Genomic DNA, 72,089 nt, shown 5'->3' on the forward strand with positions numbered 1-72,089 from the left:
CCTTATCCCCGGGATTCTGATCCTGTGATCCTTCATTATGGTTTTCTTCCTCGATGTTAGGATCGGCATGTTTACCACTCCCGCCTGGGACATTGTCCATAATCTTTTCCCTGCCCGTTGTTGGCCATCTATTCTCCTTAAGTTTCCACAGACGGCGCCAAATTGTGGGTGTTGATTTTTGACCACACAACCAAACGAGGAGCTCAGTTGGAGAGCACCGAAAGAATAAATTAAGCCCAACAACTTGCACAAGAAGATGAGAATCCGGCAATGGTTCGTCCACCTGGGAGCACTCCGATAATCAAGTCAGTAATCAATATCTCTCAAAGATAGCAAAGAGTACTCAAAACTCACTAGAAAAGAACTTACTGCTCACAGTATATCACATATACCTGAGACCCATAGGGGTACCCTGCTTTTATAACCAGCACTGACTTGATCCCTATAAAAGCCTCACTTTGGTGGACTCAAGCTCAATGTTCATCCTAGACTCTCAGCTAGATAAGAATAAACTCCCTAAGAGCTTTATCTTTATCCAAACTGAGATCCTCCCCTACTTTAGGATTCTTGTCCCTTATCTGCTTATCTCAAATTTCGATATCTCCGCAGATAACCTGGGGCTAGCAGAGATCACCTTGGCATCAAGACCAGGCCACGTGGCACATCGGTTGACACTTCGGCGTCACCTTGGCCACGTGCTATCATTTGCAAAATATGTCCCCACAAGTTTCGTTCCTTGTACCACGAATATCTTACATGATGAAAAATATAACATTAGTCATTAGTATATTTTCATTTACGTAGAAAACGTGGAATAGTTTTTTTAAGAAAATGGAATGATATTGTAACTTAATATTTCGATCGATATAGGAATTCTATAATTATGTTCACGATATTTATAGATCTATACTTATAAGTGTTTGTAATGTCACTTTTATGAAACTGTCAATTTACATAATTTATTATGTCATCTGTAAGTAATCAGCATATGACAAAATTTGATCAAAACTTTTTATTTGATGTACTTACTTTCTGTATCGTTAAATTGTATCGATAATGTTTGGGTATCATTTGATTTTTTCCCTTATAATACGACTAAAATGTGTGCATGGGGTACATTATTTTTCTTGAACTTCACAACAGATAAGATAATTCCTACTTTAACTCGTCTAACTTTACTTGAAGAGCATGTTGCAATAAATATTTTGTAATTTTTGTTTCATCATCTTCTTTTTTTTTTTTTAGTCACCATTCTAACTCATTGTAATAAAAATATTTTGACGAGTAAAAGTTTGAAGTGATATCATATTGTTATGAATTTCAAAATTCATTTTCTCTCAATAATGTATTTTTTCTATGAGGGGAAAAAAATACAATTATTGTCGTGATGTAGTTGTTTTGCAAAATCTTGATTTGTTATTGAAAGTGTTTGTTGTAGACATTTGTTTGTATTGCATGTATATATATATATATATATATATGTATTGAACATAAATTGATAAGAGAATAATACATAATTTCGCAGTTTTTTCCTAGCAAACATAACTATATTACTAAAGTGATACATGTTAGAAAATTAAAGTATCCAATGGTAATATAGCATTATAGATTGACAATGTATGAATACTATAACATATATAAATTTATATTTATATTTATATTTTTTTTTATCTATATAATAAAGCAGGATGATTTTTGAATTTGTCTTACACACATTTGTCCTACTGGGACATTTGAACGACTCAGATCTATTCAATTTATAAAATAACGGCTGAGATATATTTTTCAAAAAATATCTTACATGTACATTTTCTATTTTCCCGCTTCTCTCTCTTACTTTTTCCTTTTCTCACCCATCCTTCCGTGATCTCACCTTCCTCCCTCTTTTCATTTTATTTTTTTATTTTCTTCCATTTGTATTTTTCTTTCTATTCGTTTATTTTTCTATTTTCTCATTTTTGTTCAATATATTTTACACATATTTCCATACAATGTATGTATGCCTGTAATGACCTAATACACTAGGTCATTACGGGCATACATACAATTTCCATATAATTATTTAAGTAAAAGCATTATTGTATGTATACCCGTGAAAATTGTAAGTATGTCAGGTACATTTATGTATCTAGCCCTAACATTATTTATACTGTGCCTTCAGGCACAAGCATATGCTAGTATTTATATATGTACATTGACATATGTAAGATATCACAAAAATAATATGTGAAATCTTTTATAATAATATAATACATGTAACAATGAAAAGTTAATTATTCATAATTAAATAGTTGGTCATAATGTAGATATTTAGTATTACATTTTTGTGTATATGCACCATTTTTTAATTAGATTATTAAATTTACATAAAAATTGAAAGAAATTTGTGAATAATTTGTGTAAAATTAGAGATTAGTGAAGAAAAATTTTAAAAACAGAAGTTTATACTGTTTGGTAACGTTTACGTTTTCAATTTATATTTACAAAAATTTTATAACCTGGTTTTTGTTTATTTTTAGAAAAACATAAACTACAAACGCGTTTGGTAATTGACAAAATGTTTAAAAAAAATTAAAAATATAAAAAAGAGTGAGAAATGGCAAGTGGCGGCGGAAAACGGTGGTGGAAAGTGGTGGCGGGAGGGTGGTGGTGGGTGGGTGGGTGATGATGGCGGGTGGTGGTGGCAGGTGGGTGGCGGATGACGGGTGGTGGTGGGTGATGGCGGGTGGGGGTGGTGGTGGTGGTGGTGGGTGGGTGGGTGACGGTGGCGGATGGTGGGTGATAGCAAGTGGGTGGTGGTGGTGGTGGTGGTGGCGGATGGTGGTGGCAGGTAGGTGGCAGATGGAGGGTGGTGGTGGGTGGGTGGTGGTGGTGGTGGTGGCGGATGGTGGTGGCAGGTAGGTGGCAGATGGAGGGTGGTGGTGGGTGGGTGACGGTGGCCGGTGGTAGCGAGTGGGTGGTGGATGGCGAGTGGTGGGTGGTGGGTGGGTAACGGTGACGGGTGGTGGGTGGTAGCGAGTGGGTAGTGGTGGTAGGCGGGTGGGTGGTGGGTAGTGGATGGTGGTGGTGGGTGGCGGGTGGTGGATGGTGGTGGCAGGTAGGTGGCGGGTGGTGGTGGCAGGTAGGTGGTGGTGGGTGGTGGTGGGTGATGGATGGTAGTGGCGGTTGGTGGGTGGTGGCGGGTGGGCGGTAGTGGTGGTGGCAGCGGCGAGGGGTGGGTGGTGGTGGTGGCGGCAGCTGCGAGGGATGGGTGGTAGTGGCGAGTGGGTGGTGGCAGTAATTGGGTGGTGAGTGGTGGTGGCAGGTGGTGGTGGTGGTGGGGGTGGGTGGTGGTAACGGAAGATGGTAGTGGAAAATGGTAGAGGGTGATAGCTAGTGTTGAGTGGTAAAAAAAAAAAATTCAAAACTCAAAATGGAAACACATTTTTTGAGTTTATATTTTTTAGCCAAATTTATAAACCGAGACCACTGATATATAAATCAAAAATTTACCAAATAAATTTTTATTTGAGTTTTTTAAATTTTTATAAATATAAACAAAAAATTAAAAACATAAATACTACCAAACGACATACACTAGCTTGGTTTGTTTTTTCAAACTCTTGTTTTGAATCTTCTGATTTTCATATTTTTTGCCATTGACACCTCTCTCTTTTTTTTAAATAACCTTTTTATTTTCTTTTTAAATTTATTTAATTTAATACTTTTTTATTTTTTAATTTTACTTTTAGATTTAGGCTTAGATTCACTAAATCTAAAGACACTTAAAAAATAATTTATTGTGTATTCTTTTTAGAAAAAAATTATTGCTATTAAATAATAATAATAATAATAAATCAATACATGTTTGAATTTATAAATATGTTTACCAATATTTTACCTTTTAATTTTATTTAGATTATTAGATATTAGATTTTCATGTAAAAGTATAATTTAAATATAAAATATAAAGAAATTTCAGTATCTTTAATCACAAAAACTAAGAAAATATGAAAAACTAAAAACTAAAAACAGATTTAAAAAATAAAACCAATGAAAGTAATTATTGTTTAGAATTTTAAATAAAATCAAAGAGTAATCAGTGTATTTAGTTTCAATTTCCTGAATTTAATTTTCTAGAAATGAGTTTTTTGATTTTCGTGTTTTTTTATTTTTATTTAATATTTTTAAAATTTTAAGTAATTTTTTTTATATATATTTTTTTAGATACACCTTTACTTAAATGTATCTAAATAGTAAAATATTTGTGAAAAAATATTTTAAAAAATTAATAAATACCAAAAAAAAAGGAAAATATATACTAAATTTTTGTATTTGTGTATTTAATGAATTTTTTAAAGATTTTTTTTTTTCACAAATATTGTACTTTTTAAGTGTATTTATGTTAAGTGTGTCTAAAAATTAAAAAAAAAATACTAAAAATAATAATTAAAAAATCATTGAAAATAAAAAAAAAATATACAAAAAATAAATAAAGTAAGATTTTCTAAAAAATATTTTCTGAAAACCAAAACCAAACAAACTATTGTTTTGTATTCTTCCATCATCATCAATGTAAAGGATAAAGAGACAATTTTTTTTATATATATAAAAAGGACGGCGGTTTGTTTACATTTATACAACTCTTAGAAATAAATATATCATTTTTGAATATTTAACTCCAAAAATAAAGAGATAATTGATTTATATAAAACTATTCATGACTTAAAAAAATATAATAGATATAAGAGGGTAAAATTAAAATTTTAAAAAAAATAAAAAACATGGCAAGCTTTACTCACAACATTTTTTGCACTCTGACGTTCTTGTGTTCCAAAACAGTCGGTTATTGAATCATGTAAAAATTACTTATCACAGTTAAAAAGTCCTATTAATTTATCAGCTAAACTTGTTGACTCCATGCTTCTTTATAGATTCCCTTCATAGAGTCAGCACTTATAATAAGCTCTTATCCTTGGTGTCACAGGATCACACACTTCTTAATCCGAGTTTGAGATGGAATAAGACCCAGACACTAGTAGAGTACTCTCAACCGAGCTTTTTTTGCCTATTCACCAAAATAACAAGGCCTAATTCAACCCTATGTACACAAGCAGAACCTGAAAACAGATGAAAGTAAAAATAGAAACATATAAGAGTAAAAAAGGAGAGAGAATACAATATAACAAAGATGGAGGAGCAAGAGAATATAATATAAAAAAGGAGTCCTTTGAAATAAATAAAGCGAACAAGAGATGTGCTAATGACCACAATGGGTGATCGTCAGTCATAATGTATGTGTAAAAAGTGTAGAAAATGTATAAAAAGTGTATAGAAATGTGTAAAATGTTTAAGAATACATAGAAAGTGCATCGGAATTTTAACTATTTTTGCATTATTCACACCTTAAACACCCATATGGCCATGCATTATCCAAAAACAAAGGGCAATGTGGAAGACGAGAAAAGAGACAGGGATTTGCGTGCTGCAGTTGCCATCAACAACCAAAAGGATCAAATGCCAGCAAAAATTGTAGGGAGATGGACTTTGAAATCTTGAATGACAGGCAAAAAGAAGTCATAAAAGCAGTGAGAATTACAACATAATCTGCGTCAGTTCTCCTTATCAACCTGCTTCCCAAATTTCCTTAGTGCAAGTGAATATATCTCTTTTCTTCGCATGGAATGTCCTCCAGCAACCAACTTGACTGCCTAAATGCATGTAATCATAAAAGTAATTGGTTAAAAAATAATATTAATGTAGAAGACAATGTACTTATGAAAGGCTAGCCCACAGCAAAATAACTGTTCATTGGGTCAAATTTCCCATACAACTAACAGATCAATCTTCCTTCAGACAGGAATCTTATTTTCAAAAATCAAACAAATTGTAGCCAATGCTTTTCTCTAACATCCAAAAAGAGAAGTTTCACTTCAAGCCAGCAATGCAATTATCACATTGACAATGCACTCGATGAAATCAATCACTTCATATATTCTCACAAACCAGTGAAGAATAAGACAGGATTTAGCTTGAACATTTAATATAGACCATTGGCCAAAGCATACAATCTCACCTCTGCCATACCAAATAAATATAGCAAATAGGCTTTACATCATCAAAAAATTGGTACTAAACACCTTATTTTTGGAATTGGCTAACTTACTAAGCATATCCAAGAGAATTCCTATGTTGTTCGTTAAATGGTTAGCAACATGATTTAAGTTTGAGAAAACAAATAAATTATTTTAAAGTTAGAACATAGGATCTAAAGCTTTGGCAGAATAAGAATCTGTGGCGTATAAATTTAGCAAAATTAAATGTAGGAATGAGACTGATAAAACTCGGCGGCTAAGACTTAAAAATGACCATTTCCAATATCTTTTATCTATTATTGTCCACAAGAAAAGAAAGAATGCAGAGGACATTCCCTATGTTACATGGACTCTTCCACTTCTTCTGAAGTATCCATGTCTACCGGATATGACAAAGATAAAGGTGTACTTGTAGGACATGTGTCTGACAGCCATGCCCAAATCCTCAAACTTTTTACAATATTTGAAGAATAAGAATTTCACATTAGCTAGTAAAGAAACATTTGTAGCTCTAACATAGATAAGAGATGAAAATTCTGTATTTTCTCTAAATTCTATTTAATTTCAAGTACATTTTTACATAATTTACCACATCTTATTCAAGAATATTATACAATATGCAATATATGTGTCCATGACGAGTCCTCGTTCTCATTTCCAACTTTTGGATACATATCCCTATATCCTTAGATTTAGATTTACAAAGGTCTAATGCTTAGACACACACACATACACCCCTAGTACTTGTAGCCGAGTCCATGTCACATAGGACATTCCCATAGAATAAGACTAGGAACGAAATAAATAAGTGCTTCTGGAGTGATGTGTGGCGTGGAAGTAGTGAAAAATTAAGGGGAAGTTTTATATGGCAAGCATGATACCACATTCCACATTCCTTTCTCCTTAGATTTAATCAACCACTCGAATTATGCCACAAGTTTAAACTTTACCTAGTCTAATCTGTTCCTACTCATAGAACAGATTAGATTAACATTTTGGTTTCACGAACAATACCCCTTTGCAAACTCATAGAAGCACTTATACACTAGTAGTTATTATAAGCTCCTAATGACCAATAAAAGTCCAAAATGAGCATCACTACATCAATTTCCTTCATATTCTTGTGAAATGACACACATAGTGGGAAGGATGCCAGCAAGTGACCCTGCAAATGCAACCATTAGTTTTAACTCTTAACAGATTTAAATATACACTGCAAACAGAAAAATCCAATACCGAAGAAAGACATTGCCCTCCAGAGATCAACTCTCTCAGGTCATTCTCAAGCTGAGACTCGGATGGAGCTTCCACCACACAATTTGCCTTTCCTTCAATCAAGAATGTGATTTCTCCTTTTGGTTGGCGAGTCAAGAATGCTCCTTTGGCTTCTTCCAAAGTTCCACGCCAAAACTATAAAGGCATGATCTATATTAGTAAATCAAATTTATAAGAGAACAACACCTGCATACATGCTGAAATGACCAGCAGTGAAAATATGTTTATCCACTTACAAACCATGATTGTCACAACATACTAACGTGTCTAAGTCATTAAAAGACTATCATTGTAGTATTATAGTCAAGTAAAAGATGGGACTAAATATTCTGAAGGGGTGTCAATTGGGAGAAACCACTGACTTCATAAATGCATCCCAGATTTGCAGGGTATACAACCAGCAACATAGTGAATTTCTAGAAAAACCATGTGCAACCAACAACGATTATCAAAGAGAAGAGAAGCTATGGCAAATAACTTAAAATACAAACCCACCTCTTCATGTATTTTTGTCATCTCTCGAGCTATGACACATTGTCTGCAACACATCAAAACGATGGTCATAACCAATCCTCAGGCAGTGTGCATCTTTTGGTCGAATGGAGAAGAAATGATAGGAATATATAGAAAACATAGGAGCCAAAATCTTGCACTGCCAATAAAAGTAAATTTATAAACCAAAATTTATTTAGTTAGTCCCTTCCTCCCACCTCCCACCCCCAGTGGGGTGCCCCTAGGGAATCTATGACTACATATTTATACGGTTCTCGAGTGAGTTATGACTGCGACTGCATTATAGTGAAAACTTATTAGGATTGACTTTTATTCCTTCTTATTTTGATGTAATAAGTGATTTAACTTTAACATAAGGCAACACAAAGATGTCAAGAAGGTCAAGAAGAAAGTGGCTTGAAGTGATGAGGAACTAAGCAAGGGCCTATAAAACAATGGAGAATCTAGCTCTTGATAGAGCTTATAGACATAAATGGTGAATGGATTTGTGTGCACAACCCCAACAACATATACAAACTTCATTTAATTTGGTTGAATATCTAATTCTTTCATGCAAACATTTGTCCCAATACCAAGAGTTTCCAACGTCATTTTTCCTACTGTACCTGGAATACTAGAGAACATTCATTAATCCAGGTATTTAAAAGATGAAAATACATCAGAGTAAATGAAGGACCAAAGCAAAGGGTCGACTAATAAGCTCACCAATCCCTATCAAGTGATATCTCTGAATAGATATAGTAAATGAATTTTTACTGTGTTAATAGATATAGTTTGCTTGAAATAGTTCTCAAAATTAAATTCACAATACTTTAGCTTTGCTTGATCCAAGAAAATGATGATTACTTCTCAGCAATCCTTCATGTGTTGCACAGAGTTGTGATCTCTTAGAACTACAAGAACAAAACAAAATGCCTAAAGAACACATAGAACATAACACTATAATGCCAATGTTTAAAGAAAAAAGAAGCTTGCCCTCTGAAACAGACTGGACTGGACCTAGACATGTCCATCTCTTACTAGATTAAGAACAAGAAAGGGCAAGACCATGGCATATGCTTAACAAGCTGACATGATAAGTTCACACACATCCTCATTTTTTATGTAACTAATTTAGTAGTAATCCAAGACATAAATACCCAATGAAAACATTTTAAAATGAAACTTAAATCATATCAGAGATACTGTAACATAAATTTTTTATATTAAAAAGAATTTTCTAGTCCCTCTACTATTTTTCAAAGTGTATTCAAGTCAACAAAAAGATTTTAAAGAAGATGTATTTGGCTGATAAATATTCTCAGTATACATTTTATCAAAAGAACTGCTATTTGCTTGTTCTATGATACACTATATGTATCAAAGATATGATGAATATGTATTCGGCTATACTCTTTAAAACTTATATACACAGAAGAAAAAAAATGGTCTACGATTATCTCAAAAAATCATACGAAAGGAAACACAGATTAAGATTCTTTTTGTTTTTGTTGATGTGGCACTTACCCAAAGACTTGAAAACTCCTATTATGATCCTAAGATATGATAAAGATCTTCCTCAAATATTTACCTACAGTCACCAAAAATAGAAGAAGCCTCTTCAATAAATTGATGAAGCTTACGAGGAGGAACATAGAATATCTGTGTTGCTACTTCCTTTGCAGATACAATCAACCTCTCCTTCCTTGATCCGGCATGTTTGGGCAGAAATCCAACTACAGACAACCAACAATACATATGATATTAGCTACTAGCCTACCACTATCACCAAATTGTTGCCAACACTAAGGGTGTCGAATTCATGAGCAACTTACCAAATGTAAACTTGTCAGTAGCCAAACCTGAGGCAGAAAGTGCAGCAACAAAAGCAGAAGGACCAGGGATAGGAATAACAGGAATATTCTCATCCACACATAACTTAACCTGCATCAAGTTTCCAAAATACATTGTTTATGTCCATATCAATTAATTAACCCATGAAGCATCCAATTAAACTGTCATCTTCGACTAAAATCTGAGTTCTTTTCAAACCTTTAGAGGACACATTACAAATTAAAGTTAGCAATATTTTTGAATTTACAATTTTAAGGTCATATTATTGCAAAAAGATCATTTAAAAAACCATTAGAATGAAAATTGTGATTGTTTCTGGGATCCCACGTCTTAAGAGATTTGGTTTATTCAAAAGAAGAATTACATGCTTTCAATCTATGTGAACTAGAGAAAATACCAAATTGATTGTCAGTTATCACAATATGAAATTTAGTAAACCAAAATAAAAGAAGAAAATAAATTAAAGTGTACAAGTGTGAAATTACAAACAGTCGTCTTCCCCTGCTATATTTGTGCGCTATATTAGCAGACTAGGGTGACCAAATCAGTCGAACAATCAAACATCACCAAAAAAAATAAAAAAAATTACATCAACAAAGTGTATAGGATTAATGTGTGCGGAATGTAGTTGTTGGCTACATATTTTGTACAAGCCAATTATAATTCGACGCGTGGCGAAATAAAGGTAATATAGGAAGACTATTTAGGTCCTCGATCCTGATCGTACACGTGGCAGCTAGTATTGGTTATTAAGAGATCTGAGTAGCAGCGGATCAACAAAGAGATACAAAGTGACGTGGCCTCAACGGTTACTCGCATTTCAGATTCAAATTTAGGAGGGAAGCTTAATTGCAAGTAATGGCGTAATGGAGCTAATATTGGGGCAAAATGATCGATGATCATGGAGGAGCAGTTCGACGGTTGGAAATGCAATTCAATGGTCATCCTGGAGCAATATAAATAGTAGAGAAGGCCCCAGAAAAAGCCACCCAGACTCAGATCCAAAAAACCAGTCCTTTATATTTATTTTCCTTTCCAGCTTTACATTTACAGTTTTTTTTTACATTTACAGTTCTTTATATTACTGTACTTTAAAATTCCTGCACTGCACTTCGTTTCATAGGAGTAGTTCCAAGTAGAGTTGCTGTAAACCTCTACGAGGCTGAGTTTGGATCATTGTAAGTCTTTTCATCTTAATGAAATACTTCGACTGTTTTTCAATTCATTGTTATCTGTTTAATTCTCCAAAATCAAGCCACCAGTAAAAGTCCTATTCATTGAGGCTGAAAGAACTAAAACACAATCGTCTGATGATTGGTTGGCAATTAATTTTCTGTAAGGACTAATTGATCCTTGCTGGCACGCTCACAATTACAACAATAACCTTCGGAAGCCAAAAAGTCAACATATATTTTTGGCACGCCCAGTGGGACTACATTTAAAATGGCTAAACGTAGAAGATAAGTAGAAAATGAACGCTTGGAGGAAGGCGTGGAAGGAGAGGTAGAGATACCTAATCCAGAGGATAATGTGATAACACATCCTGTGGAAACTCCCATTTTATCAGAATATATGGTCGAACAGACCAGTACTTCAGAACAAATACCACATGTTCGTAATATTGGACGAGACCAAGGAATTGGACCATCCACTGTCCCATCTACTCAGCCAATGAATCCATAAGGAGGCTTAATAGATGCAATGGGACAGCAATTAATGAACACAATGGAAAGGTAGGCAACATCCTTTTTTGGATCGAATAAATAACCTTATCCTATGCAAGTTAATGGACATTCTAATGGTCAAACTAGTAATCAGAACCATGAAACACCATCACCTCAGTCTTGGTACGAACTTGTTCCAAGGCCTGTAGTAGGTCAAAATGTCTCAGTACTTAACAGTGAAGCCATGCAATTTGATGGAACTGGTCCAGTACAAGAAAATGGCATAAGAATGGTTCCAAATCCCATGTTTGAAGCCATACCTGGCACAAGGGGGTTCACTAATCCCTTATTCGAATTTATACCCGGGGGGTTGGAAGGTTTTCCTACAAATGGAAGAGACATAACACCAGTTCCAGCACCTTTCGCAGGTCCTTTTGTAGGACAAATTCAAAGGGGTTACCCACACCCCCAACAGCAACCTGTACCACAGTGACAACCAGTCCCAAACATGCCACCTTATGGACCAAGAGGACCACAAGCACAAGTTTGTCCATCAAATCCTGTATTTGTTCCTTCAGCGGTGGTTCAGCAGGCATAAAATATGGTCCCTAGGGACCAAATTGCTGACATCGTTAAGGAGATGTGTGGACCAATGGCTCGGGGGGTCCAGACTCCTATATACAGAAAACCATACCCAGAATGGGTAGATAGAGTACATGAATACCCAAGAAGCTTCAGGATACCAGATTTCGCCCTTTTTTATGGGAATGGAAACCAGTCAACAGTAGAGCACATCGCTAGGTTCGCTGCTCAATGCGGTGAATTCACTAATAATGATTATATGAAGCTAAGACTATTCTCAAACTCTCTAACTGGGGAGCATTTGTATGGTACATTAACCTTACACCTGGCTCAATCTAAACTTGGCAACAAATGGAAGAGGCATTTCATGCCCAATTCTTCCAATCGGAGCCAGAGGTTTTCATGGCAGACCTGGCAAGGTTGAGTTAAAGGCCTGAAGAGAAGGCTACTCAGTTTATTGCCAGATTTAAAAGGGCTCGAAATAAATGTAGAGTTATTTTGCCAGAGCCAGAATTCGTAAGATTGGTTCAAAATGGTTTAGAATTTAGGCTTTGAAAGAAGTTTGACTCAACAGAGTTCATGGACTTAATGGAACTGACTTACAAAGTATCTAGATATGAAGCATTACTAGAAGAGGAGCAAGATCGAAATAATACATCATACAAGACATACTACAAAGATCCTAACTATGAGATTGATGCAGCAGAGATTGTGGGGAAAGAACCTGTGATCTGTGAAGCATTGATTCATAAGGATACAACAATTGACCAGCAGTTTAAAAAGAAAGACCTTCACAGGAAATACTCTTTCGATTTAACTAAAGCAGATGACATCTTTGATCATTTGCCCGCGGCCAATTTCCTTAAGTTACCAAAAGGGGTTAAAATTCCATATCTTGATGAACTTAAAGGGAAAGTATATTGTAAATGGCATAATTCTTGGTCTCACTCGACTAAAAACTGTGTTGTTTTTCGAGACAGGATCCAAGAACAAATTCGGAAAGGGAGTTTGAAATTCCCAGCCAAAGCTGAAAAGGCCATGGGGATCGACAGTAATCCATTTCCAGAAATTGGAGAGGTGGCAGCCAATGTCATTATGCCAGATTTTCAGAACCTATCTTTGAAAGAATTGGAAGAAGTCAATGTGCAGATGCATGTGACCAACCAGACAACAATCAAGAAAGACACTGGAAATCTGCCGGCTATTGGACAAGGTTTCTCGCACCAGAGGGAAGACTCTGAGGAAGAAGCACTGGATGACGATTCCTTAGAAGCAGCTGTAATGCAGAGGATGTGTCCTAGGTGCAGACTAAACTACAAATGGTTGAAAGGACTCCCGATTGATGGGAAGCAATACTACAAGGATGTGAAGGATATGCAGAGATGTCCTAAACCAACCAATGCTTACAATAAAAGGCCATATCCATCTGGCGTCAAGCAGCAGCCATTGAGGGATGAACCAACAATTGACATGATGCATTTCAAAGGCAAGAAGCCTTTACATAAATCCAGGCCAGCTAATTATTACAGAATGGGAAGCAGTCATTCTGGGAGGAGGTTAGAGAAAAGTTCAGCTTATGGGATTAAAGCTAAAGATTGGTCCCCTAGACCAGCCTCACGCAAGGTAGAAAGTGGACACCTTCATCGAAGGCCGGAGCAAGGCCCAAAGCATGAAGTCAGGATCAAGTAGTGGCCATCGCAGCTAGCTTCGACGAAGGTTTCGAAGGAAGAAGGAAGTAGTTCAACGGCAGAGTCAGTATGTTCGCGGGTACCTAGGGTCCCAGATTGGTTCGTAATGCAAAACAAACCTAGGGAGGTGTCTACCCAGAGAGAGGTTGTTGGAAACCAAGGTAGGATGGTCAAACCTCCTACGGTGGCTCCAAACAATTGGGTCTTGCTTAAGCATCCAAAAACAAAGAAACCAGATATGGTCCCCGTGGTTTCTAGATCACAAAGGAGAAAAATTCAGCGTAGGTACACTCAGTACCAGCGAGACCTGAAAGAGAAAGGAAAGAAGGATCCAAAGTCAGACCATACTCCAAAACCAACTCTACAAGGCAAAATGGGTTACAGCAGAGAACAGTTGGCCAAAGTTCACTCTGAACTAAAAGCCAGAGAGAAATCCAGTTTAGCGGGATTGGAGAGGGCATTGATGGAAAGTGACAGCGAGGCAGAGGCGAAAATTGGCTTAGGCCAAAAGAAAGAAATGGTTGAGAAAGAAATGTTCGAAGCCTTCATGGCTGAACAAACATTTCTGGTCGAAAAACCAGTCGTGACAGACCATTTAAAGGATGAGGTACCAGAGAACAGCATAGAGGATGCTTCTGGAGTGACTAAACAAGGTGGCCAAAAGGAGAAGCAGACACAGCCAGTTATCCAATTTGGCTCAGTGTCAGTAAACACGATACACATAGTACCGCATGAATTCCAAGCTGGAGATAAGAATCAAGAGGGACAAGAAATTGACCCAATTCCAATCTCTAGTGAAGACTCACAAGTGAGTATGGTACAAGATAATTTTGGAATGGTCACCCCAATGGAAACTGAATATGAGAGTGAGGAAGTGATAAGTATTAACCTCTCGTATCCTTTTGAGTATCCCTCGAATTCTATGACACAACATGTTAAGCCTTTGTATATTAAGGCCTTCTTCGATGGGATACAGTTGAACCAAGTCTTAGTGGACAATGGGACAGCGGTGAATTTACTACCGAAATCTTCTTTGAAGAAACTAGGGAAGAGGAATCCCAGGTTAATCCCAACCAGTACAACCATTACTGGTTTTACTGGGGACAAACAGATGGCCCAGGAAATTCTACCCATCAACCTGAGTGTGGGAACCAGGGACTGCATGACGGCGTTCTTCGTCATCGACAGTAATGCTAAGTACAATGCTTTACTTGGTAGAGATTGGATCCACACTAACAAATGTGTGCCTTCCTCTTTGTATCAGAAAATAATGATGGCTCTAGGTAATGGGGAGACAGAGGAAATTGATGCAGATCCTTAACCTTTCATAGCCTACGCAGACTTCGTAGAAGCCAAGTTGTATATTGAGGGAGTGACACCACTCAGTATACTGATGAAATCTGATGGCTCAGCCGAAGTAACGGCTGATGAGGAAGTGACACACCTGAAGCAATTAGTCTAGGAGAGTGCTGATGAAGAGGTGGTCGTTAAAGATGACAATGATGCCTAGTTGTAGGCAGCAAGATGAAGCACCAGAAGCCAAGTCTTTGGCTTTAATTAAGTTTTCAATATTGGATGTAAAGTCAATAGTCCAGAAAGTGCAGGAGCAAGAGAAAAAAGCCATGATAATTGGCTACAAGCAGGAGCAGCAACAAGCCAGAGTTTTGGCCCTTGATAAATACTGTGCATTGGACATAGAAACAAAAGTCCAAGAAATACAGGAAGAAGAAGCCTTGTGGACAGACTTCGTCTATGAGGAGGACGGTAAAGAGGTTGAATCAAAGAGCCTGGGAACAAAACACGACAAGGAGATTGCTTCGAAGCCTGAAGGAATCAAAGAAGGAGCTCCAGTAAGTGCTCAGATACAAGACCCCTTAGAAGAAATAAATTTAGGAGAAGATTCTGTACAACAACCCATTTATATAAGTGCTTGGTTGAATACTCTTGACAGGAACCAATTGTTGGCTATTCTGAGGAGATATAAAGATTGTTTCGCATGGTCTTATAATGAACTACCAGGATTGGATAGGTCATTAGTGGAACATAGGCTCCCCATGAAGCCTAACTTCAAGCCATACAAATAAAAACCAAGAAGAATGGGTCCAGAAGTGATTCAAAAAGTTAAGGAAGAAATTCTTAGACTACTCAAGGCAGGCTTTATTAGGACAGCTAGGTATGCTGAATGGCTATCTAATATTGTGCCTGTAGTTAAGAAGAATGGCAAAATGAGGGTATGCATTGATTTTATAAACCTAAATCTAGCAACTCCAAAAGATGAATATCCTATGCCTATGGTAGATTTGCTGGTGGACAGTTCAGCAGGGCATCAAATTTTATCAACGATGGATGGACACTCTGGTTATAACCAAATATGCATTGCAGAGGAGGATGTTCACAAGACAGCATTCAGATGTCCTGGGAATATTGGGACCTTCGAATGGGTTAAAATGCCATTTGGCCTAAAGAATGCTGGGGCCACATATCAGAGGGCTATGAACACTATCTTTCATGACCTTATTGGAGGGTATTTAGAGTGTTATATTGATGACATTGTAGTTAAATCTCAATCCATGAAGGAACATCTGTCTCACTTAGAAGCAGCCTTTGAAAGAATGAGAAAATTCAAATTGAAGCTTAATCCTCTTAAGTGTACTTTTGGCGTATCATCTGGAAACTTCTTGGGCTATGTAGTACACAAGAAAGGAATACAAATTGACCAAAATAAAGCCAAAGCCATCATTAAAGCCAGACCTCCATCAAGTAAGAAAGAATTACAAAAATTCCTTGGACAGGTTAATTTTCTTCGAAGATTCATTTCTAACACTGTAGGGAAAACTAAAGTATTTTCTTCCTTATTAAAGCTGAAAGATGAAGAGAAATTTGTGTGGACAGCAGAGCATCAAACTGCTTTCGAAGGTATCAAAGCTTATTTAGCCAACCCTCCAGTGCTGATGCCACCAAAGGGTGACAAGCCCTTGAAGTTGTACATAGCTGCAGCAGAAGATTCGTTGGGAGCTTTCTTAGCCCAAGACAATGAAGAAGGCAAGAAACAAGCTGTTTATTACCTTAGTAGGTTTTTAAATTCTTGTGAATGTAAATATTCAGCTGTAGAAAAGCTTTGCCTTGCACTGTATTTTGCTACAATGAAATTAAGATATTATCTTTTGCCTACAATTGTCTTGGTAATTGCAACCACAGATTTGGTTAAATATATGTTATCTAGACCTATGTTGAGGGAAAGAATTAGCAAGCGGGTATTAGCCTTGTCAGAATTTCATTTAGAATATGTTCTCCAAAAGGCAGTGAAATGACAAGTTTTAGCCAATTTTTTAGCAGACCATCCATCTCAAACAGAGAGCCAAGAGATAATGGAACTTGGTATGGCTAGTGTTGAGCTATGACAAATGTGGTTCGATGGATCGAAAGCCAATGGCTTAACTGGAATTGGTATAGTGATTAAGTCACCACAAGAAATAGAAACCACACATGGTTTCAGAGTGGATGAAACTACTTGTTTTAATAATCAAGCTGAATATGAAGCCTTGATAGTAGGATTAGAAATTCTTATTGGATTACAAGTACATGCAGTTGACATATTTGGAGATTCTCAATTGGTGGTTAACCAAGTGAAAGGGATTTTCAAATGTCAAAGTATAAGCATGTTGCCATACTATGTTGTTGCATTACATCTGCTTTCTCAATTTCAAATACCAAATGTAATTTATGTCCCAAGATTCTTGAATAATAGAGCTAATGATGTGGCTCAGAAAGTTTCGAATTTCAAGAGGAGGGATAATACTCGAAGGGACATAAACCAAACAACATACCAGAAATCTATACCACCCTTAAATAAAAGGAATGTGGTCTTGGAAGTCAATCATAATGACTTACAAGAACAAGATTGGAGGCATCCAATAATGCAGTACTTGGCTGGTCCATCCTCGAAAGCCAGCAAGAAAATTAAATTGCAATCCATGCAATACATCATATACGGCAATGCTCTCTACAAAAAGGGGAAAGATGGTTTATTGTTGGAATGTTTGGGCCCAAAAGAAGCACTAACAGCTATGGTTGAGGTTCACGAAGGCATCTGTGGTGCTCATCAGCCTGGTGTGAAGATGAGGTGGTTGCTTCGAAGGCATTCCTACTATTGGCCAACTATCCTTAAAGATTGCATAGAGTATGCAAAAGGTTGCCAGGCATGTCAAAAGCATGACACAATAAGGCATGTGCCCATAACTGACCTGCATGCAGTGGTGAAGCCTTGGCCATTTAGAGGATGGGCCATGGATATGATTGGAAAAATACACCCACCCTCTTCGAAGCATCATTGTTTCATTTTAGTAGCCACTGATTATTTCACTAAGTGGGTCGAAGCTAAGCCATACAAGGCTGTAGACCAGACTGAGATTATTGGATTCATCAAGGATTTAATCCATAGATTTGGCATTCCACAAACTATAACTGTTGATAATGGGACTGTGTTCAATGGGAAAATGGTGAAGTCCTTTGTAGCAGAGTTTGGAATTAGTCTTCTTAACTCTACCCCCTATTATGCACAAGCCAATGATCAAGTTGAGTCATCTAATAAGTCCTTGAAGAAAGGAATACAAAAGGTTGTGGAAGACAATCCTAGGGATTGGCATAACTTATTGTTGGATGCATTGTGGGCTTATAGAACTTCCCCAAGGTCAAGCACAGGAGTTACTCCTTATGCCTTGGTGTATGGGCATGATGCAGTGTTACCTGTGGAAATTAAAGTTAAATCTTTGAGGGTAAGATGCCAAGACCAGCTAAATCCTGAGCAATACCATCAGAGTATGTGTTTGGAATTAGAAGGCATAGATGAAGCCAGAATTCTGGCATTAAACAATATTCTCTTGCAAAAGAAGAAAGCAGCCAAAAATTACAATAAGAAAGTCAAATACATTAGCTTTGATGAAGGTGATTTGGTATGGAAGACAATACTCCCAATAGGAATTAAAAGCCATAAGTTTAGTAAATGGTCACCTAACTGGGAAGGACCATATCAAATTCATAGAGTCCTTTTGGGGCATACCATTTGAGAAATTTGAATGGATACATACATCCCAAAAAGATCAATGACAGATATTTGAAGCCTTATTTTTCAACTATTTGAGAAACACAAGGAGTAGAATAAATGTCAAGCACAAGAACACAAGAGTACTCAAATAATAAATCAGAATTTGTTTTTCTTCATAAAGAGTTAAATACGTTCTGCCACAAATTGGCCCAAAAATCATTACAATGCCTTAATTGTTCTTTTACAACAGACTTCCTATTCTTAAATGAGGGAACCAACTGAATGGCTGTGGTCATTTCTTGCTTTCGATCGGCCAATCCTTGGTTGGTGATCTGCAGTTTGGTGTCAGTTCGAATTAAGGCTTGATTCACTGCAGACAGCTCCTCCTCAAGTTGAGCTTTCTTCTCCAATAGTTGAGTTCGAAAATGGGAGGCAGAGGATTGTTGTTCTTTTAGCACTGAGACTTCAGAATGTACTGTGGAAACAAAGCTCTGATCTCTCGCTAATTTGTCCTCTGCAGCCTTGGCAGTATGACATATGTTGATATAGAAGTCAATAGTAGCTGCTGCCTGAGATAGATGACTTGAGACAGTTATGCTGGATTGCTCAACAACTTTGCAGCACTGCAGGAAGCCATTTCTTATTATAGGCCTTTGTAAAGCCTCGAAAGGAATCCTTGAAAAAGATATCAGTAATTCCAAACAGCTGTCTAAATCCATCAGAGGTGCAAAAGACTTCCTGCTGGAGGATGAGGAGCTCTCAAGAATTTCTAACAAGGAGTCAGCTAGAACCAACGGCTCAGCCTCATTATTAGTTATTGGAGAGGTAGAGGGTATGTCGAAGAGACTAGCTAGTCTTGCTTCGAAGACATCTACTTCATCCATGGACATGAGAGGTGCAGAAAGAGTAATGGTAGAAGACACAGAGGGCTGCATAGGGATATGAGAAATGGATGGAACATCTTCGGCAGTCTCTATGGTCCTAACCACCAATATGTCAAGGGAAGAAGGGCTGGAAGTAGATAAAGGTAATAAACCATGGGTTGGAGAGCCACCAGCACCCTCTTTTGGGGAATCAGCTATCATCTGAGATAGAGTAACAGTTGGAATTTCCTTAGGGGGAGGGGAAAGAGCAAGGCTCGGAAAAGAATCGAATAGAGGTAGATCCAAAGATAAGAAAGGGAGATATGGATTCAATCCAAAGGGAAAAGATGCAGGAATGTTTGGCCTCAAAGGGGGCACATGGAATGTAGGCCTAGGAAGTGGGAGTATTATCTTAATGGTCTTCACATTTTGCATTTGATCAACCTCAATTGAAACTGAGGGAGTTCTCATTGGGAGAATAAGCTCAAGAGTTGTTGCTACAAAAGAAGAGAAGGACAAAGTGATGTCAAGGCTCAATACCCAAAAGATTAACAAGGAAAAACAGTAGAGGCTTTAAAGAAGTTACTTGTTTCAGAAGTGACAGTAGCAGTAGGAGAGCTTCGAAGAGAGTAGTGCCCAGCAATGTGTTGTCTTCTTGCAGCATCCCTTTGAAGTGCATCAGCAGCAGCAGAAGCTTCATCTCTTAAGAATTGCTGCTGCCGTCTCTCCTCAGCTCTCTCAAAGACGATTATGGCCTTGGAGTGCTCTTGTTCCACTGCCTTAGCAGCTGCCTCATGTATAGGGTCTTCAACAAAATCAGAAGGAGAGACAGTCATCTTCCTTCTCTTTTTTCTTTGTACAGGCATTGAATGTTCTTCCTCAATTTCTTTCTCTCCAATTTGGGATTCAGATTCTTCAGAAGTGAGTTCTTCCACTCTGACAATTGTCTCATGTGTGGGATCTTGAACCAAGTCAGAAGAAGGAACGGTCACTCTTTTCCTTCTTTTCAGGAGAGACTCTTGCTCTTGAGTAAACTCTTCTTCTTCTTCTTCTTGCACCTCAAAAACTTCCTTTTCAGGCTCAAGTAAAAGTGTCCTTTTCTTTTGTTGCCGTTTGCTTTTGAGGAGATTTAGAGCTTGAATCTTCTGAGGAGAGTCTCCCTGTGAGGCACCTACACCACCTTCACAAAAAGAAGAACTAAAGATAAAACTGAAAGCATTATAAAGAAGGTAAAAAGAGAAGAGATGAGGGTATATACCTTTCTTCGAGATGGCCCGAGTAACTCTAGGAGGAGTTGAAGCAGTAGGAGCAGATTGTGTGGAGACAGGCACAGGAACTGGAGTGGTCAGAACAGTGGAAGAAGTAGCAACTCCAGCTCCTTTGGGCTTGGGCACATCCAACACCGTCAGTAGGTCTTGAGGGGAAATAGCCAGGTGCACTTCCATATTGGTCACCCACCAATTTTGGTATCTCTTCAAAAAGTTACCTTGGGGAAGGAATGAGATATACTCAAAATCGATCAAGTCCTGTATAAATTTGGAAGTTGCCTCTTCCAGTCTGGACCTTCGAACTTTCACATCTCTTGTGGTAAGGCTTAGATTGGTGTTACTGCAAAGAGGTATTGGGACCCCCTAAGTGAAGCCAAATTGTCTAGCAAATTGTACAGGACAATAGGGCTCAGCAATGCATTTGTAAGCTCTGGGGTTCATAGTTCCAATGAATAATTCTCTGGAGATTAAAATGGAGGCCCATATATATTTGTGAGCAGGTGAAGCATAGAGCCTATCACTTAGGAAATTCTTCAACCAAAGTGGGCCAATAGTAGTGGGTTCGAAGGAACGAAAGCAGTAGGAAAGAGGAAAAGTTGAAAGTTGGTGGAAGAAAGAGAAGTAAAAAGAAAAAGTAGAAGGATAAAGAGAAGTATTGGCTAGCCTCATGCCATGAGTAGGAGGGTCTAGTTCAAAAAATTTAAGGCATTTGGATTGTAACTCAGGGAAATAAGCAAAAAGCCAAAGCTAAAGGATCCAAATCAGCCCCCCTTGATTGACATCTAAGGGTTTCTCACAGAAAAGAGAGCAGGCTCTATATACGTGACCTAGAACGTATGGAGCTAAAGCCACCCTCTTCTGTAAAATAAGGGCTTTGGTAAGAGGGGCAAATTCAGGCATAATTCTTTGAGAGGAGGTACAGAAAAGGAACTTGCAAAGCCAATATAATAAGAAAGAGAAGAATTCCCTATCGGTCACAAGACCTTCCCTTCTATTCTCAGCCTTGACAAAATTACTATAGGATGAGTTAAGAAAGGGGAGGGAAAAAGGGACTGCTAGGTCAGGATAATCTGGTCCAATGGGAGTTCCAATAGGAGATAATCTTAAAAGATGGCGAATGTCAAGAACAGTAGGGGCCATCATCCCACATCTGAATTGGAAGAAATTAAAAACAAAATTCCAAAAACACAGAGCAGCAGGCAACAGGAACTAAAAAGGGGTCCTCTGAAATGGTTAACCTGGATAATCGGAGGGCGTCGAGGAGGCAGAGTTTTTGAAGGTCCAGGGTCCTACTAGGGACAACTCGATCATACCATTCTTGCCACTCCGGTCTCACCGTGGGCCAGCATCTGTGGGGGCGGTTCGTCTTCCAGTTCCTCCAGTCAATGCCACCTTCGTAAAGGAGACAATGGTTTTCCAGACGAGGGTATAAAGCTGGACGCTCAATAGGAATCTCCTTGAATATGAGGCCAAGCACATAGTCTTGTTGCACATAACGACGAGGAATGAAGATGCGTCCGTCAATGGCACTTTTCTCCCCAGCTTTGTACTTTTCACATTCTGCATCAATGAGACTTTTTAGGGCTACAGATGGGCTCACACGCTCTTCAACTGGCATTTTCAATGAGGAGGAAGCCCTTGATAGAACGCTTTCTCAAAGGACGAAGCTGGGAAAGGGAGTAGAAAGAAGTGGAAGACAAATAGAGGTAAAGGGTTTGTATGTTGAGCGAGCAAGTGATTTCAGAATGCGGAATAAAAGGGTTTCAAAAGCCTTTGTATCTGAAAGGCACATCGCGTAAATTCGTTAAGTACTAAAAGTACGAATACGAAGAATTTCCTTCAATATTGATACTCTTGGAGGGAAAAACACATCCCAGATGTTGATACCAGCTTCGAAGTAGAATGTTTGGCTTCGAAGCCAGATTTTGGCGCCAAAAGTCAAATAACAACAGCTTCGAAACTAAGAAGCCAGCTTCGAAGCACATTCCATGCTTAAGGATGTAAGAATACTCAAGTATTCATTTACTTCGAAGGGGATTAAAGACCTGCTTTAGGCTTCTTAATGAAAACAATGACCTTCAAAGTGAAACTTGAAACCCTGTGAGGATGGGAATTGGTGTTCAAAGCATAACACACCAGATTTTGGCGCCAAAAGTCCAATAGAAACCGGCTTCGAAGCACATTCCGTACTCAATGGATGCAAGAATGCTCAAGTATTCGTTTACTTCAAATGGATTAAAGACCCGTTTTAGGTTTCTCAATGAAAGTGATGTTCTTCGAAGTAAAACTAGGAATCCCTTAAGAATGGAAATTGGCATTCGAAACATTGAAACCAATAGTTGGTTTATATATAGTCAAAAAAGTTGTCTTTTTGAACAAAAACAGTGCAGCCCTCAAAAGGAGCTTCCATATTTTTGAAAGTATGGACTGTTGTTCAAGACAAAAAGATTAATTTAAAACTGATTGATCATACTAAATCATTGACCATATGTTGGTTGTGATTGAAACAAATTTTGAAGAGTAAGATTGTTAGATTCGAAGCATGGATCCCAAATGGAAAAACAACAAAAAACTATCTACTATATTCCATAAATTGGAAAAGTTCATGGTCGTTTTGTTAATATTCATTTAAAACGATTGAATCCAGGTTCGAAGGAAAAGATTGTTCAGTTCGAAGCTTTGAAATTGCTTTTAAAGACAAATGGAGACAAGATCAAACCATATCAAACAAAGAGAAGTCTTAGTAGTATTAAAGCAAAAGCAGTTACATCGAATGGCCCTATTTGGGTACAAACTCAAACTCATAAAAATAGGGAATGGAATAAATAACAAGATCATGAAATTTAGTCCAACTATAATCAATGAATTTCTGTTCTTTCTTTATTCTGTCCTCTATTTCTTCTAACATTGGCTGCATGAGTTGATGTGCTCTCACTTCATAAAAGAGCTCTTTAGCCTTTATTTCGAAAGCTGTTTCTCTCAATCCTTGTTCCAATTCGTCCATATCCAAGTCATCCCAGTATGCAGAATCTTTATTCTTGAAATCATCAAATTCTTTAATAAAGTTTTCTGCTTCGTATTGGGCATGAATTTGAAGGGATGAAAGTTGGTCTAAAGATTGTGTGGTGGTCATAGATGTCCGATGCCAGTGGAGAAGCAATGGAAGTTGGTCCAAAAACATGTGAAGCTCTACTTGGGCGAGGGGGTTGAGGACGTGACCCCGAGTCAGAATATCACAAGCCCATCGAAGGTTCTTCAGAGGGACTTCGTCCTCAAGAACATTGAAGGGCAAGTGGGAGAAAGCCGCGAGCAAAAGTTGAGCTTGCTTCCGCTCAGCCGGAATAGGGGAAGGTGGAGGTTTGTAAAGTGGAAAGGCCTTATCCGAGGAAAGGGCAAGCCTCAGTTTCTCTGTCCAGCAAGGACTTGGCAGAAGAGAAGGTGTGGATGCTTCAATCTCAGGAGGTGAAGCAAGGGCAGAAGGAACAAAGGCATTGATATAATCGAGCCAGTCAGAAGAACAAATCTTCGCCTTCTGGTCTAAGAATGATGGATTGTACCCTTGTGCCTCTTCTAGGCATCGGGCGACATGCACTGTCTTTGTAGGCATGGAAGAAGTATACCATGCCACAAGCAGATTCTCCTCCAAACTGCGTCGGTGATCAATGGGCACGTAAGGATAGACCACCGAGCTTCACGCATAGGAAGGGAATTCTAAAGGGTCAGTAAACTCAACAAAGTGATGGTTGATTCGCTCCATTAAATCACAGGCCTCGGGTTTTGACCAGTTTGTCCAGTCAGAAGCCCCATAAGAGGAAGAAGTTGCAGCCTTATCCCATGCAGAGGGCTGTGAAGGAAAACTTCCCATGTCCATATTTGCAACTTTCTAAATCAAAGTATTGAAAGCAGTTTGTTCGTAGTCTGAGGATGAGTCAGAAAAGGACCTTCCCATGTCCATATTTGTAAGTTTTTGAATCGAAGGATTAAGGGCAATATGTTCGAAGTTCAAGGGTTGGTAATCTGCAAAGGCATCCATGACCTGAATATAGAAAGGTAGGTAAAGGTGGCCAATTAATGCATGAAGGTTCTTTCGAGGAGGAACAACATCATCATATGACTCTTTATGTGCTCGATCAATGAAGGAGGTAATTGATTCGGCCATAAAAAGTGTACCAGTCTGTTCAAATACTAAGGTGGTAGAGGTGTTCAAAAGATTGAAGGGGAGTTTAATGCAGATGATAAATGGCAATTGCATTTCTGGAAACCATGCACGTTCTAAGACGTGAGAAAGGACTTTGATCCACTAATATCACCAAGCATTGGGTATATTAGTGCGGGGAGTAATGTTGGCTACATAATTTGTACAAACCAATTACAATTCGACACGTGGCGAAATAAAGGTAATATAGGAAGACTATTCAGGTCCTCGATCCTGATCGTACACGTGGCAGTTAGTATTGGTTATTAAGAGATCTGAGTAGCAGCGGATCAACAAAGAGATACAAAGTGACGTGGCCTCAACGGTTACTTGCATTTCAGATTCAAATTTAGGAGGAAAGCTTAATTGCAAGTAATGGCGTAATGGAGCTAATATTGGGGCAAAATGATCGATGATCATGAAGGAACAGTTCGACGGTTGGAAATGTAATTCGATGGTCATCCTGGAGCAATATAAATAGTAGAGAAGGCCCCAGAAAAAGCGCCCCAGACTCAGATCCAAAAAACCAATCCTTTATACTTATTTTCCTTTCCAGCTTTACATTTACAGTTTTTTTTTACATTTACAGTTCTTTACATTACTGTACTTTAAAATTCCTGCACTGCACTTCGTTTCATAGGAGTAGTTCCAAGTAGAGTTGCTGTAAACCTCTACGAGACTGAGTTTGGATCATTGTAAGTCTTTTCATCTTAATGAAATACTTCGACTATTTTTCAATTCATTGTTATCTGTTTAATTCTCCAAAATCAAGCCACCAGTAAAAGTTCTCTTCATTGAGGCTGAAAGAACTAAAACACAATCGTCTGATAATTGGTTGGCAATTAATTTTCTGTAAGGACTAATTGATCCTTGCTGGCACACTTGCAATTACAACAATAACCTTCAGAAGCCAAAAAGCCAACAATAGTGTGGTAAAGTCCATGATAGCATTTGGAGGTGTATATGTGTATATTACAGATGCATATATATGCTCTAATACTGTGATGTAAACCTTACAAGCTAACAATAATGCAGTCGAGTAGAGATTGACATGACAGCCAGCATTTTTCCAAAGGAGAACATTCAGTTCTTCTTATCACAAACAAACAGAAAATTATAACATGCTCACCAATTCCATACCAGGATCACTTATGCCTGGTGTTCCTGCATCACTGATTTGGGCCACAATTTCACCCTGTTGCAATCTCTTCAGAACTGCTTGTTCTCTTTGAGACTCATTGAATTTATGATAACTTAGCTGAAAATCTAAAGCTTACCATTAGAAAGAATACATAAAAAAAGCAAGAAATCATTGTTGCAATGAATGCACAGAAGCTGCAATAAGAAACTCACAAGAGGAGTTTTGATGTTGTAATGCTGAAGTAACTTCCCCGAATGCCTCGTATCTTCAGAAAGTATCACATCAGCTGATCTTAACACACGCAGAGCTCTGCATCAACGAAATCACGAAACGATTACACAAAAATTACTCTTCTTTAGTTCAAATAAATAAATAAATAGATAAATGAAATTGATTTCTATATCAAGTAGTTACCTTAAAGTGATATCTTCAAGGTTCCCAATTGGAGTTCCTACAAGATACAATCCAGGTATCAAAGGGCTCTGCAAGATTCAACATGCTATATGAGTGTAACATTTGTGTTAAGGCATTGAAGTCATTAAATCCCCTGGAATATAGAATCAGATTCTTCCAATTGTTCAACTTTGTTTGGTTATCAAGAAACCAAAGTAATGTGCAACAACTTGTTCTAAATCATTTTTTCTTTCAAACTTTCCGAGTAAATGGATGATGGAAAGAAAATTTTGAGAACTTACTTGTTTTGAGGAATGTTGCGGGCATAGGTCGGCGGGTTCGGTGGAGTTGGAACAAAAGGAGAGAGCGGTGTTGTTGCATCTAGGGTTAGGAGTGTGAAGAGTGATTGTCGTTGTAGTGGTGGTGGTGATGAACACTTTGCTTGGTCGCATAGACCGCCATGGAAGAACCTTGAAAATAGATACAGATAGTGATGATGATACCGCCATTGATGAATGAAAGCGGCGCATCAACATCGCAGCTCCCCACTCCCCACTGGAAACTTCCCGCAATTAGTTCCCTTTTATTCGTTGTATAAAAAAGTTTTGGGTAAATTACAAATTCACCGCCGAAGTTTGTTTAAAATACGAATTATCTCTGTAATTTGAAAAATTTTAAATACTTCTTTGTTAAAATATTTTATTTAACAGAATTAATTGAAAAAGAAAAATTTCTAACTGTTCACCTATAATAATAAAATTATCTGAATTATTAATTGAAATAAAATTTTAACATTATTAAAAACTGTTAATTAACTTGATGATTTATTAATAAAATGACCTATTTGTTATGAAATTAGAAACCTTATGAGGCATAATGTAATTTCTAGAACCATAAAGGTTAATTTATAATTTAAGTAAAGTTCAAGGGATGTGTTTGTAATTTACCCAAAAAAAAATTTATTTATTTTTGTTGAGAAACTTACCAATAAGTCCCATATACAAAGTTCAAAATCCATATATTCCAAAATAAAACACTTGCACCAATTAGTCATATATATTTTTAATTGTTACCAAAAAAATTCTATTTTTTTTAAAAAAAAAATTTACAAACGCTGTAACATCTTACTACCGTCGGACTTCCGTCAGACAGTCATCAGAAACTCGCCAAAATATTCAACATCACCGGGAGGTCGCCGGAGTATCGCTGGAAGTCGTCGAAGATCGCCAGAAGTTCATAGAAGTGTTATAAATGTCAATAAAAGTCGTCGGAATGTCTAAAACATTCGCTGGACGTTAAGAACATTATTGAAGACTGTCTAGAATATTGCTGAAAAAAAAAAGAATAAACAGAGAAATTAGAGTGAAAAAACATAGCAAAATGTGTTAAATATTGATAAACTAAAAGGAAAAAAAATGTAACGACAAAAAATAGCAACAATATAGCTCCGATTCAGACCTCTAATTTAGAGGCTCTAAACGAAGCTCTAAACATGTGGCACCCAACCACGGACGGTGAAGGATAGTTGCACATACAGTGCGTGTGTGTTCACGCACTGTGTTAAGAAAAAAAAAATTGAAATCCCGCGCAAATGGGGCTTACATCAGTAAAACAGATGTATTGCAACTCTATTCCAAATCTATCTCTCCTCCGCCGTCCGTCGCCTCCACCGTACGGCGTCTTGTCCCTTATCCACCGTCTAGCATTTAGTGTCTCCTTCTTCGTCTCTGTCTTGTTCTCCCTCTGAGGCTTCCTTCTCTCGCGTTGAAAGCATTTGCAGATCTGTCCACTACCTCTCCTCCACCGATCGCCGTCTTCTCCGTCTCTGATCTTCGTCCCTCTATCGCTGTGAAAGCATTACCAGGTCAGTGATGCTCTGCTCTAAACATGTAATCGATCACTGATATTGTCCTGTATATACATTTATATATGTAATTTTTTTAATCAGTGATGCTGGATTGATATGTATATATATATATATATATATATGGCTCTGATTTGAGCATAAGTTGAAATTTTAGCTCAAGTTTGGCTCTCAAAACATATATATATATACATAAACTGGAATTGGAGCATACTTTGTATAAACATTTTAGATAAACATTTGAGCATGAATTGGAATTTGGCTCTCAAAATAAATATATACATAAAATGGAATGATGAATTGATAAATTTATAAATGTAGAAGTGAGTGCTGAATCAGTGAGTGCTGAATCCATTATACTAGAATTGATTTCAATGCACATATATACTAGAACATTCAGAAAAGCTACTACAAAGCATAAATGATGGAATGATGAATTTATAACTCTGTAAATAGAATATGGAATTTATAACTCTGTAAATAGAATATGGAATGATGAATGATGAATTTATAAATTTATAGTTAATCATATTGATGAAAATTTTGATATGTTTGATTGTAATTGAATTTAAGTGTTTTGATTGCAGTATAAAATTTGAATGAGTAGAAATGAAGATTCAATCAAATAGTGGTAAGAATCCTTCAGCTTTTGATAGTGAAGAAATTGAGGAACCTAAGAGGGGTATGTATTTTAGCTCAAAGCAAGAAGTGTACACATTTTATGCCAAATATGCCAAACATGTTGGATTTTCTATAGCTTATAAAACACAAGTTTTTGGCGATAATAGGGAATTAACATACTTTGGGATTGAATGTTCTCGATCGGGGAAAAGAATAAAAAAAATCAGAAGTGAACCCTCTAAAGCCATCTCTTTCCACAAAAATTGATTGTAAAGCAAGGGTACGAGCGAGCCTACAAAATGATGGGAGATTTATGTTAACAACAGTTAACCTTGACCATAATCATGACTTGATTCCCACCGACTCACGTCATTTTGCAATGAATAAGAAAATTCTTACTCCTATGAAGAGAAGATTAGAAATTAATGATCAAGCAGGGATTGGGGTGTCTAGAAATTATCACTAAATGGTTGTTGAAGCTGGGGGTTATGAGTCATTAACATTTGATGAGCGAGATACACGAAATTACATTGATAGAGCTGGAAAGTTGGGGCTTGGAGAAGGAGATTCCGATGTACTTCGAAAATATTTTTTGAGAATACATGCACAAAATTCGAGTTCTATTATATGATTGATGTTGATACTGACTTTCGCATAAGAAACTTGTTTTGGGCGGATGCAATGAGTCGGACAGCTTATAAAGAATTTGGAGATGTTGTTTCATTTGACACAACTTACCTCACTAATAAATATGATATGCCATTTGCTCCGTTTGTAGGAGTTAACCATCATGGACAGTCGATTTTGCTTGGTTTTGGTCTATTATCTAATGAAGACACTGATACATTTGTTTGGCTATTCAAATCATGGTTAAATTGCATGTCAGATCATCCTCCAAAAGCTATAATAATTGATCAGTGCAAAGCTATGCAAAATGCTATAGAAATAGTCTTCCCCAATACTCGACATCGATGGTGTTTATGGTATATCATGAAGAAGATTCCGGAGAAATTGAAAGGCTATTCCCAATATGAATCCATGAAGATGGATTTGCAAAATGCAGTGTATGACACTTTCACAAAAGATGAATTTGTGATGAAATGGAAAAAGATGATTGCAGAATTCAATCTTTATGAGAATCAGTGGTTGGGGGTGTTATATGATGAGCGATATCGATGGGTTCCTGTTTATGTCAAAGATATTTTTTGGGCTGGCATGTCAACGACACAACGAAGTGAGAGCATGAATACCTTTTTTGATGGAAATGTCAACCCAAAGACTACATTAAAAGAATTTGTTGAACAATATGACAATGCCTTGAGAAGTAAGGTAGAGAAAGAAAAGAAAGCTAACTTCAAGTCTCGACACAAAGTCTTTGATTGCCTAACTGTGTATGGTTTTGAGAAACAATTTCAAGATGCGTACACCAATGCAAAATTCAAAGAAGTTCAAGCAGAGATGAAGAGACTAGTTTATTGTAAGCTGTTTCTTTTGAAAAATGAGGGTTCAATTTGTACATATTTTGTAAAGGAAGCCGTGGAATTTTTTGGGAAGATGAAGCATATGGACTTTGTTGTCTATTATAATTCGACAAAATTTGATGTGCATTGTATGTGCCGGTTGTTTGAATTTAAGGGCATCATGTGTGCTCACACACTCATTGTGCTCATTGCAAGATGCATAAATGAGGTTTCAAATAAATACATTCTACCACGATGGAGAAAAGATTTGGATAGAGGGTACACCTGCATAAAAACCACATACACTGGCTTTGGGAATGATTTCAATGCAAAGGTGTATGATAAGATGAACAGAAAATTGATTTACATTGTACAATTTGCTGGAAACTCTGAAGGGAAAATAAAACTTATTGACCATAGATTGGATGAAATCAAGGCAAAAGTGATGAAAGATGATGAAGGTAGTGGGAGTAATGTAGCACCTTCGACTAGTAATGTACCACCTATTACTAGTAATGTCCTATTTTCCCCGATTGACAGTATTAATAGAAAGGCAATCAGCCATACCAAGTTGCTTAGTCCTTTGGTTGCTCGCCGAAAAGGTCGTCTAGTTACTAAAAGAAAGGTCGCCAAAGTAGATCAAATAGTCAATCGGTTGAAGGCAAGCAAAAGAAAACATAATAAATCAAAGGTAAATTGATTGGTATTCGTACATATCCATCCGTTTTGTATCATTACTCTCTATTCAACTCATATTTTATTGTAATCATGTCATACATTTGAGGCATTCATTAACCTTTACTAATATAGGGTATGAAGGTGCTTAGAGGTGAAGGTGAAGATCAATGTCAATCTCAACCTGAATGTAGTGCACGTAGAGAGCTTTATCCTTATATGGTTGGCATGGAAAATAGTATGCGTGTGCCGGTATGTGTACATCATAGGAATTTACATTGAGCAATTTATGTTATTTTGGAATAATGTTTAGTAAACTGTTTTTAACATTTCATTTTAATTGAATAGGGACACATGGTCAATGGTATTGGAGGCACATTTCTCACCCCGGCAAGTGTGGACATTATGAGAAGACAAAGTTTCATGAATGCCCCAACTCAGAGTTATGGAATCGGCACATCACTTACCCCGTCGGACTGTATTGGAGGCACACTGGGATTTATGAGAACTCAACAATCCATGACTGCTACACATCAAATTTATGGAGCCATACCATCTTCATCTGTTGAGTTAAATGTACAAATAGACCGCAATGACCGAGGTAGTAGTTTTCGTTAGTTGGAAACTTGTAATTGTAATGCCTTTTATGTGACTAAACTTGGAGTTTATTTTGTTTTGGATAATTTATTTAATGTATTATTGGATTGTTCAGTTTCTTTGGGCTTGTTTGGTTTGTATTTGAGAAACATGTTTTGAGATAAAAAGTACGAAAATTTGTTTGGTTTGATTTTTTTTCAAAAGATGTTTTGAAAAATTATTTTGAGAGAGAGTTTTGGAAAAAGTGATTGATTTGATGTGTATAAGAGAGAGATTTGTTTGGAAAACTTGTAAACCAAACAAGTTTTGAAAAAAAAATTTGGAAAAATTTGTTTGGTTTGATTACTTTTGAAAACTTATTTGTAGAGAATTTTTCTCAAAATTTTTTGAGAAACACAAACCAAACAAGGCCTTTATTTTTTGGTTGAGAACAAATTGATGTTGTTCCCTACTTTGTTGTTATATCTAATGTTCCCAATTGATGTTGTTATATTTGTGCTCTGTCTGTTACGACTCTGTTTTCAAGAGTATGTGAAAAAATCTTTCTTCAAGACTATGTGAAAAAAACCTGTCTTCAAATCTGTCTTGAAAAACCTATGTGAAAAAATATGTCTTCAAAACTGTGTGAAAAACTAGTGCTCAAAAACTGTGTTCAAAAACCTGTGTGAAAAAATATGTCTTAAAATATGTCTTCAAAAACCTGTGTGAAAAATAGATAAACAGAATCTGTGTTGAAAATCTGTCCAAATCTGTCAACAATGTGTGCAGAAATTGTGTTCACAATCTGTCAATTATTTGTGTTAACAATCTGTCCAAATCTGTCAAGAATGTGTGAAGAAGTTGTATTCACATTCTGTCAACAATATCTGTTCAAAATTAGTCCAAAATCTATCCAAATATGTGAAGAAATTGTGTTCATAATATGTGTTCAAACAGACAAACAAATAACTTTCAAAGTTCCAATCAGATAACAAACAATCCACATAATTACATATTCATACTTCTCAATCCATAACTGTAATATATCATAAATCTTCATACATATCATCTTCATAATTAATACAACACCAATTACATCTTCTAAGTTGCATAAAAATTATTACATCTTCATAATTAATATAACACTAATTACAAGCAAGATGAAGATCCCATTAATACAACACGAATTTCTATTTATGTCTCTTTGCAATTTTTGTATCTGCACGTTCTGAAATTGAAGTTGTTCGCTTTGAAATGGAAGATGTTCACCCATACTTTGAAGTTGTGCAGTGACAGTTGATGTATCGTCTATTCGCACTTGCCCTTCATCCCTACGTTATGAATTTGTAGGCAAGCACCATCCAATAAACCCACCGCAATCATGACAACAATAAAATAACTTATTCTTGTTTCGTTCCGTCTCCGAAATTCGAATGGTTGCTTTTCTCCGACATTGAGGATAATTTCTGTTGCAATATGTCAATTGATTTGATGTATTGCCGTTAACACTTGAAGTTGACATCTGAAAAAATATGAAGCGAAATCTCAATCAATTAGTGTATTAGTCTTAGGACTGTTTAACTTGCTAGAAACAATGGTGGTTCCTTGAAGGTTAGGGGTGGCCACTGTTTGGGCCATAAGTTATGGTTTTTCCTACTTCCATTGTGAATGCCATGGTGGTTCCTTGATAGTTATTACTAGTTGTTATGAAATCAGTTTGAGATTATCTCACATCTAGCAAGAGGGAATAAGAGATGGGCTTTGTTTCATTAAAAAATCAATACCTCTTTATAAGCGACACTAGTTTTAAGTTATCGTCTTAAATTCAAGACAAAATTCTAAATGCCGGTCTCAATAGATAGGCAACTAGAGCATTAATCCTTCTTCTGTGGTGAAATACTTGCAAACATAAAATTTCGTGTATAGAAACATTGTTATATAAGAGCATGCTTTTAAAAACTACAAAATGTTTGGACCAGAGCCTATTTCAAATCTCAAGATCCATGGGATACAAAATGTTTCATTATAATAACACTAGAAAAGTGAACTAATCAACCAATAAACTGGTTCATGACATTTTTAATCATGTTGATTCTTGATAAACAAGGGATTGGTGTGTTTATTGCAAACATCTTTAATAGTTGTGGGAGTTCTCATTCAGGTTTTGGGTGTAGTGATAGCTCTAACGATTACTTAATCAAGTAAATCAGTGTCAAATGGAAGCAAACAAGATTGAAATCATTCAACAACAAATGGTTTATGTCTTCAACACTTTGCTGGAGAATATAAAGCAAAAACAATAATTGAAATTAGATGTTATCATTCTAATATTCAATGGGACATCTTCCTCAATTTCTAGTATCATTTAGATGTTATCATTCTAATATTCAAGAGGCATCGAACTTTTGCCCAAAAATACCAATTATCGATGGTCTACTTACTTGCTAATGGTTGATAAAAAAATAAACATCAGTTAACTGAAACCAATATTGATGCAAATTTAAGTAGACCCTTTAATTTAATACAACTATCTATTAACTAGTTTTGGCATGCCAAACAATAAATAAATAAAAACACCCCAATGCAGTGCCAAGAAAGCTAATGTTACCAGTGCTTGAAAGCTGCAAGGAACAAAGCTGTGCGAAACTCAATCCCCATGAAATTCAGCCTCATCATATTGTGTGTGTTGTGTTCATCCTATGACTGCATTTCCGTGTACTCAATAAAATTGAATTTGAACTTCAAGGTTAAAAAATTTCATTACACAAGTTGATTAGGAGAACTTAAACCATTAATAGATTATAGTTTACACAAAATGGGAGAAATCATCTTCCAAAACAATTGAAACATCACCTCTAATTTTGTCGATTTACCTTCAGATATGGCAAGGCACCAATGACATTGTCATAGTCACTACGATTAACTTGTAGCTGTAAGAGAACAAAATTCAATCAAAATTCAGCAGTTTGCTGAAGAATATGAAGCCAAAACAATAATTGAAATTAGATGTTATCATTCTAATATTCAATGGGACATCTTCCTCAATTTCTAGTATCATTTAGATGTTATTATTCTAATATTCAAGTGCCCAAAGATTTAGGTACTAAACCCTCTTCAAGTGCCCAATCAAATTGTAACACCAGACCAAGCTAAGTGTATTAACTCTCTTTAACATACAAAAAGGGAAAAATATTGTGAGCAAGCTCACTTCTATTGGTAGGTATAGGAGAGTACAAATATACTTCAATTGTAATGTTGGTTCAGGTTAGAAGCACTCTCAGTAGATATGTTCAGTTAAAAATTCCTACTTAAAACTTTAGATTAATTTTCTTCTTATGAATCTTAAACAACTAAAGATGGAATAAAAATAAAAATAAAAAGACAAAAAATGTAAAGGGAAAGACGAAATATAGGTAAAAATATGTAAGGAACAAACATGTTAAAATTGCAAAAATCTTTTTTAAGATCATATTTTGCAAGATCCAGCTTGATGAAATTATTAATTGGGTCACTGTTCTCTCATATAGATATAGATATATACATAGATGTAGATATATACATAGATATAAATCAAGGCATGAAATTGAAGTCAAAAATCTCAACAAATCAGGGCGTATAGATATAGACATATACATATATATATATATATATATATATAGAGAGAGAGAGAGAGAGAGAGAGAATTGACCTGTGCAAACAGATCTGTGAAGACGGAGAGAGACTCGGTCGTCATGCGTGACTCGCTTGTCATTCTCTCGTCGGGTCGCCGGGGTTGTAGAAGCTGCGTTCAACCTCAATCGTCACCGGGGTTGGAGAGCTACGCTCGTCATCTCGCCGCTGTTGGAGATCTACGCTCGTCGGGAGCTCGTCGACAAAGAGGCACAGCAAAGAAGAGAAGGAAGAATAGAGAGAGAGAGAGAGAGAGAGAGAGTCTTCAAATGTTTTGTGAAAATGAATTTGAAATTTGAAATGAATAAGAAAGAGAAAGAAACGGGCGAGTTTTCCTCACTTTTCCACGTTGGCAGCCATGTCATTAGTGCTGATTTAGTGATCAAGTTTTAGAGGTCGGAAGCATTTTTGGAAAAAAAATATATGTTATTTTTCAATTGTTATAGGATTTAAGCACATAATCTCCAATATTGATCAAACTAAAAAGTGAGCTTTGAAACTGTAAAATGTTATAGTTTCAATGCAAAAATCTATTAAGTATTTATCCTTATTAATTAAACTGAAAAACATGTTATGAAATTATAAAATTTTACAGTTTTAAAGAATGTTATGAAATGTAAAATTTTACAATTTTAAAACATAATTCATTCTAGCAATTAAAAAAATTAAAACTGCAAAATTTTACAATTTTCTCCGCCTGTAACTAAAACTTGAAAACAACTTGTTCAGAATTTAAAAATTTTCTCAATTAAAACAAAAAAAAAAAAGAAGTGTATAGCAAAGAATCAAAAGAGAGAGGCAAATATAAAGAGAGGATTGTATTCCGATAACTTTTTTTTGTTTAGATCTAGCCGGATATGATGTAGATCTACTCAGATCTGATGTAGATCTACATCAAATCTAAGTAGATCTACTTATCTTCTTCGTCAGAAACATATATTCTTTACCGTTGGTGAGGGTGAAGTAAGGAGTCGACGGTCGGTGGTTACCGGTGAATCCCAATTAATGGTAGTCGTTGGTCGTCAGTGACTATATATCAGAAAGAGAAAGAGAAGAAGTAAGATGTGGTTACCCGTCGACGATTGCTGGAAATCACAAAGAGCAAAAGAGACGGAGAAGAAAAATGGTAGAGAAGAAGAATAATGTTATAGGACTTTTGAGTATAAACAAAAGATTATGAGACTAAATAGGTTACACGGTTTTCAAAGAAGACTTCTTAGTAATTTGTCCATTTTTTTTAACTGTAAAGTAAACAATATTAAACATTTTTTGGGCCTTTATCGAAGTCCACCAGCCCAACATAAAACGGGCTTGGGCTTCGCCAGGCTGGCCCGTTTTACATGTCTTGAGGAAACCGTCACATCACAAGATGTCAAATACTATCATCACCATAGCATTATGCAAACATAAAAATGAGATCAATTATTCACAAAAATAAATAAATAAATAAATAAATAATGAGATCAATTTGTCACTTTGGGGAGGATTATTATTCAAACAAATGACTATGATCTAATAATTCTCACAAAATGAGATGGAACTTATTAGAGCAGCAATATGACATTATGAAAATCTTGAAGAAACAATTCAGGAAACGTTATAGATGACAACATTAATCATGAATGCACAAAAGACTATAAGAAGTGACAAAATTTTAACAACTTGTTAGAGTGGGATAAAAGGATAACATAGAATGGTTTGAGCATAGTCTTAACTTTATTTAAAAGTTTCTTCTTTTTAAAAGGGCATATGAAGTATCAACAAAACTTATCTTATCAGTTAAACTAAAGTGTTCATGTTTATTTTAACTTTAGTTGTGTGGCTTATTTTAATTTAACAATATGTATTTGCTTTAATTTTACATAATTTGTAGAAAAATTTAGAGTAACATTAATAAGGTCACGTTTGCTTAGATGCTTGGAGGGTAGGATTGGACTAAGATGACTATTGGGTCCATGAATCCATGTTTGGTTGCTTCATGTAGGCACTGGACTAGCACTCCACTTGGATTCACAATCCTCCTCTGAGACCGGATTCGTATAGCTATAGGAGGGGTGAGATTAGGAAAATAGTGAGTGGATTGAGTCTATCCAATTGTCCAGTCGGTTGACCAGAACAGTGTAATTTTTTTTTTTACAAAATAGCTAGCCGGTCAAAAAAACACTTGTTTGTTTTATTTTTTTTAATATAGAAATAATTTATTTATTTATTGTATATAAAAATAATTTAACAATCCCATTATTAACTATCTCTCATACTATCATCAAAACAAAACACTTTTACTTAATCCCCTTACTAACAATCTCCATATTAACAATCTCTTCATTAACTATCCCCTCACTAATAATCTCATCCAACTTAATATGCCAAACAAACCTGGCCTAAAAGACTAAGAGACAAACCTCTCTTCCCAATCTTAGACTAGGTTTTTTTTTAAGAAAATGATATATAAGTTTATTTTTTAGACTCATTTTATAGATCTAATGATGTGTAAGCGATATGATTGATTGATAATTAGAAAAAATATAAGAAATAATATTATTTTTAATATTCTAATTGATTACCACAATATGTAGTTAAAAACTAGATCTAATTTTTTTTTATCTTAAATAGTAATCAGCTTGCTTGTTTTCATTTTTCAAAAAATACTTTTTAGAAAATTTTACTTTCTAATTTTTCATATTTTTTTGTTTTTACTGAATTTTTTTAATATTTTAATCAATTTTTTTTATTTTTTAGACACACCTAACATAAATATACCTAAAAAGTAAAAAAATTGTAAAAAAAATCTTTTAAAAATTCACTAAATACCAAAAATACAAAAAAAAATACAAGAATTCAGTACATTTTTTGTATTTTTATGTATTTATTAATTTTTAAAAATATTTTTTCACAAATTTTTTACTTTTTAGATACATCTAAGTAAGGTGTATCTAAAAAAGTAAAAAAAAAATGTTTAAAATTTTAAAAATATTCACTAAAAATAAAAAAAATACGAAAACCAAAAAACTTAGTTTTCAAAAAACTTAATCCAGAAAATTAAAACCAAACACACTGAATGCTTTTTTTTTTTTTTTAATGATAACTTGGAAACTTTTGAATAGAGTAAAATGTAGAACTCCTATAATCATTTTATATATCAATAAGATTGCCTTTTAAAACACATTTGAAAGTTGATCTCTTCTGTTAATATATTATGCAAATAATTGTTTGGTAGCTCCTAACTTGTACACCCTCTCACTCTATAAGCAAGTATAAGTCAGTTTCGACAAGAATGAGATAACTCACAAAGATCAACCTTGTGGTCTCTACTATTTTTGTTTATTTTAAAGCTGACCACTTGGTAATAGGGGTGCAACTCAGGCGGGTTCAATCAGGTTAAAGGGTTGCCCAGGCCCAGCCCGAAATGTGTTTGGCAGTGCCCAAGCCCGCCCAAGCTAACCAAGTTTCATAATTTGAACTTGGGTTAGCCCGAAATGCCTGAATTTCACAAGGCAACAAACAGTGCTTCATTACTCCATGCAACAAACCCATGGCTGGTATTTCTTGTTGGTTCTCAACACACACACACACACACACACACACACACACAATCTCTCTCTCTCCATAATCAAACCCATTTTTCTCTCTCTGTCTAGACCTGAGAACACGAAACAAAGTGAAAGAAGAAAGTCAAAATCCAATGAGCCTATCCCAAAGAAGAAAAAAGAAACAACCACAGAAAGGAATGGGTGTGGCTCAACTCAAGCATCTCAGATTGCAAGACCAAGACCACTAGAAAAAGATAACCCAAACAAATATTTACACAATATTTCACTAACATAAATATATTTTGCAAATCTATTAAGAAAAAATTTTTAACTCATAGATCCACCAGTTTTGAGTGGTAATCGAATGACGAGTGACCAAAAATAGACAAATTGAAGCACAAATACAAACACAAAGAGGGATCTACCAGTTTTGTGTGGCGCCATTGAGAGTCGAAAGGGTTGTGTCGTTGTTGGTGGCTGCACTTTGTGTTCGTGGCCCTTGTATCTCCACCATTCTTCAACTTTGATGAAGAAATGAAATGAGAGTTTGAGACAGAGCGAGAAGAAAAGAATAGATAAGGTAGGGTTTTGTTTTTTGTTTTAATCTAATGGTCCAAATAAAATATTCTAATCCAAGGGCCAAAGACCACCCAAAAAAAAAAATTAAAGGCCACCTATTTAATTTATACATATATTATATAATTTATATAATATACTAAATGCAATTCGAGTGCAAAATGCTCAGGTTGCCCACAGATTCTGTCCAGGCTCAGCCCGAATTACAATTCAGGCATCAAAAATCTGCCCAAGCCTGTCCAGATTACAAGATATTGTTGTCTAAGCCCTAAAAAAACTCGGGCTGGGTACGAGTTGCTCAGGTTAAGCTCGTCCGAGTTACACCCCTACTTGGCAGTTCCAGCACATTGATTCTACCCTAGGAGAAGAAGAATAATATATACCAAATAAAAAAAGTGTCAATAATCCTAAATTCAAGCCTTTCTTATGAAAATGACCAAAAGCATTGCCAAAAAATTTCTTGGACAAACTACTTAAAAAAGAAAGGAGAAGAAGAAAAGAAAATTGAAATTTGATCTACTACGTTTCACTTTCATGACATTTATGAACTTATTCTTGTCCCCTATTTAATAAATGTTTTCACCCAAGGGAATGGAATTTAGATTGTTAGTCCCAAGGTTTTCAAAGGATTATATAAATTGATTTTGATGATGACAAAGTCTAAATGATTATGTTTATAATAAGTTATTGTTAAATTTAAAGTTCATTAAAGTTTATTTGACTTATAGAATTGGCTACAACAATATTCTTTATTCGAGTAAGCTCATGAAGAAAGAGGAGCAAGCTCAAAGTATATTGTACTGAATAAGAATCGAATCAGAGCCAACTCAAATCTAGAATGAGCCAACTCAGAGCCTATTGGATTGCAAAAAAAAAATTTCAAAATTTTCAGAGTCAACTCAACACAGAGAGTTAGCTCAAAGTATTTTGCAGAGCAAATTGTTCAAACATAAAATCAAGCATGAAGAGTTTGAATTCAAAATACATTAAAGGATTTGAAATGAAGATTTTGATTGGATTTGATACACAAGGAAGATTTGCTCTTCAAGCAAAGAATGCAAAACTATAGGGATTTGTTCAGAACTTTTTCAAGACAAATTACAATGTGTTGATATTCAAGAAAGGAAGCTTAGAGCCAGAATTTGAATTTGAAGTTTTACTATTTTAAGTTCAAGATATGTATGAGAAAGGAAATTATGGAATATGGCATTAATTGAAGAATACAGAAAATTTAAAATTCAAATTGCTCTTGTATGGAAAGGTTCAATATATAAGAGGAATTGATTTGGGAAAGAGAATCAATGCTAACAGCTATATTTTTAAAGCTCCAATGGCTATATTTTTTAAGCTATAAAATGAGTATTCTAGCCTTAGTTGAACAACAACAAAAATACAGAAAAAGCAATATACATTGATGATATTCAAGAAAAGCTCTATGTTAGACTAAGAAAGCTCTCCACTGTTCTTTATTGGGATATGTACTTTTGAGTGAGATTTTGTTGGAAGTTGAACTTTTATTATAAAAGGGTTTGCATTTTATAAAAGGGTTTGCATTCCCTTTTTCTTATTCTTGCGAGAGTAATCTTTTTGTGAGTAATTTTTGGGATAAAATTACTTGTGATAGGTGTGAATAGATATCGAATTCAAAACTAGTTGTGATCTGTTTGTGAGTAATTTTTGGGATAAAATCACTTGGGATAAGTGTGACTAGGCACTAGATTCAAAAATATTCGTGATCTTTTTTTGATTGATTTTTGGGATAAAATCACTTGGGTTAGGTGTGACTAGGCACCAGATTCAAAACTAGTCGACTTCAGTGATTGTGGATAGATTACTTGTTGTAAAGGTTAGCTAACACCTGTAAAACTAACTGTTGTAATGCCATTTGAAGATAGTGAATAAATTCTAAAGGAGAATACTTGGGGAGTGGAGTAGGCTAGGCTTGGGTTAAGCCGAACCACTATAAATCGTGGTGTTGATATCTCTTTTCCTCTCTCTTAGCTCTTGCTTATATTTTCCTATGTGATTGTTTGCATTGCTTATTCATTAATTATAGTTTGGCTACTTAAATTTTATATCTCTGTTTTAATTCTGAGTTAGCACCAACTGTATTAGTTTTCATTATTGCTTAAATATTTTGAAAAACCCAATTTATCCCCTCTTAGATTGTCGGGATAACAGATCACAAAAAACACATCACACATAAGAGAGTATCTTACATAATAGATACATGTGTATTGATTGCACTCACAATAGATATGACCCACAAATAGGACCCACATGTGCTGTGAGTGTAACAAATATACAACACTTGTCACTGGTGTATGCAAATATATATATATATATATATATATATATATATAATAGGTAGAAAAAAGTCCCGTGCAAGGCACGGGTCAAATGTTAAAATAAAAAAATTGTATGAAAAAATATAAATTAATTAGATTATTTAAGTTGATTACTTATGTACTATCTTTTATTAGAGGCATAGAATACTTAACTTTTTATAAATTTTCGAAATTCAAATTTGAATGAAGCGTTTTTATATATTTTATACATCTTAATATTTTAATTTAAAACTTGTTTTTTTGATTTGTATACAATATTATTATTATTATTGTAAATACCATCGTCATATAACAAATGATCCATTTTGTTAATAAATAAATCATTAAGTTAATTAACTTTTAATTATATGAAAAATAGCTTTTAATAAATGATTTTGATAATTCTATTGTTGCATAGAAAAGTAGTTAGATTTTTTTTGATTATTCTGTTTAATTAAAAACTTTAACAAGCGGTAGTTGTAATCTCTAGTATTATAGGGGCGATTTATATTTTAAACAAATCTCAGGGTTGTATTTATAATTTAATTAAAAATAAAATATTCATGTTTCATAACTGACTAAATTTTTTTCATAATTATGATAAAGCCTTCATTTAAATTACAACCACCAATAGTGGTAAATATTACCAAACAAAGGGCAAAATGGGAAAATAAAAATACAAGCCACCATGAGTGAATAATATAAAGTGAAAGGGCAAATTAGGAGACTGAAAAAAACCCATACTAAACATCAAGTGGAAAATTCTATGTCCATACATTTAATTGTTTCAATCCACATAACTTCTCAATACACATACTTTATAATTTAGTAATTAATTAATTTTCTCAATCTACACACTAAATGTGTCAATTATACCCTTCATTCATATAATTGTACACACACCCCTTCAACCATCCTTACACACACTTGTCCCTCCTTCCACACACTATTACTGCTATGGTTTGGAAATTTGTAGACTCACAATGCTACAACAGTCAAAATGAAGACCCGGTGAAGAACTTTGCTCTATTAAATACCTTTATTTCATTGAAAACCCCATTAAAGACCTCCATTAACAATACCATTGAAGAGACTCTATTAATGATCACTAGTACTAGCTGTGGTCTTTAAATAAACCCTCAAATGATCATTGGAGTGGGGGAAATGTTGGAGAGGAAGACACACAATTAATGCGATGTTCCCAAAAGATATGAAAATTTGCTAAAAATTAGGGGTGAGCAGCGGATATATCGATCCGTTAAAACCAACCAACCGAACCGAATCGATCCGTCGCATTTTGGACGGATGCGTGATGACGAGCGGGCGGTTGTGGATTGATTTTCTGTAATCTGCCAATCTGGCGGATGGATGGCGGATTTGAAATTCCTTTGGCCGCAACTGAACCGCCAAACCGCGAGTACCCCTAGTAATTTATAAGACCTTGTGTTTTCATTTTGTTTAAATATTCTGTTTGTATTTTCAATTAAAAAAGAGTTTAAATATTCTGTTGAAAAAAAATTTCAACTTAAATATCTTTTTTGAATTGAAAAAAATAAGCGTATTATTTATCTATATTTTTTATTTTTAAATCTATCTCTAAAAATAATAAATAGAAAATATGATATATACTGTTTGGTTTTTGTTTTCAAAAACAGATATAGATGTAACAATACAGAGACATACAATCTTTACTACTGCTCTGTTCATGGTTGTGGTGGTTTGAATTGTTTTTATATTTTAAGAACCACAGATTGTAATACTTTATATGGATGAGGCATGCAGTGATTGTGATATTCTAAAGTTTCAAACTTTCTTGCTTTAGATGAGGCATGCAGTGATTATAATATTTTTTTAAGTCATTGACTGTAATACTTTCTTCTTTTTTTTTTCTTTTTTTTTTTAGGAAGTGCACAAGTTGAATTATGTTGAAAATTTATAAAATTTTAAACCGCCAAACTGATTCACATCCATCCGCCAATCCGCTCATTCCACATCCGCCGGATTGGCAGACGGATACGGATTGATTTTCTCTAATCCGCCAATTTGGCAAACGGATGGCGGATTGGAGGTTCCGTGGCCGCAACCGACCCGCGTCTACCCCTACTAAAAACGGTTTTATGGTTTGCAAGAAAAAGGGATTTTAAACCACCCACTTGCCCTCTTTCTTTGCATAATAAAAAAAGGAAAGAGGCATTCATTGTGGACATTCCAAAGAAGAAGAAGAAAAATACAAAGACCACTCAAGGTTAATTAAAAAAAAAAGCACAGGAAAAAAAGAAAAGAAAAGGAAAAAGAAATAGAGGGGTAAAGAAAAAAAATAAAGAATAGTGAGTAAAAGAAAGAAATAATTGAAGAATGCAGATTGAGGAAGGGATTCTGTTAATAAAGATAGGAAAAATAAAAATAAAAATACAGTGCAGTTTCAAGTACTATTTCTGTTTTTTATTTTTTTATTTTTGAGAATTTCTATACTATTTTGTGAAATCTGTCTTTAGTGTTTATTTTACATGAATAAATTTGAATGGGTGCATTCATAATTGTTCTGAATCCAAATGTTGAGTTGTTTATTTCTTGCTTGAGTTCAAACTTTCATTGGTTTTACAACTCTTCCATATCAAAATCAAGCAAAAATTGTGGAATTATAATACGAAAATGATATAATAATAGAGTATAAACCTAGAGATTAAAGCAATATGAGAGATATTTTGAGAGTATTGTTTTGCAAGCAATAGATGATTATAGAGTGTGTAACAAGTATTGTGACAATAATGGAAAAACTAGGGTTTACTTTTTTTTAACTCATAAGGTGTACATTGAGATTTTTTTTATTCCTAAAAAATATGTACAGAGAATTTTTTCATATAATATTATGGATGTTACTGGATGTCTATTATGGTCATTTTTATATAGGATATAATTGCCATTAAATTAGTATACCATTAAGTGTGTACCCTAAACTAACTAGGTGTGTGGAAATAGAATTTTCCAACATCAAGTGCCTCTTATTAGTATAGATTATTTGAGATTATTATTAAAATAGTATAATATGTACCGTTATTTATAGGAAAAATCACAATACAATTGTCCTTTCTTAAAATTATTACATACTCATGGAAAAGTTTGTAACATTATTTATCAAAGTTTAATAAAGTCTACCATCTATCTAAAATTATTTTTCTAAATAAATCTATTATTCTATCTTATTTATATTAAGTAGATGAATATATAAACCAAAAAAATCACAATATAGGAGTAACAAATGAAAGATGTAATAAGACAAATAATCAAGATAAAACAAGAGAAAGACAAAATAAACCATGAAACAGGGCAACAAAGTGGTAAAAAGCAACCCATGGTACAGTTTTTAAAACGAAAGTGTTTTTTATTTTATATATATATATATATAGAAATAAAATAGTAAAAATGTAATTATTTTAGTAGAATGAGGCAAAATGAAATAGAAAACTCTTTAACTGGTGAAGTTAGGGTGCCTCTATTTACACACTACATTTGGTCTCAAGGTACATCACTACTCAGTTCACACCTTTAATAATTTAAAAAAATATAATTTTTTTCAACACACACCACAATGTTCCGTTTTTGCCCTTAGTCCCATACCACTTAGTACACACCTCAAATTCAAAAAAAAAGAAAAAAAGAAATCCTAACTGTTAGACACTTATCACTGGCGGCAACAGCCATCACTGACAACCACCATCAATGCCAACCATGGCCACCGCCATCAATCCTTCCTCCCGTCTTCGCAACTGTCACTGCCCACTTGCCAGTCCCGTAAGTCGCCTCCATTCCCAGAGACCCATCACCTCGGCAGATCATCGCCACCATCTTCAACCCTTCCCTCCTCCCTCGCATTTGCTGCTACCTCCTTCTCAGCTCCGTCGTCGCCTCCTTTTGTAGACCATCTTCACCACTATCAACCCCTCTCCTCACTCGCGCCCTGTCGCTATCCCCTTCCTGGCCTAATCGTGCCTCCCATCCGTCACCAACCCCGCAACCCACCACCTTGTAGATTGCGAGAATATAGATCGCGAGAGATAGAGAAAGAGAGATCGTTAGTGAGGGTTTGTGGTGATGGGGATTCGTCGGAGCTGGAGAGGGGTGAAATGGCGGCAGTTGCAACAATGGCGGCTAAGGTTAGGGTTTGGATGTTGTGTATTCAACTAAGGTGTGTATTGATATTCTTTTGTGGTCATTTTGGTCATTTTAGATATGGTCATTATTGTAATAAAAAAATAATCAATTAATAGTGTGCCTTGAAACAAAATGTGGTGTGTAAATAGAGGCACCCGTGAAGTTACGTAACAGTCTAATGTATAGAAATCAGACAATCACTTGGGCACTCAGGCAAACCAAATGAGATGATCAAAAAATGAACCTAACAAAAACAACCCATAGTAAAACCAAAGTGCTTCTTATATATATATAGATATTAAAAAAAGGCCCATGTAAAGTACAGGTCAATAAAATGAAAAGGTTTGTATGAGAAAATATAAATTAATTAGATTGTTTAAGTTGATTATTTGTGTACTATTTTTTATGACAGGCATAAACGGCTTGACTTTTTATAAACTTTATACAACGTAATACTTTAATTTAAAACTTGTTTTTCGCTTTGTATGCAATATTAATAATTAATTTTTTTGGCATTCAAGTTTGTTAATATATTATTTTGAAGTTCTTTTTTTTAAAATAAATAATAAAATTACACGGGGATAAATAAATGCAAATCTAGGATAAATTACAATTTATTACGATCAACTAATATTGCTCTGTATTGCCTTACCCCTTTAATTAAAAACTGTAATACTTCACCTCCATCATTTATGAATTTTTTTCAATTTAAACCTTCATGACACAAATACTATTTCAGCAATACGATAATTTACACCTTTTCTCTGTGAACTAATTACCTAATATCACTTTACATTCCCAACTAAAAAATGCTAATATTTTTTCCGACCTTAAACTATTATTTTGTATCAATGTAAACATTCTATTAAGAACTTGTTTTATAAATAAATGAAAACTTGACATGTGAGTTACACATGACATCCCAAGTGGAATACTTAAAATGATATTATCAATTTATTTGATTTAATTTTTAAAAATTATTTTTGAGTTTTTTAGGATTTTTTTTTTTTTTTTAATCTTTAGTGAACATTTTCATAATAATAATAAAAAAAACACTTTGTATTTTTAGTTAAAGGGGTGAAATGATGTGGAACAATATTTGCGGGGGTTAAAATGTAATTTTCCCTTGTTTATATTAAATAGATAAATGAATGAATAAATTACAATTATACCCCTTGAGGTTTGCTTAAAATATGTATTGTTTCATATGGTTTTGAAAATTACATCTCTCCTTTTCCAATTTCAAATCGCATAACAAATTGCTTATTTTATTTATAAATCATTAAGTTAATTAATAATTTTAATGATGTCAGAAATATATTTTAATTAACAATTTTAATAATTTTATTGTTGCATAGTGGACAACAATTAAAAAAATATGACGAGAAATATTTATATAATTTCTAGAATTATAGAGAATAATTTGTATTTTAAACAAATTTCATGAAATATATTTATAATTTCCCCTAAATACATTAGTTAAAGATAAAAAACAAAAAATTATAAATAATATTAGAAGAAAGGGCAAAATAGAAAAATAAAAATACAACCCTCAACCTCTCTTGTAAATAATACCAAAAAAAAAAAAAGGGGAGGGGGGAGGTGGGCAATGAAAATGCAAGAGATTCTTATATACATAAAAGTTAAATTAATAGTTAAATGAACCAAATTTTAACAATTTTTAAAATTCGTAAAAAATTTTAAATCAAATTTAAATAATTAAAAGTTAAAATACTGACTAAAATTACAATTAAAATATTTTTTTATACGTTTTAGTTATCAGTCTTGATTCTCTAAAGTAATTTTGATTTTTTTTAATATAACTGGTATTTAATTATACAAAAATTATAGACATAGTAGTAAAAATTTAAAATTATAACCACCATACAAATAATCACTTTAACATCACTGTTAAAAAATAAATAAAGCCAAAAAAATCTCTCCTTTTGAACTATTAAGCTAAAAACAATGAACCAAAATTCTTATACAATTTCCAAAAGTCCACCCTAATTATTTCACCAAAAAAGTTAAGGGGCGAAATAGGAAATTCAAAAACAAACTAAGGGCAAAATAGACAACCCAAGACAAACCTCCTCAACCAAAGCAACCAATATTTCTTACATAATTTCCAAGAGGCCACTACCCAAATTGTTTCACCAAGCTAAAGGGCAAAATAACAAATTTCAAAACAAGAAAATTGGAAAAAAAAACAACCCTCAAGCAGAAAAAGTGAATAATTTCCAAAAGGCCACTAAATTGTTTCACCAAGCTAAAGGGCAAAATAACAAATTTCAAAACAAGCTAAGGGCAAAATAGGAATAAAAAAAACAACCCACAAGCAAGAAAGCAATTCTTATATATATAGATATATTTTGCAGAAAATTAGATTGTGCCAACATAGTTCAAGTTAGAACTGCAAGTATCATCAGAGAGGAAAGGGGAAAAAGCTCAAAGACTCCATCTTACCCATACTATAACATAGATAACACCAGCCTGGTTTGGTTCTCATACATTCCTTGGAAGACCATATTACTACTTACGAATTTTATAATTACACCCACCATTGCCACCTTAGCAGCAGCTGCTTTCAAATGTTTGTTTGTTTCCCCAACTGTCATTATGCTATTGGAAATGAAAATCTCCTCCTTAGTCCTGAGGTGGTGTTACAGGTCTCTTGGTTACCATTATTATTATTGTTACACTTTATCATCATGGAACCACCATCTTGTCTCCTTGGGAGACCTGCCATTCCTACAGTTCTTCACATAGCGATCGTTGTCCGCTGGACGTTGCTGCACAAGAACAGAAGTCAACAGCCACTGAGAATATTGCTTCAAGCATGTGCACCGACACACACACATATATCAAAGCACTACACTGAAGGAATATAAAATCAAACCTTGACGGTGGAGCTCGACAGCATGGAGAGAATGCTGATGCAGATCGAACTAACAGTCATGGCTGGGGACCATGAATCATACAAAATATCTGCACAAGAATAGTCATAGTAAGTTGGTCATTGAAGGGAAGTAAACATGTAAATGCTTGTCTAAAGGAAAAGCAACATTAAACAAGGGAACCAAACAGTTTCTTCCCATTCTACCAATATAGTTTGAAATGTCTCTTTGGATACTGTGAAATTATATGAACCACAAAAAATTATTATCTGATATCAGGGCAGTAAAAAGTTTTAAACAATTCACTCAACTAATCCCCGAAGCCATTTCTTATTCTACATTTTATTATGCATTTTTGCAAGACCAAGACAATGTATTAATATTAACTACTCATCTATTAGCAAGTAACCAAAGAGGGAATGGAGTAAGTCAGAGAAGAAAAGTTAGAAAACATTGTAGCCAGATGCCGAGACAAGATCTATAAAGAACTAAGCAAGTTTCTCTTTGTTTTGCTTTCCTAATATAAAGTTTTTAACTTTTAAGATTGTTTCTATTTCCTCAAGAAAAATCACGTATGCTTTATGTTATCTACACAGTTGGTACAAATGATATCCCGGATCTAGTATGACTAGCCTAACCTAATGATAAATGCGTTGGAAGTTGTACAACTAATGCCTTACTTAACAGATCAATTATGAACCACGGTATTATGCACGTAAAGTTTTACCAAGGGGAAAATCACATGCACAATATAGAAGTTATGTATTGTACTATACGAGAACATGTGAAAGAAATTTAAGACTCATCCATGGTAGCACCACGTGGTTGAACCCAAGGTTCACAGCCTAAAGTTGACTTGTACACATGACATCTAGAGACTAACTCACTTTCCACACCTCTCAAGTTCACAACTTTTTTTACCTACCTATGACTACCACTAGTACTTCTAGGACTAATAGCGTTATTATTTTTCCATGGAGGGATGGGAGTCTTCTGACCGAGGTAGCGGAAAGGTAAAGGCTCACACCTCATGTCATTAGGGATTCACCTCACCATGCAAGTGAAAGGACTTAACCCACAAAATCAAGGCTTGATTTATTTTTCTCTCTTTCATTTTAGGGGGATTGCTTGGTGCAATGAGAAAACCTCAAGCTATCAAACGTGAGAATGTGGGTTCAACTCTGAGAACAACCACTTTGCAAAAATAATGTCAAATGTTCAAATTATCTTAAGTCTTACTTACCCTCCCAACATAAAATTTAAATAGTCTTCACTTATGTTGTGTTATAACATCCATTTTGTAAACTTATTATCTTTTGCAAAATAAGCATATACGTAAAGAAAGCATAAAAAGAGGGGGCCACAAACACCCAATGTATACGGTAAAGCCTAAACCTATGTATCTACAAGCATATACAAGTCCCCCAAATGGTCAATGAGGGAAGAGAAACAAAAGGGAAAATTTTCCCATCCAAAAATACAGGGAAAAGAGGACAATTGTCTTTAAACAATGGACCAAACGCTCTAAATCCTCCAGCGACCTGCAATTTCTTTCTCGTCAAATACACTACATGGCGCACAAGTGTGGCCTCCCAAACTTATTTCTCCCCCAGCCTAGGGCAACTTCTCCACCAACAAGCCAAAAGAGCCACAACCAGGCATCACCCATTCAACCCCAAAGACCGAGAATATCAAACTTCACATCTCTCTTCACACTATGGTATATCAATTTTGTAATTATTAAATGTGATTATGCCGCTAAGAAATCTTCCCAACAAAATTTTCAAATTAATGGTTCAATAAGCAGGCAGTAGACATTAAGTTGGAAAAGGTGGATTGTTGAAAGTATTGTCACACAACATACACAAGATGAATTATCACACAACATACACAAGATGAAGTGAACTCTGCAGGTACAGAATTAGTGTCCTAATGATATTACATGAGCACACACATAATGTCTATTTCATGGTCCTTCATATATATTCTTAAATAAATACCTTAGTTTGTCCACAAAACACACAACAACAACCAAAAAAAAAAAAAAAAATCAGATTTCCTTCCAAAGACTCAGTTTTTAGTTTGTTTTGTACTCTGCAGCAACAAAATAGTTAATCGTAAGGAAACAAGAAATGAACTTAATTTATTAAAAAATGGCCAAAAAGTAAGAAGTAAAAGAAACAGGAAAAGAAGAGCATTTAACAGAGGGGAATATGATAGACCTCTTCAAACATAACTTATTTTAAAGACACTTTTCCATGTTCTAGCATCACAAACTTATTTCAATTTACTTTTTCCATCTTATAGTGTTACAATCACCTATCATATTAGCATTAATTTCACATATATAAACTTCCTACAGATTTCTGATCAACTTATCAACTGAATAATGACCATGAATACAAAGGATGTTATACATCTGATTTGCTGCTGTCTTTCCAACTCCAAATTTTCAAGTACATACAGAGGAAACAATAAAATCTTTACTCTGTTACCAACTTTAATGTAGCAAAGAAACAAATCAAACTAATTAAGGCATCACCCAAAGATCAATAATGAACAAATTATCATTTGTAGTAAAAGAGCATTTTTCACTCCACATGCCCAATGTTTTTGAAAAATCATCGACACAAACTCACCTTCTATATAGACAAAATAAATGGAATGGCAATGGGTCAGATAGATTACCCCTTTCCAAACCTGCCCTAGAGAAGAAAAACCGCTTCCAAATCCATCCCCAACCCATGAAAAGGGTGGAGCATGAAGACAAAACTTTATCAATGAGTGGTGCCTTCCAGCCAAATTTCAAATTTCAACTTTCAATAGGTGTCAAAAGATCATAAGCCATCCAGTTCTTTTTTAATTATTTTCTTACATACCAATGGTCAAATACATGTTTCCCACTCAAAGATTGTTTAGTTGATAGGGGAGGCAGAACACTTTCTATAAACTCAAGTGACTCTTTCACTTTGTTTTTCCTATGTAGGGCAAGTTCAACTAAGCTCTTCACATCCGTGGAGTGAAACGACACACAATTGCATGAGCTCTTGGAGCTCCCTGTCCTTAAGTGAGGGCCCTAACAATAATTTGGTTCTATAACAAGTTTGATGTTAATAACACCATGAGCATAGGGAATCTATACTTGAGCCTTGAACTGGGCCCCTGACAGGAGTGGTGAGAAATTACTCTAGATCTAATCTATTGTGGCCTTCAACTTCACTGAGCCAACTAGAATATTAGTAGCTATTCTACATCAAAACAAAAATTCTTACATTTTATAAAGCTTTAGGTTGCTGGTCCTGAACAAACCTAAAAGGCTACCAGAAGGTTGTGTACAATTTGTTTTTGTGAAGAGCCTCATAATCAGCTTAGATAAGGCAGGAACTTGCATATTCTGGTGTCTGGACCCATCATAAACCTGAGTTAGGTTTGCATTTTACAATTTAAACCTGTCCTAGTCCAAATAGCTACTCCCTAACCTAACCATTAGGGGCAAGGCAGACCGAGCACCCACCATTCAGGGACGGATTGTCATCCCTATAAATAACCATCAAACTTATTGTACTAAGACTACCTTGGCATCCCTTCTTCTAGTACAATAAAAATGCCTGAAAATCACTGCCAAAGGTTGTCAACCAGAGCATAATGAATGGCTTATTTTTTACCAGGGATATCAGCCAACCAAGGGAAGAAATTTCAAAATGATTTGCACACCTAACACACAATGATTCATGCAGCTAGCCCAAGTTGTTATGCCTAAATATTAAACAAATTTAGATAGACTAGCCCATTGGCCACAATTGCACACATTTCAAAGACGAATATGCAGGGAAACCCCTTCCAGCAGATTCCTCTTGGACTATAATAAAAATTTTCAAGCTTAGAAGAAAATGCAAGCACCTTATGAAGTATGAAATAGGGGATCACAACAATGCCATCTTATGGTTGGATAACTGACATCCATAAAGCCCTCTATATCAGAAATATGGTGAAAGGGTAGTCTATAATATGGGCAAATCTTTACAAGCAAAAGTAGCAAAAATTGTTCATCATGGGACATTGAAATGGCCTAGAACAAGGAAGAGAGTAACCCAAGAAATTGTTGCAAAAATACTCATAATTCACTCAAGTTTTTGGTGTCAAGGTCTACAGTAATATGGGCTCCAGATGCAAAGGTGTCAAATAATAAAAACACTAATTCCATAATTGATGGTTTGGCATAAAATTTACTCAAAAAACTACTGCAGATAGAACTTTAGCGTTCTGGCTTTCTAATCCTATTGTCCACAACGGCAACAACAATATGAAAATTTTCAATCAGCTTAGCAAAACCACTAATAGTAATAAACATTAAAAAAAAAATTTAAAAAAATTATTCCAAGGTACAAAACTAAACAACAGAATAAAAATAACAATATTAATTTCACAAACATAACTTTTTTTATTCTAAACAATTAAAAAATTGAAAGAATTTAACCAAATATAGGAAACTTCAGTTTGCATCTTTTGCTTGCTTTTATATTAGTTGAGCACAAAGGTAAAAACTTTTTTCCAGAACAAGTTGATATCTCCTTTCTGTCCTCCACTTTTGTCTTCTTTTAACTTGATATAAATGGCAAATGAAGTTCAATTACTTCAAATGAATAAATCATCTTCACTCAATTGACTTTGGTTATACTATCTGTGAAACCTCTCCATCAACTTTAACTCCACACACTTCAATCCTTTAAAAGTGTCAGTAGGGCCATATAACCCTGCTCAATGCTCTAACCATGTGGCTCTACCCATGCGTGTGCACAAGCTGCAGACATGCTCACTACTGCCACCCAACACAAGAGCCAGACAAGGGTCTATCACAAGCAAAACAGTGTAGGATTCCTTAGTAAGTAAGCCATCCATACCTAGCCACTGAAATACGCTCAGCAACAACAATACCTCACTTTTATCGCACATTGTGAGCCACATACTGGTGCTCCCATGCCATGCCCAACAAATGGTATGATGCTAACATGTTAGCCATGTGACCGTGGCTAAAGGAACAACAGAAAGCCACGGGCATAGGCAACAGCAGCAAATTACATGCTTTGATCACATATAGAATGCTTGGGATGGTAGGTCAGGCAGTAATTGTGTACAATTCACATTGACCCACTAAATTATTCAACATGCAACATTAATAGAAAAGAGATATAAAGCAACTCAATTTTCCAAGAATTGGAGATGAGTAAAAGATATTGAGACAAACCTAAACAGATATGGCCATTGCTATAAATGTGCGGATGAAGTGGAGCCGGAGGAACAAAAATAACCTGTCAAACAAAAACAAAAACACCCATAATTAAGACCATAAACACAATCATTTGGAACACACTCAAATAAAAGTACTCAATAATAACTGTACTTCATCGCCAAAGCAAGTTAAGAACAGGATTATAATTTTAGATTATTTGAAATACCTAACCCTAAAAGCATGAAAAACTCCGATCAAGATTGCCAGCTACTAAAATTTTTGTCCAAGTGGCTTTTGTTCTTTCCAACAAAAAGAACATTTTTTTTTCTCAGCAACCAAACGCAAAGAAACAATCGGATGAGTAAAATTCAAATCACCTGGGGGGCTTCCATAGGGTAGTGCTCTGGAAAATCAACCTGAAGCTGATACATCTCGTTCGCGTACAGAGTCCCTGGAGCACCGTTGACTTCAATTACCCATCTTTACACCAATAAAAAACCCCAAATTGCATACAATCAGAAATCTCATCTCCTAAATTAAAAAAAAAATACTAAATCGGAAGATGAAAATCAAGTGAGGAAGAACCTTTGGAGATTATCAGTGACTTTGTGTTTGAACCCTGCAGGTGGATTAACCTGCCATTCCACAAGCTCCTTCTGGAGTCGATTGCATGCGATCTTGCTCAGAACCTAATCACGATTGAAAAATTAACAATACGAACCAAACAAGCGATCAAAATCACAAAACATTTATATATAAAATTAAATATGTATGATGCATATACACAGAGAGAACCTTGCGAGAAGGAGCGGCGGTGCTCGTCATGGCTTCTTCTCGAATGATGAAAGTAGAGAGAGAGAGTATGGAGTTGGGGGAAGAAGGGAGTGAGGTATTTTAGAAGAGAGAGAGAGAGAGAGAGAGAGGGAGAGTGTATGATGTTTTTTTTGTTTTTTTTGAACAGGAGGTATATGGTTTCGGCCTGTATTTTTTTTTTTCTACTCAAAGATAGCGTAAGTATCCGCTATAAGTTAATATTTGATTTTTTTTTGGTATTTTTTCATAAATTTCTTTTCATTTATTTATATTTCATTTAGTTTACATTTTTTTTTATATTTTAATAAGAAAAAATTCTATTTACACACACCAAATTTCTTTATGTCACACATTTAATGAATTTTTAAGAGTCACAATTTTATCCTTTAACAAAATTATCATCTCACCCATCACCATCTCACCCATATATTTCACAATTTCTCCGTACATATCTCACTCACTACCATCTCACCAACCACTTCGTCTCACAAATTACCAGTAAACTCGGGTATTGAACCATGGAGCTTGTTTCAAAACAGATTGAGAAGGGTCAAGTTCTTGAACCGGGCAAATGACGCCGGTATTTCGCCGGAAAACATGTCGTTTGACAAATTCATAGATTTCAAGCCACATATGAAACTTTTTTCTTGCACGGGGTTATTCAATAGGTGATTCAGATGCTTTCACAATCATGGTTGTGGAAGAACCACAATAACTCTGATAATAACCATTTCAGTAAGTACAAAAAACTTTTTTCTTTCTTTTACTCGAAAATCATTGCATTTCTAGCAAACCCATCACTAGATCTAATATGTCCTTGCAGCCATTCTTCAACTAACAGATTCATCCAAATTCCATAAAATACCCACATCCCAAAAAAATTTCATCATAAAAACTTGATTATCAATTCCAACAAAGGGCAAAGATGATACATGTTTCCTTGATAACTATTTCATTGATGTTGCATGCAAAGAAATTCCAACTATTCCATCTGCCTCAAACATACACAATCAAATCAAATAATCTTCAACTCTAAAGTAAGTAGTAACTTGCTAAAGAAATCCAAAATCCAAAACTAAAGCCCATATGCAAAACCCAATTCTTAATTATCATACAATCAACAAATACATACATGCATACAAAAATACACACCTAAACACACACACAGAGTTAAACACACACATCTGAATCACTTGAAGAAATAGAGTGTCCAAGTTCTGAAGGGAGGGCTATTTTGGGAATTTGTGTGGGCTAATATGAGGGTGTGCACACATTTTTTATTAAATGGGTATATTTGGAATGTGGGGTGTGTGGACTAAGATAAATACCTTAGAATCAAATTATTAAGTGTGTGGAGTGAGAAACGATGTACACAAAGATAATGTGGTGTGTGGAAATAGAATTTCCCTCTAATAAGTCCTATGAGTGACATAGTTACCAAAATACCCCTAATAATATTCATATTTACAATGCGAATGTTCAAACCGTCAATATGAATGTTAACATGTCAATGTGAACATTCACATTGTAAAATATGAATATTCACGTCACCAAATTGCTAACCGTTCAAAAAATATTTGTAAGGGTAGAAATGCCCATAAAATACCATAAATATAATTGTCACAATCCAAACCCGCCCCTATAGGTTTAGCATCGTAACCAGCCAGTAATTCTTGGATTACCAAAGGCCTTTGAAGAGAATAACATATATTAGGGGCTGCGGAAGCAATTATACAAAATATACGTAGTCCATTAAGCTGTGCAGACATACATGGGATAGATAATATTTTAAACTTATATGATGTCAAACTTCCATACACATAGCATCATAAGGGACTTCGCCCAATGTACAAGTAAACAAACCAAAAAAAAAAAACAAAACAAAACAAAACAAAACAAAAGAACATCTTCAACAGGATCACAAAACTTGACTTCTCAAAAAAGAACCTCCTTGGGAGGCATAGTAACTGGCTGACCTAAAAACTCGCCAGACAGCAGGTTAGGCCTGGTCATGCGTCTGCTCACCCACATACATAATATAAATAGTGAGCGAAAGCCCAGTGAATAATGACAGAGTAAGGGGGTAAATGAATGATGTCCCATAACTAAATCAATTCACATAAACAAATTTATGTTCATATTCTTGTTCAAGTCATTGAAAGGAATCGAAATCCATACTTAATCTTACATCTGTTAGCGTTAACAGATCACATACAGAGCATCGAAGATCATACTTGCCAATTCCATAAAGGAACCTCTAGCTGGATACGGATAACTTGTCAGTTCCATAAAGGAATCTCCAGACCGGGTATGGATAACTTGTTAGTTCCATAAAGGAACCTCCGGATGGGTACAGAAAACTTGTCAGTTTCATAAAGGAAACTCCGGACCGGGAACAGATAACTTACTTGAGCCCCGAATACTTGTCAGAAATTGGACAATCATTTATTGTACAGAACATAACATTTCATAGAACAGATCTTATTTCATCATACAGAAAATAAATAAAGTTGAACTTAGCTTTACTAAGTTATTACTCACAGTTGGCTCAAAAGCAAACAAACGGAGTAAGCAAATCAGATATCTTGTGGCGCGTGATCTACACAGATGCATAACGAATACGTACTGAATTACACACTCGGAATCATTAACTTAGTTCTTTCTTATCTTGGTGTGTTTCTACTTTTTATCCTTATTATTATGTCTTAATCTCGGCCTAGGAATACCTAGGATGCTAAAATGCACTTGGAAACACTAAACAAAACTTGTTGAAAACAAGGATCCCGCTCGAGCAGAATTTCCTTCGCTCGAGCAGACATGCAAAATATGAGTGGTCGCTCGAGCTTAACTTCTGTCGCTCGAGCGGTCTATAAAATTCTGTAAAAGTACTGGTTGCTTGATTTTCCCACTCGACAGTCGCTCGAGCGTGAGACTCAGGTCCTTGCTCGAGTGTAACTCTTGTCGCTCGAGCGGTCTGCAAAATAAGTGAACTTTTAGGAGCCTGCATTTCACGCTCGAGCCAACTTTTGGTCACTCGAGTGGAAATGCAAGATCACAGAATGGTCGTTCGAGCGGAGGGTGTAAATTCTGAAATTTCCAAATTGCACTTCCAAGTCCAAAACTCAAATTCAATGCCTTCAAACACAACCTTTGGGCTCCAAAACTTGAGCAAACATGTCTAAACTTGGAAAACATGGAAAATTAAAGATCATTTCATGAAATCAAGGCCCAAAAGCTTGCCCATTGCTCAAAAGTCAACTCAAAACTTTGAAAGCATATCATATATGCAATGGAGTGAGTTCAAAACTTCTAAATCATGATCAAAGTAGGCAAATTGATGGAAAACATAATAAATTCTCAAAACTATGGTAGGCTTGGTGCATGCATGTGAGAAATCTTTGCAATTAAGCTCAAAATTGAAGAAAATGTGCATGCATGCATGATGTGCTCTGCCTTCCTACCTCACTAGCTCAATTCTTGCATAATTCAACTAAAATTCTCTTGAGTTCTTGTAAGAGTAAGTCAAATAAAAGTTTAAGGAATGCAATTCTTTGAATTCTTGGTGAGTCCTGGCTCAATTCTCCAATTCCTCAATTTCCTTCTTGAAATCAACTCTCACCCTCTAATTCTCTCTTTCTCTTACGTTTTTGAGCTTAGGATTGTGAAATGAGGGTGTAAAATAAACTAAGGAAGTCAAAGTAGCCTTATGTAGGCTCAATTAAAGAGGTTTAATTAAACTTGACTTAGGTTAATCACATTGACATTAATTATTCTAATTTAATTGTTTCGAATCGAATTTTAATTAAACCTACCATAAATTCTATAAATTCCACATAACACATATACCAAGTCAATTTCGTGATATGATGCCGATAAGGCCTTCAATTCGCAAAATATAACAGAATCTCAAACAGATATTCTTACAATAAACAGATAGAAACACAAATAATGTAGCACACATGTAATTAATTCAGAATTTTATCCTACTTACTCATTAGGCATAATTAATCATGATTAATCAACTAATTATAGGTCAGAGTTGTTATCGTTTTCCTCCCTTAAAGAGTTTGGCCCTCCAAACTCGAATTACCTTCGTTTTAGAAGAATGTCAGGTCTAGAGTTAAGGGTGTAATTTTGGCCCGGCCCGACCCATGTCGGGCCTTGCGAGCTCTTGCTAAAAAATCGGGCTGGGCTTGCCTACGGGCCAAAAAACTAGGCCCAGGCCCAGGGGTATTCAGGCTATGGACAGGCCAATGGGCTTGAGCCTGGGCTCGAACTTTGGGCGGGCTTAAACAAATTTTTTTATTTTTTAAAATTTTTTCTACCAAAATTTTATTATTTTCCATTAAAAATAACACTGGGCCGTGGGTGGGCCGAGCGGACCGGGCCTCGAGCCAGGCTTTTGGGCGGGCATTGAGCGGGCCCATGGTGGGCCAAGCGGGCCGGACTGGGCTTCAAAGTGATGGCCAAAGCCCAAGGCCAAGGCCTCGGACTGGGCTTGGGCTCGGGCCTAAACAGGCCTTAATGGGTCAGGTCCACCTCGGGCCGCCCACGGGCCGCGGGCCAAAATTACACCCCTATCTAGAGTGAACAAATCTGGGTATCTCTTCATCATGTCTTTCTCGGTCTCCTAAGTTGCATAAGTCCCTACATGATTTTGCCAATCAACCTTCACCAATGGGATTTCTTTGTTCCTTAGTCTTTTGGTTTGGCGATTAACAATCTGTATTGGCCGTTCCTCATAAGTAAAATCATCCTTCAGAAGCACATAAGTTGGTTCAATCACATGGAATGGATCTCTCAAATACTCTCGAAGCATAGATACGTGAAAAACATTATGCATATGCTTTATGACCGGCGGTAAGGCTACCCGATACGTCACCAGATTGATTTTCTCAAAGATTTCATATGGCCCAACATATCTTGGTGCTAACTTGCCTTTAATACCAAACCGAGTTTGCCCTTTCATTGGAGTCACTTTTATGAACACATGATCCCCGACTTCGTATTCTCTATCTCGCCTTCGGACATCTACATAACTCTTTTGGCGACTTTGTGCAGTTTTCAATCTCTGTTAAATCAATTTCACATTTTCAGTTGTTTCTTGCATAAGTTCTGGTCCCAACAATGGTCTATCACCTACCTCGGCCCACCAAATCAAAGAACAACACTTCCTCACATACAAAGCTTCATAAGGAGCCATGTCGATATTCAAATGGTAGTTGTTGTTATACATAAACTCCGCCAATGGTAAGTAAGTCTCGCAACTGCCTTGGAAATCTAGGGCACACATCCGTAACAAGTCTTCCAGTGTTTGAATAGTCCGTTCAAATTGGCCATATGTCTGTAGGTGATAAGCACTACTTAGTCTCAATTCAGTCTCCAAAGCTTGCTGTAGACTCAACCAGAATCTTAAAGTGAACTTAGGGTCTTTGTCAAACACAATAGACACTAGCACACAGTGTAATCTCACAATCTCATTTACATATAGGTTAGCTAGTTTATCCGCATTATAAAAAGCTTTCACTGGTAGGAAATGAGCAGATTTAGTCAAACGATCAACTATGACCCAAATAGAATCCATACCTCGAGAAGAGCAAGGCAATCCCACAATGAAGTCCATAGTAATGTGCTCACATTTCCATTCCGGTATTAAAAGCGGCTGTAGCAATCCAGCAAGTCGTTGATGTTCGACTTTTACTTGTTGGCAATACAAGCATCTAACCATATAGTCAGCAATATCTTTCTTCATTTCAGACCACTAGAAGTTTTGCTTCAAATCTTTATACATTTTTGTGTTACCCAGATGCATAGTAAATTTTAAATTGTGAGCTTCAGTCATGACTCACTTCCTTAAGTCCAGACAGTCTGGCACACATAATCGATTTTGAAATTTCAACACATTATTCTCCAACACAAATCTGGGTTTTGGTTTTGAATCAATCTCTTCAAAAGTTTTCCTCAAGACCATATCTTCACATTGTTTCTCTTTAATCTCTTCAATGAGTACAGGTTGAGTAGAAATGGCGGTTAAGATTCCACTCTGTTCTCGCAGTACAATTTCAATTTCATTTTTCTCCAAGTCACATAACAATTCTCTTTGCCCGATGAGCAGACATGACAGATTGCTAACGGATTTTCGACTCAAAGCATCCGCAACTGTGTTTGCTTTTCCCAGATGGTACAAAATCTGCAACATCTTCTTTGTTTCATGTTTAGTTCTTTTTTGGTGAATAAATATTTCAAACTTTTATGGTCCGTGTACACATCACAAGTCACACCAAACAAATAGTGTCGCCAAATTTTCAAGGCAAACACCACAGTTGCTAATTCAAGGTCATGGATCAGATAGTTCTTTTCATAAAGACGGAGTTGTCGATGGACATAAGCAATCGCTTTCCCATTTTGCATTAGTACACATCCCAAACCTTTATATGACGCATCACTATAAATTTGAAACCCATCAGTACCATTAGGCAAAGTCAAAATTGGTGCGGTTACTAACCTGGTCTTTAGTTCTGGAAAGGTAGATTCCCTTTGATCATTCCAATCAAACGGCACAGTTTTCTATGTCAACTGTGTCATTGGCATGGCAAGTTTGGAGAAATCTTTCACAAATCTGTGATAATAACTTGTAAGCCCCAGAAAAATTCAAACTTCTGACACGTTGGTTAGTCTAGGCCAGTCCACAGTAGCTTCAATTTTCTACGGGTCAATAGAGATACCATCCTTGTTGATTACATGCCCCAGAAATGTTACACTGTCAAGCCAAAATTCACATTTGGAAAATTTTGCATACAACTTCTTTTCCCTTAGGATCTGTAAAGCAATTCTCAGATGATTTTCATGTTCCTCTCTACTTTTAGAATAAATCAATATATCATCAATGAACACAACAATAAACTCATCAAAGAATTGTTGGAACACTCTATTCATTAAGTCCATGAATGTTGCGGGTGCATTAGTTGCTCTGAATGGCATTACCAAAAATTCATAGTATCCGTATCTAGTTCTGAATGCAGTTTTCTCGACATTTTTCGTATTGACCTTTAACTGGTGACACACGGATCTAAGGTCTATCTTGGAGAACACTTGTGTTCCTTGGAGTTGGTCAAATAGATCATCTACTCGGGGCAATAGATATTTGTTCTTCACAGTTACTTTGTTCAACTCACGGTAGTCAATACACAGTCTCAAAGACTTGTCTTTCTTTTTGACAAACAACACTAGAGCTCCCCAAGGTGAGGTGCTCAGACGGATGAATTTCTTGTCTAAGAGTTCTTGGAGTTGGACTTTTAACTCTTTCAGTTCAAAAGTTGACATTCTATAAGGGGTCTTAGAAATTGGTTATGTTCCGGGTACTACATCAATAGTAAACTCAATTTTCCTATCAATTAACTCCCCAGGTAGGTCATTAGGAAATAAATCAGGAAATTCATTTACTACAGAGATGTTCTCAACAGTAGAGCTATCAGAAGTCACCGTCAAAATGCAACATAAGTAACCCCGACACCCTTTCCTTAACAACTTCCTGGCTTTCATAAATGAAATCAAAGACGGCAGATGAACTACCCCATTTCTAGTGAAAACAAACTCAGGCATACCAGGTGGTCTAAACACGATAGATTTACTCACACAATTAATGGTGGCATAGTATTTCGTTAACCCATACATACCCAGAATACAATCAAAATAATCAATGCTCAAAGGCAGCAAATCAACATACAACGCCATATCACCAATCACAGTATCACATGCTGGATATACATAAGCACATATCATAGAACCTCTAGATGGTGTAGACACAGACGATAAATAGTTCATAGGTTCTAATGGTCTAGTTAACTTCTGAGAAAAAGCATGCGATATAAACGAATGTGTGGAACCAGAATCGATCAACACATAAGTATTCTGAGCACAGATAGAGATTATACCTGACACCACAGATTCGGTGTTTTGCACATCTCCAGGCACTAACGCAAATACTCTCATTTGCCTCAGCGTCTCATTTCCAGTATTACTCCTGGTATCAGTTCTTGCATTGGTCCTTGTTGTAGGAGCGGACCTGACTGAACTTGTGGCAAGGCGGTTAGCATTATCAAATCTTAGCGGACAATCTCGAATCATGTGGCCAGTCTTGCCACACCGAAAACACGTACCTGAGACACGATGACACATGCCTTTATGCCTTATTCCACAATCAGGACAGTTCGAAACAGAGCCACTACTTTGGCTAGAGCTGCTGGAGGACCCCGTATTCTGCCTTTTTGAAAAGGATCGGCCATTCTTGAAATTAAATTTGGACCGTTTACCCTTCCATTCAGTTGTTGGGGCTGGAGCTTGTTTCTTTGTTGCTAGAATGGCTTCTGCCATCAATGCCCTATCTAGTACTTCCACATAAGTAGACAATTTCAAGACGTCCACTCTATCAAATCCATCGAGATCCAATCCACCTTCAAATTTGCGGGCTTTCTTGTAATCCGTATCCACCATGTGAGGGAAAAAATGAGCTAATTCTGTGAACTTAGCCCCATACTCGGCTACAGACATCCTACCTTGCTTAAGTTCTTGGAATTCAAAAACTTTTCGGTCCCTGAAACACTGAGGAAAATACTTGTCATAGAAGATCTCGTTGAACTGAGTCCATGTCATATTCCCATTGTTAGTTTGGATTAACAACCACCATCTTCGCGCTTCATCTTTTAAAGTGTATGTGGCCAAAAGAACTTTTTGTGTCTCAAAACAAGGCAATACTTTAAACAATTTCTCTATCTCAAACAACCATGTTTCCGCCTTTAAGGGTTCAATACCACTCAAGAAGGTCGGTGGTTTCATTTTCATAATTTTTGAGTCAAGTTGATGATGTCACTATTGTCTGGTTCAATTAGCACCAGCGGAGGCGGAGGAGGTAAAGATTGTTGTCTTAGTTGTTGCATCATGGCTTCGATCAAAGCCGCAAGTATCTGTTCCATTATGTTCATTCGGGCCTCAGAAGATTCACTTGTATCATTTCCCCTTACATTCTCCATGTTGCTATAAGTAAACAAAGCAATAATAAACATAGGCTAATAATTCTTTTCACCATGCTTGGAGTATTCAATTTCAGTTTCCGCATTCACAGAGATTAATACTGTGACAACCCCGACCCATGATTAAGGTTAATCCATGCTTAATTATGCCTAATAAGAAAAGTGAAGTTTTGCATCATATGTTGTCTTATTTGTGTTTATATCTATTTAGCGTAAAAAGATCTATTTATGTTTTCGTTTCGGTTTGCGAATTAAAGGCCTTATTGGCATCCAATTCAGAAATTGACTTGATTTATGTGCTAATTAGAATTTTTAGAATTTTATGGTAGATTCAATTGAAATTCGATTCGAAATGAAATAATTAGAATAATTAATGCTCATTTGATTAGTGGTAAACCTAATTAATTAGTCCACTAACCAAGCCTATATAAGGCTTCTTTATGTATCTCAACTCACATTTCTTCATCATTTTGTTGACACCAACCGTGAGAGAGAGTAGAAGAAAGAGACCAAGAGTGAGGGTTTGATGTTCACACTTAAGTTTGGGAAAAATTTACTAGAAATTGAAGGAATTAGACTTAAAAACACAAGAATCAAGCTTCTAGCTCTCACCTTGACAAGCCTAGGTAAGAATTCAAAACTTAGATTGTATAATCATGATGTGTAGAGCATGAACTCTAGAGAATTAAGTTAGTTGACACAAAAATTAAGTTGAAATTGATGAAATTGAGCCATATCTTGCATGCATGCATAATTCTCATGATTTTGTAGTTAATTCAAAGAAATCCCTCTTGCATGTCTTTATTTTAGTCTTGTCCTAAGAATTCAACAAGTTTTGGAGTTAAACACCTCATGTGATCAAGTTTTGAAAGCTTTGGAACCAAGATACTTCATGCATGTTATGTTTTCAAAGGTTTGAGTTTGGTTTTACACAATTGACATACTTTTGGACCTTGATTTCATGAAATGATCTTCGAACCATGATATCTTACAAGTTCCTAAATGTTTTCCAAAATTTTGGCCCAAGAAGATGAGTTTTGAGGTATGGAATTTGAGTTTGGAGCTTGGGAGTGCAATTTGGAAATTCCAGATTATACACTTCCGCTCGAGCAACATATTCTGTGCTCAAGCAGCCACCTTTGTTTTGCATATCCGCTCGAGCGACCTTAAGTTCGCTTGAGCGTGAAATGCATGCTCCTAGAAGTTTGCATGTTTTGCAGACCGCTCGAGCGGCAATAGTTGCGCTCAAGCGGGGCATGAGTCTCACGCTCGAGCGAGAGTCGAGCAACCATCGAGTTGAGATTTCTCACAACCAGTACTTTTGCAAAGTTTATAGACCACTCAAGTGGGGAAAGTTACGCTCGGGCATCCTCTCACATGTTTGCATATCCGCTCGAGCGAGGGAAGTCACGCTCGAACGAGACCCCTGTTTTCAGCAAGTTTTGTTAAATGTGTTCAAGTGCATTTTGACATCCTTGTTGCATCCTAGGCATTCCTAAGCCAATATTAAAACATAATAATGAGGGTAAAATGTAGAAACACACTAATTACAAAACGTAATGAGTTAAGTATATTCCAATGTGTGTTTCAAATGTGTATTTGTTATATGTTGATACAGGTCACGTGCTGTAAACCGTTTGATTAGTCTGCTCTGTCTGTCTGCACCCGGAGCCATCTGTGAGTAATAACTTAGTAAAGTTATGTTCAATTTTTTTTTTTTGTATGATAAAATAAGATATGTTTTCTGAAATGTTATGTTCTGTTTAATGAATAATTGTCCAATTTCTAACAATGTATTTGTGACATCCTTAGCATCATGTGATATCTGTTAGCTGTTACCAGGTATTGGAGGTTCCATTATGGAACTTATTATGTCTGTGCTCTGTTACCTGTACTGGAGGCTCCATCATGGAACTCAACATATCTGTTATCCGAATCTGGAGGTTTCTTTATGGAACTGATTACTCATAACCACCATCTGTTCTGCATCTGTTCTGTATCTGCTCTATTAGCGCTAATGGATGTACCACGTATGATCAGACATGAACTCTATTTTCTGTATGTAATATGAAAAAGAATATGAATATGAATGTGTATATGAATCTGTTCACGAATCTGAATTCTGATTTTTGAATTTCGTATGGACTTCATTCATTCAAACTCTTTACTCTATTATTATCCACTGAGTTCCTGCTCACTATTTATATTATGTATGTAGGTGATCAGGCACGTGACCAGGTTCAGAGTTGAGGACCTGGCATCTCAATTTTTGTCAGCTAGCCTTTGTGCCTACCAAAGAGGTTCCAGATTAAGTCAAGTTTAGTGGCTATGTTTTTGTGAATGTATAAGACTTTGTTTCTTTTGATTTACATATAAGTTTTCTACTTATATGTATATGGAGTGACGTGAAAATACTGTATCTTTTGACGTCACTTATATGTTTATAAAAGTGTAAGATTATCTGTCCCATGTATGTCTTCACAGCTCGATGGACTACATATATTTTATATATTTACTTCCACAGCCCCTAATTATATGTTATTCTGTCAAGAGGCCTTTGGTGATCCAAGGATTACTGGCCGGTTATGACGTTAAAGCTATAGGGGCGGGTTTAGGTCGCGACAAACACGCTCACACATGCAAATGAAATGTCCCAAATTCTTTTCTAGGACATCCTATAGCTCATATGGACTCTTGTGTGCGGTAGAACTCGTGCTCTAATACCACTTTGTCACAACCCAAACCCGTCCTTATAGATTTAGCATCGTAACCGGTCAGTAATCCTTGGATTACCGAAGGCCTCTGAACAGAATAACATATATTTAGGGGCTGCAGAAGCAATTATACAAAATATACGTAGTCCATTGAGCTGTGCAGATATACATAGGACATATAATATTTTAAACTTACATGATGTCAAACTTCCATACACATAGTATCATAAGGGACTTCGCCTAATGTATAGGTAGACAAACCAAAAGAAAAAAGAGCATCTTCAACAGGATCACAAAATTTGACTTCTAAAAAAAAACCTCCTCGAGAGGCACAGTAACTGATTGACCCAAAAACTCGTCAGGCAGCAGCTTAGGCCTGGTCACGCGCTTACTCACCTACATACATAATATAAATAGTGACTGAAAGCCCATTGAATAATAATAGAGTAAAGGGGTAAATGAATGATGCCTCATAACTAAATCAATTCACAGAAACAGATTTATGTTCATTATAGCGATCCCAGTTTTGACTCGGCTCTTGTGATGTTCCAGACTCGGGTTTAATGCTTTCATATTGTTGTCAATCTCTTTCTTTCCTTGTATAGCTTTGAAATTGGTCTTTGGGTTGTTGTGGTTGTGTTTGAAATAGGTTGGTTACTTAGTTTTCAACCTTTGTGTTGCCCAGATTTTTGGTCCTCCGCTTGAGTGGCCATCCTTGCGCTCGAGCGGGCTTTGTTAATTTCGGTCCTCCGCTCGAGCGGCCTTTATTGCGCTCCACCAAGAGTTAACTCTCGGTACTCTGCATGTCTGCAAAAGTGCTGGAGGAGTATCTTTCACGCTCGAACGTCGTTTCCTATGCTCGAACAGGTGGGCGTTCGAGCGATTGGTCTATTGTCTGGAAAGTTCTGGAGGAATGTATTTTGCACTCAAGCAGGCCTCTTCTGGCGCTCGAGCAGAACAAATCTTTGTGTCTGACGCTCAAGCATGAAACCCTCCGCTCGAGCGGACTGTGTGTATATCAGATTGTGAAAAATACTTTTTACATCACTTTTTCATATCTTTTCTGCCAAAACCCTAAAGTTGAGAGCCTCTCTCTCTAAAATAGTCTCTCTCTCTCTCTCTCTCCACATTTTGGCCTAGATCCTTTGATCTCTCCACCCTACTCCATTTGATAAAGAGGTGGAGCTTCTCAAGATCTTCTCTTTGAACTGATTAGAGTTGGATTTCGGCACTTTTGGGGTTTCTCTCTAGTTTGGCTCATCTTCTCTCTTTGAGGTAGGGATATTCTATACTTTTTTATGAGTTTTAACCTAGTTATTTGTAGTTATGCATAAATGGTGGAAAGTTTGGGAGTTTTGGGTAAACTTAGGGTTTGGTCTCAAATTTGAAAGAGGGATTTCTATATTATGTTACACAGATGATTATGGGGTTATGAATATGAGGATATCTTGTGTTAAAATGGTGAATTTTAGCCTTTGGGCTAATATTTGAATAAGGAAGAGATTTACCCTAAATGTGTCTTGAATATTATTTTGTATAAATAATAAAATTGATGTGCAAAATGTGAAATTGGGAAAATGTGTAAATGAATGGTGTAGTTGGATTTGTTTAATCACTCATTCATGGAAATTTGATAAATTATCTGTTATAAAGATTGTATATCTGTTTAGAAATATCTATATTGGGCTATCTGTGGAGGATAGCTATGATTGTTGTAGAAATTGTATGAGGATTAGGTGAATTGAAACTAATTATTTAAGTTTGTCATTGAATATGATGGTATGATTAAGGCATTGAACATGTGTTATGGTTAGTCATTGTATATGACGATGAATTTAAATACATCGTATATATATAATGTTTTGGGAGAAGAAATGTGTAGACATCCCATTTTTAACCGTCCTTAAGACTTGGACGTCATCGTTTGAACACTCGATAATCATCCATGTTCGTGTTCGTTTTGAGTTCTTGAAGGTCTCGGTTGTGCGCCTTGCCTTGGAGTCTCTCAACTTGTCTGTTTTGTGCTTGGTTGTGGACCAAGGGCTTGTAACTTTGCTTCTGGAGGAAGAGGGTGGCCCCTCGGCCAGCCTTACAACCCATCAGCCAGGGCTTATGTCCATCAGCCATCAGTGATGGCTGGTCGGCCTCGTTAATGGCCGGTCAGCCACTGATAATGGCCGGCGGCCTTTTTCGTGCTTTTTCAGATATTTTGTGTGCCAGATGTTGGTCACTGAATCTATTCTCCATACACTATGGAAGGATGGAAACAAGCTTCTAGCTTGTCAAGGAAGCTTTGGCTTGCATTTTCTATATAAGGGGAGGTCCCTATCCCTTTTCAAAGGTTCTGAATTTTGGAAGAGCAAAATCTTACTCTCTCTCTAATTTTTTTTTCTCTCTCTCTCTCTCTATATATATATATATTGTGCTTGAAAGTGTATTTTCTTCACATATTTGCACTAGAACACCTAGTCAAACACCACTACCTTGGAGCTGAGGTTCTTAAAGGTTTGTTTGGAGCTTAAAAGCTGGTCTTGGCTCAGAGGAAGACCTGTCTTGCTGCTGTTCTTCAAGGGTAACAACTTGTCCCTCTTAAGCTTTGTTTTGATTAAGTGTTTGATCACCTTTGCATGCAATTTTAAGGCTGGTTTTAACCTCTTAAAAACTCTGATTTTAAGGCTTTAAAATTTTGATTTGAGTCTTGTTTGGTTAGGAGGTGTTTCCCCTCTTTTGTTCTTTGGCTTGTAAAGCCTCTTGAGCCACCTTTCTTAGCCTTTGTAATCACCTTTGTTTGGCCTTTCTACCACTAAAACTCAGAGAAATTTCAGTGGTAGAAAGTTGGTTTTGAGGCTCAAAATAGGAGGGGGTGGTCCCCTCTCCTTGTATCTTATTTGTATGCATAAATGGCCTACCAAGTGAGCACGCTTTTCTACCATTTTGAAGCTTGGTTTAAGCATGTTTTTGTGACTTTTCGGACCTACTATAACTCTCTTTTAGGCTGGTTTAGTCATTGGTTGCTTGCTTCTTACACTTGTAGTGTAATCTTGCTTAATAGCCTTGAATGCCTAAAGGGTTAGTCCATCATTCTAGCATGTATTAGCTCTGTCTCAACATGTTTTTACCAATGTTTTAGCATGCTTTAACTCTGTTTTGAGTGGCCTTGGTCCTTTGAGGCTTGCCTTGTATGGTTGTAGTATAAAGGGCCTTGGCTTGCTTTGAGTTTTGAGGCGTTTAACATGTTGTATATGTGATGAGTGCATGTTTTGGCATCATTTAGCATGTAATTTCAGTGTCTATAGTGTAGTCACACACTCACATGTTCCACTCTTTTAATGCTTTTGAGAGTTGTGCCTTATGCCTTGCTCATGAGCCAATTTGTATACATGTTTGTCTAAGCTTTTGGGCTTCAATTCCAGCATATTTGGGCCTTTGTTTTGGCATGATTGAGCTCTATTCAGAGCTAGTTTGATCATTTGAGCATTGTATTACATGTCTCTAGTGTTGTGTCCTTCACTAGTTTCATTGTATTTGGCCCTTAGTATGTTATACATGAAGTGTTTACATGTTATTTGCATTGCTTGTATTTGGATCGGACGTTAATCCAAACACAAGAAATGTGAGACGTTTCATACTTGAAGTGATGAAACGTGTTGCATTTCTTGGTTGCTATCTCCCTTGATCATGCATGATAGGGGAGAGGCACTTTGAGTCTTATGTGTGCATTCACTAAGCTTGTACAAGCTTGGTACTTTGGCTACCATGCATCGAAAATGCTTGGTTGGTAGTTTGAGAGCCAAGTGCCACACTCCTTTGAGCTTGAGACATGATAAGGAGGGTGGAAGTACACACATTTCCTTGCAAATACATTGTTATGCCTCTGTTTGCTCTCTGTTGCAGCAAAATGAGGAATTTCAAGGAATCAGTGGCCGACCGGCCACAAGTACTAGCCGACCAGCCATCAAATTTGCCGACCGGCCACCAGTTTTGGCCGATGATCACCAACCATGGCCGATCGGCCATCAGTGTGTTCTTGAGATCAAACAGAAGCAATCTGGAGGTTGGCACAATTTTTAGAGGTTCAAAGATGTGCAAACAGAGGCATTTAGAGGCAAGGTAGTGGATTTTCAGGGCGAAGCCAACAGAGCATGTATATCCCCCTCGCTTCCCAAGGCCGTTCATATGAATTGTTTAGCTGCTTAGTTCAGTAGCTTAATTATTTTGTAATTAATTAGTTAAGTGTTTAATTAATTAATTCGGTTTGTAATTAATTAGCTTAGTGTAGCTAGTTATTCAATTCGGTTTTATAATAATTAATTAGCTAGAATAGTTAATTAGTTGGTCTATAATAATCAGCTTAGTTTAGCGTAGCTAGTTAGCTTATTTATTCGGACCCTCCTTCGCGAGGGCGCAATGTTGTAATAAGTGTGCGTGCGTGTGTGCATGTCTTCCAACCCCACGTCTTTCTCCCTTTTACTTATCCGCTTTCGATGGTTAGTTTAGGGTACGTTTCAATTAGCATACCTTATGCTTTGCATGCGTGCATCATTCATTTGTCTTGCATGCACCGGGCTCGGCGCATCATTCAAAATGCATTGTATTTCAATACTTATATGAATACATGTATCAATTGTTGCATTCATATGCCATCTTAGATAGCCGAGCCTATTTAGTTGCATATTGCGTGTGTTGCATTTGGCATCTTGTATAGTTAGGATCATGCATTGTTTTCTAACTAGTTTTTTGTTTTGGCTCGGAGTACACTGCAAGTGTTTACACTTTAGCATACTTGCATGAGTGTGAGTGTTGACATGATAGCATGCTTGCCATGAAGCTATGTGCTTATGTGATTAACTACTTGAATGCCTGTGGGTGAAGGCTTGATTGCCTGTATTGGGACAATTCATCAAATGCGAGTTGTAAGCCCACTTTGCGAAGTAGCAAAATCATGTTTTCAAGCCCACTTGAGGGTGGCAAATCCGCGCTTTAGCTTACTTGCGAGTAGAACTTTTAAACCATTTTTCAAAAACAAACATGAGTTGTTTTGTTCCAATTCTCGCGATCAAGTCTATACTTGTATGTTGTGCACATCACATAGTAAGTTAGATTAATAATCGGAATAAAAATACATGTGTCTATACAACAACATATCATGCTTAGTAGAGGCCGATCCTTTGATCAGGCGAGCAGGGGTGCTCATTGCATGACCTTCCCCTCTCGTACCCAAGTTCCCGAGCCGAGGCAACTTTGGTGATGACGGACACGTGGCCTTTAGCACGAGTCAGGGTTTCCTAAATTTCCCAAAACAAAATATTTAGGTGGCGACTCTGTAATCTGGCAAAGCAGTCCATGTTTGGCATTTTTTCATTCAAAATTGATTTTTCAAAACCAATTGTCGGATTTGGACTCTTTGGTGTTTATCAGTCTCG

At 36.0% G+C, this 72,089-nt stretch overlaps 5 protein-coding genes and 1 long non-coding RNA gene across 13 annotated transcripts; 1 reads left to right on the top strand and 5 right to left on the bottom strand.

Moving 5' to 3' along the window:
* Positions 1–4,694: 4,694 nt before the first annotated feature.
* On the bottom strand, positions 4,695–27,149 carry LOC114297843 (uncharacterized). 8 transcript variants are annotated; one of them, XR_014365244.1, is made up of 11 exons: positions 26,836–27,121; positions 26,555–26,622; positions 26,353–26,449; positions 26,129–26,257; positions 9,677–9,785; positions 9,433–9,577; positions 8,674–8,755; positions 7,845–7,887; positions 7,311–7,484; positions 5,385–5,690; positions 4,695–5,099 (listed from the first exon to the last, which is right to left on the bottom strand). XR_014365244.1 is itself a non-coding variant. In XM_028242324.2 (10 exons), the coding sequence occupies exons 1-9, from the start codon at positions 27,067–27,069 to the stop codon at positions 5,627–5,629; spliced, it is 1,059 nt and encodes a 352-aa protein (XP_028098125.2). In that variant the 5' UTR covers positions 27,070–27,149; the 3' UTR covers positions 4,695–5,099; positions 5,579–5,626. The 8 variants fall into 8 exon arrangements, 4 of the variants coding, with proteins under 4 accessions (XP_028098125.2, XP_028098124.2, XP_082778385.1 ...); XR_003641652.2 differs by lacking the exon at positions 8,674–8,755 and having other exon boundaries at positions 5,385–5,686; positions 26,836–27,149; XR_003641651.2 differs by lacking the exon at positions 8,674–8,755 and having other exon boundaries at positions 26,836–27,149.
* Positions 18,818–23,325, bottom strand: LOC145823098 (uncharacterized). Its single transcript, XM_082922260.1, has 2 exons — positions 20,795–23,325; positions 18,818–20,716 (listed from the first exon to the last, which is right to left on the bottom strand). Exons 1-2 carry the CDS (start codon positions 20,979–20,981, stop codon positions 20,085–20,087), a joined length of 819 nt encoding a protein of 272 aa, XP_082778386.1. The 5' UTR covers positions 20,982–23,325; the 3' UTR covers positions 18,818–20,084.
* A 2,496-nt stretch (positions 27,150–29,645) lies between the features above and the next one.
* LOC114289188 (protein FAR-RED IMPAIRED RESPONSE 1-like) lies at positions 29,646–31,771 on the top strand. The gene is made up of 3 exons (XM_082918830.1): positions 29,646–31,169; positions 31,289–31,405; positions 31,502–31,771. The coding sequence occupies exons 1-3, from the start codon at positions 29,646–29,648 to the stop codon at positions 31,769–31,771; spliced, it is 1,911 nt and encodes a 636-aa protein (XP_082774956.1).
* Positions 31,772–34,386: 2,615 nt separating this feature from the next.
* On the bottom strand, positions 34,387–35,568 carry LOC145823099 (uncharacterized). The gene is made up of 2 exons (XR_014365246.1): positions 35,418–35,568; positions 34,387–34,659 (listed from the first exon to the last, which is right to left on the bottom strand). It is a non-coding gene; the product is annotated as an uncharacterized LOC145823099 (long non-coding RNA).
* Positions 35,569–48,320: 12,752 nt separating this feature from the next.
* Positions 48,321–55,155, bottom strand: LOC114292554 (putative ubiquitin-conjugating enzyme E2 18). The gene is made up of 6 exons (XM_028236540.2): positions 54,906–55,155; positions 54,696–54,799; positions 54,488–54,590; positions 54,126–54,189; positions 48,883–48,971; positions 48,321–48,775 (listed from the first exon to the last, which is right to left on the bottom strand). Exons 1-6 carry the CDS (start codon positions 54,933–54,935, stop codon positions 48,680–48,682), a joined length of 486 nt encoding a protein of 161 aa, XP_028092341.1. The 5' UTR covers positions 54,936–55,155; the 3' UTR covers positions 48,321–48,679.
* Positions 55,156–62,270: 7,115 nt separating this feature from the next.
* LOC114266755 (uncharacterized) lies at positions 62,271–63,575 on the bottom strand. Its single transcript, XM_082918831.1, has one exon. The coding sequence runs from the start codon at positions 63,573–63,575 to the stop codon at positions 62,271–62,273; it is 1,305 nt and encodes a 434-aa protein (XP_082774957.1).
* Between the last annotated feature and the right edge of the window lie 8,514 nt (positions 63,576–72,089).

Source organism: Camellia sinensis, chromosome 3 (genome assembly GCF_055761805.1).
Source record: "Camellia sinensis isolate YWXY chromosome 3, ASM5576180v1, whole genome shotgun sequence".
Classification (NCBI taxonomy): Eukaryota; Viridiplantae; Streptophyta; class Magnoliopsida; order Ericales; family Theaceae; genus Camellia; species Camellia sinensis.

Coding starts and splice junctions, on each gene's coding strand:
- LOC145823098 (XM_082922260.1), bottom strand. CDS start 20,981: ATGGAAGTGCACCTGGCTATTTCCCCTCAAGACCTACTGACGGTGTTG. Junction 20,717..20,794: donor TCGGGCCATCTCGAAGAAAG/GTATATACCCTC, acceptor CTTTTTGTGAAG/GTGGTGTAGGTGCCTCACAG.
- LOC114297843 (XM_028242323.2), bottom strand. CDS start 27,069: ATGTTGATGCGCCGCTTTCATTCATCAATGGCGGTATCATCATCACTA. Junction 26,623..26,835: donor CGCAACATTCCTCAAAACAA/GTAAGTTCTCAA, acceptor TGAATCTTGCAG/AGCCCTTTGATACCTGGATT. Junction 9,578..9,676: donor TACTGACAAGTTTACATTTG/GTAAGTTGCTCA, acceptor GGTTGTCTGTAG/TTGGATTTCTGCCCAAACAT.
- LOC114289188 (XM_082918830.1), top strand. CDS start 29,646: ATGATTGATGTTGATACTGACTTTCGCATAAGAAACTTGTTTTGGGCG. Junction 31,170..31,288: donor GAAAACATAATAAATCAAAG/GTAAATTGATTG, acceptor TTACTAATATAG/GGTATGAAGGTGCTTAGAGG. Junction 31,406..31,501: donor AAAATAGTATGCGTGTGCCG/GTATGTGTACAT, acceptor TTAATTGAATAG/GGACACATGGTCAATGGTAT.
- LOC114292554 (XM_028236540.2), bottom strand. CDS start 54,935: ATGACGAGCACCGCCGCTCCTTCTCGCAAG. Junction 54,591..54,695: donor GTCACTGATAATCTCCAAAG/GTTCTTCCTCAC, acceptor ATTGGTGTAAAG/ATGGGTAATTGAAGTCAACG. Junction 54,190..54,487: donor ACCCTATGGAAGCCCCCCAG/GTGATTTGAATT, acceptor TTTGTTTGACAG/GTTATTTTTGTTCCTCCGGC.
- LOC114266755 (XM_082918831.1), bottom strand. CDS start 63,575: ATGACATGGACTCAGTTCAACGAGATCTTCTATGACAAGTATTTTCCT.